A 72,089-nucleotide genomic window follows, 5' to 3' on the forward strand; every position below is an offset into this window, starting at 1 on the left:
TGCGCGTGTCACTGTTAATTGGATGATTCATATTTTTATTGCCATTTGTTTCTTTGGTGATGGTTATGCTTCAAGCGTTAGTAATTAGGTTTGTCTAGTATGTAAAGTTGCGGCATGTAAAATTGATACATATGTTAGCCTGTTTAAAACACCTTTATTTCTAAACGAGTCTTCTTTAAAAGACCAATTTAATCTTTCCAGATTATCAAGGTCAATCAAATCGTGATAGTAGAAAACAATGTTACCGCGGTCTCATGCGACCACTTAGGCTGGGTTGCGCCATCTNAAATAAATCTTACTTTGATTTTAACAAACGTCAAAAATCTGTCAAACTCCATACAAAAAGCACCGTTATCGTTATAGTTACCGCAAAAGTAAGATGGTGCAACCCAACCTTAGGATTCCACGAGTTAAGGAAAAGTAGGTACTAGGTACTCCATACCCCAATGTAGAGCGTATTTTTTGCAAGGTGTATTTTATCCAGTATAGATGCTCCTTATTTATTACCATATAATTATTTACTCTTTAAAGCCCGACCAGGAACATAAAAACCCTCGCCATGTTGCGGAAAACTAATGGTACTAATTTCTTTTAATGGCAACAGTAACTGAAAACTTCATTGACATGTCACCTTGCATGTCAGTCTATTGCTGTCAAAGTGTAAACAAACTTTATTTTAAATGTGCGCAATTGTTTTGTGAATTAAATTGCTAAAATCTTTTTATAGTCGTGAAAGAAAAGTGGTTCACAATGTGTTAAAGTATTTGTCGAAGAGAAATACTAAGGGTTCGGATAATATTTTCATTGAATAATGTTTCCGACAAAGGTTGTCAAATTGACTGACATGTTTTATCGTATAGTACAGTCCACTATGAAAACTAGCTATGGGTTGTTTCAACTACCTATTTTAAAGTTTTTTGTCACTTTCTAAGTGATGAATTTTATGGAATTGGGAAAGAAGTACCGATGCGATGTTTATTGCCAATTTGCTGTACAATCCAATTTATTTAGAACCTGGTGACAATAATACTGCCATGATATTTTCATAACTATTCAAAGTTTATGTATGACCTATTTTATTTTATGTTATCTACACGAACCAAAAAAAGGATTCCTTCTGAAGATAAAGGCTTTATCACATTTTCATAACTTAAACAAAAATTAAAACCACAAATTGTACTAATAACGAATTTATAATTTAATCAATAATTTACAAATGCTTCTTCAAGTTGCCCTTAGAATTAACTATGTATTTAATATTCGTTCCTACGCGTACAAAATATTCCGAACGTTTTGTTTACTTTGAGAAAAATCGAGTTTTTGATGACGTCACAAAATATACAGAGACAGGGAAAGTTTGGAAATTAACTTACCTCAATTTAAGTACCTACCTAATTTTATACAATAGCATTTTGCATTTAAAAAATCTAGTAGTACATAAAAGATCGTCCATACTTTTATCTAACATACGCACATAATAATTTATTAAAGTAATTATTTACAAGTTGATTTATACATCAAGAATAAAGAAGTTATTGCCAATCAATACAAGTTTCTTAAAGGCTAACTTTTCTGCATACACTGACTGTAGCATATTATTATCTGCAAATATTGTGAAAAGTTTAAATAAAAAAATGTTCATGTAAGTAGGAAAAAACTATTTGTACTCTAAAACTTTTCTCAAATATTTTTTAAGAGGGTCAATACTCGCATTCGTTCTTTAATTTTGTTGAAAAAAACTTTCATGAATTTTTGGCGGGAACACTGACAGTGACACTTGCCTGTCAGTGACGGCAAAGAAATAAAAAAGAACCAACGTAAAATGAAATTTTGAACCCACGTCTTTTAATGAACAGTTACCAATTAATTTATTCATCGCAAACAAGAACATTGTTGCCAGAGGCCATTTCCAAGAAGTTTACATTCGAAGGGCCGTTGAAAAGCACAAATAGATAAAAAACTGCCTGTTTAAAGCCCATTTAAGGCAACTACTAGCAAATAGGTTGATATTATTGGATACTTTACATTAAGAAACTGACTTCGAAAATGAATTAAAACTCGTAAAACTAAATGGAAGTAGCAATTACAAGTCATTGAATTGAAACTGACTAATTAAATGGTAAATGAACGGCTTGTTGTAGATCTAATGTGGTGGTAAAAAGTTACAAGGGTTTAGAGTTGCCAATTGAATTAAGTTGAGTGCTGACTTTGATCCAAGGCTCGGAACCGGTTTGAAAAATACCGTTATTGTTATGTTCTAAGTATAACGTTATTTACATACATTTCGTTCTGTGCTAAAACTAAATTCATTTGATCTTTGTATTTAAAGGCGCTTAAATTATATTTTAGTTATTACAGTTGAGTCACCTCTCCTAATTTCTGACATAGACATAATAGTTATTAGAGAAAAACTAAAAACAGAACAGAGGAATTAATCCTTTTAGGTTTGACAACCCTTTTCAAATCGGTTGCAGTAGATTTTTAGTAAACTAATATTAGATAATTCTTATTTTTTCATTATTATGTAGAAAATAAATAACATGTTTTGATGAGATGACTTCATAGGCTTCGAAGGGTACGTTAAGCCTTTTGACAAAGTTAACCGCTCATGGGTTTTATAACCCATAAATAAATAGAATAGAAAAGAAACCGGCTATAAAAAGCTAAGTGTGACAGATCACGTAACAAGTATTTTTGAGATCTGAACTCAAGTCTTGAAAAATAGGAACAAAAACACATAGCATAGGAATAACTTAAACAATTGTAGCTTGAATAAAAAAAATAGTAATTTAAATAAATAAATCTATAGGATGATTCTATACCAACTTATACGCAACAACATTATTTTACTTAAAATCTAGTTAAGTAGCAGTTAAGTTGAAAATTGCACTTATTGTTTGATATAATTTTGTAAAATACATGACTACATAACTGAAGTATACGGAGCTTATCATGATACTTTTATACACTGTCCTTAATTTTTTAAACATCCTTAAAAAGAACGAACACTTTATTTTTAATGTCTTCACTATCACATGTTCAACCAGTTTTGACAGTTCGAAATTCGAAATTTCAAATTTTCTCCCGCACTAAGATGGCTGGTCGTCGTTTTCGCGCGTTCCCGCGTTCTCTAGTCGTCAATGTGGTTGGAGGGAGTTTAGTATGTTCATGTTTATGGCGTGCTGGTGGGTCGGGGGGCCTCCTAGGAAGCTGAGCTGGGGCCTGGTGGCCGCGGCCATGGCTGCGAAGAGGGGGGGCGCCCCTCCCCCGCCGAAGAGCGCAAAGGACGGAGGGAGGAGGGGTCGGGCTGACAGCCGAAGTTTCTCGATTTCAGCCTCTTGTAACCGTTTCGCTTTCGCTCGTCTGTTCTGGAACCAGATTTTGACCTGGAATAGAGAAATTTAAAGTTAGCATAGTAAAGCCAAAGATATAAGCGATATTAAATCTGCTCATTTTGTATGGGCCTCTCGGGGCCTGGCTTGGCGAACTAGCTCCACAGAAGATTCTTACTTCATTGGGGTTTACCTACATGTTGTATGAGGCATATTAGTATCAAATGTGTTCTTGGCACCAGATAATAATTATGTCGTCCCGAAGTGGTGGTAGAGCAGCTTTTACATAGTAATGTAGACCATTTTCAAGGCATTTATGCAGTTCACTATGAAGCCCTTATTCATAATTTATCAACTAATGCGTTTCGAGAATATTATTATTAACATGAAAAACTTTTAAGTGCTAGATTACTTAGTAAGAGGACTTATTTAGTAGTGAATTTAGGGCCAATATTTCATTAGTAGCGAGGCTTAACGCCTATGGCCTACACCATTTTGATGATTGTTTGTTGTATTTTTCTTTACCTAAAGAAACATTTGACAGAGAGACAAAGGTGACTTCTTCCGCCACTTCTTCTCAGCAGCGGCCCATATGTTGTCCCGAAGTGGTGGTAAGGCAAGTTATATTTGGGACATGTAATAAACACCAAGTACTGATTAAAAGCTTTGAATTTGACTAAAAATAAGAGTAAATATACCTGCGTCTCAGTAAGCCTAAGCGACGAGGAGAACTCGGCTCTCTCAGCGATGCTCAGGTACTGTTTGTCCCTGAACTTCTTCTCCAAAGCCAGGAGCTGCTGCGTGGTGAACGGCGTGCGGGGCTTCCTGTTGGGCTTGTGCTTGCGGAGCTGGCACCGGACCACGGGGGGGCCGCTGGGAGGGCCCGCTGGGGGGAAAGTGGGGTTAGAAATGTTGAAAAGAGGTATTATCTTACTAATATTATAAATGCGAAAGTTTGGATGTCTGGATGTTTGTTACTCTTTCACGCAAAAACTACTGAACAGATTTCGATGAAACTTTACAGTATTATTGTTTATAACCCAGATTAACATATAGGCTATACTTTATGACGATCTGTGACAAACAAAATTTCACGCGGGTGAAGCCGCGGGCAAAAGCTAGTTACACGTAAATTAACAATTTAACATAGGTCATTTCTCTAAAAAAAGAACGTAAGTATTTTTTTCTGAAACAACAACAGAAGTACGAGTAGATATTAAGGCTGAGTTGTACCATTATTATTCTGTTGAATGGCTTCAACGACCATTTTTTATCCATAACGAGGAAGCTCTTGGCCTGTCTTACTTTAACTTTAACAAATGTTCAAATCTGTCAAACTCTACATATACATAAAACACCGGTTAATGTTAAAGTTAATTGGTGCAACTCATCCTAAAATGTTGTAAATGCAACGTAAATAAGAGTTTTCTACTCGTATTGTGATCTGACTGAAATAATGTAGTCATCATGACTGTGGCAATTTGTTACATGGTCATCCTACATTCTTTCTGATATCGTGATTTGTAAAAAAATTAAAATGATGTAAAAATAAAGCAAAGATGTGTCCTACTTATGGCAGACAGGAAGCGTTAGTACTTGTAAGTACGCGGAAAGACATTACGAAATAACAAACATTTTACAAAATTAATATTTGACCACAAAATTAAACATTAAACTCATTTAAAACGTCACAAAACAGCATAGTTTTGCATTTTATTTTACTACAGGTACACTCGTAACACCTGATTCGCGCCACAAGACCGCTCGGAACCGTTTCTCGGAAGAGACGTGTCCGCCATTTTCCACTCGGTTGCGGAAATTGGCGCGAAAATTGACGTTGGGCGGCCAGTATTAATTTGCGTACTGTCAGTCAGGGTGACGTATAGTTGGCAAGTTAAAATATGTTTTTGTTTGTGGCCAGTGTTTTATATTAATGAGAATCGTGAATTAAAAAAAGATTGTGTTTTTTTTCTGATTCTCAAGCGTTGCATAAATCATAAGTCTATTGAGTTTGGAGATATTGCATTTTTAACATTAGAAGCAATATCAAAATTTTAGATGTCACAGTACCTAACAAAGAAACATTACTAAGGCTGATTTGCACCACCTAAATTTGACCGTAACTATAACGATAACCGGTGTTTTTTGTATGAAGTTTGACAGATTTTTGACGTTTGGCAAAGTTAAAGTCATATGGTGCAACCCAGCCTAAGATTTTGTTCTTTTAAATTCACGCATCATCTCTCACCTCTGAAATCATTTATTTTTTAAGAACTTGATTTTTTGTACGACTATAATGCAAACACAAGTAAAGGGCTTACTCATTTAGAGTTCAGTATCTCCCTTTGCTACGGTTCCGTAGTTGGTAATAGCGTTTCTATTCCCGTTGCGTGAAATCCGTAGTAAAACGAGATGAAATGGGTCGTTCCCTTAAGATATTTTAGGCTAGTTACAACTATGTAACGCTTCATTATTTTAACTTAGTTGAAGTTAATTAGTTTTACTTTTAATAGTTCTATTTATGACTCAGCCCTGGTCAAAAGTGTCACGTCAAATATTTAGCCCTAAAATAAGGAAACCTGATAATACAGACATGTATTAAGTTAAATACATTTCACTTTTAACCACTAGACCAATAAGACGTTTTCATTAAACAGACTCAAACAATAGTCTTCATTTGTTTTTCAGTCATTTCAGTCAAATATAAATCATCATCATCATTTCAGCCATAGGACGTCCACTGCTGAACATAGCCCCAATGATTTCCATATTGACTGGTTGGTAGCGGTCTGTTTTTAAGTCAATTGACATCAACTTATATCAACCTATACGTATTTGATATCTGAACTAATAGACTTTTTTAATAAGTTTATTAGTTCATTATGAACCACCGCGCCGGCCATTATAGGCTATTTAGCGGGCGGAAGTGGCACAATGGCGCCCCCTGTCGATCGCGGCGTCATTATACAGCCGATCGCGTACCATTCAAACGGTAGGTAAATTGATTCAGCATATAACAAGGAACAGTAGGGACTAAAGCAGTTTGCCGACCAAGAGCTTTTGGAAATCACGGTTTCAACATTGACACTTGTATAGATTTGACATACTCCTGATAATATATCAGACCAATAAAGGCTCGAACGTGGTCGCCCCAAATCAAATTGGCGGGGCACTGTAGTAGACGAGGCGAAGAAGATCGGCAAGACTTGGAGCGTGATCAAATGCGAAGCTCAAGACCGAACGCGATGGAGGACTGTTGTGGACGCCCTCTGCCCCATCTAGGGGACATAGGACATTAAATCAATAAAGACTCGATGGCACCAAAAAGTTTCACAGGAGGATAGTGCATTATTTGCGTATTACAGAACTAAGCTCAAAAACTAAGAGCTAAGCTAAGTCAGTTCAGCTTAGCTCGCATAGCTGACGCAGTTTCTTATAATGTTTGTATACCTTGCAGATTGCAAAACTATGGAAAACTGCATCAACTATGCGAGTTAAGCAAAACTAACTCAGCTATTCTCTTAGAATGCAACCCGCATGAAGCTCGATTTCCACCAAAGCGGAGAGGAGAGGAGATTTGTGTTCGAATCATCAATCGGATTTCAAAAACCACAGCAAAGACTTGAGCGTGGTACTTATAATGGAAATAAATAAATTAACTGTTGCATCAAACGTAGCGCATGTAGCGCATATTATATGGATTTACATTAACTTAGTTTACTAGTTAAGTGAATAATTGTGAAGAGGAGCGGTTCTTCCCAACACAGGCAATGTCTTGCCTAAAGGGAAGTTCCTACCATAATCTGTATATTATTAGACTAAGTATACGAAAATAAAATTATTATTATTATAGACTTCATCATGATTCAAATACGCCATCTCCTCTCATCTCCGCTTTGGAGGAAAATGGGCCCGAATCTTGGTGTCCCAATGCGGGATCGTGAGTCAATTGAGCTAACTACTTCAATACACCTGAAAGTCAACTGACCGATTAACAGTTCATTATAAATAAAATAAAAGTCTCTCAGACGTAGATTCTGTCATGTGTTGGTTTCAATTTCGAAATTCAGTCAATTAAGCATCAATCTATGTTTGAAATTGAAATTGCTTCTGATGTCACAATCACAATCCTAGTATCAAACTATAATGCCCTCGCCCCTACTAGTAGACCGATACATTGTCAAAGCTGACGTGACATCGGCGTAATATTGTCATTCCAAAACGTTTGTTGTCACTATAGCTACAGAAAGCAGAAGAGCCTACTACGTACATTTTCCTTGCGCCGATATTAAACGGCTAACGACCGATCGAATTAATATTAATCGAGACATAAAGTTGCACATAATTGTGGCCATTGAAACTGCTGATTTGTTTGCATATTCCGTTTAATTTAACTGTTCAATGACAATGGATAATCAAATGATTGCTTGACCGCAGAGTCAATAGGAAGTAATGTATTATGAAGATTGTTAAAGCATGATGTTGTAATAATGGAGTCAGAGTAATTCATAAGAATAAACACTCTTTACTATTATTATTATCCGTCAAAATTACCTATGTTTTTTAAAATAATTACAGTAAGAAGCGATGTGACGTCACTCTTTTGATGTCTATTGGTGGTTTCGTAGCAGGTATTCAATGAAAAAATATGAAGATCAAAATTTGAATGATCAAAATCGATGAATGTTGAATGGGCTTGAGGCCAGATGACAAAGTCGAATAAAAAACAAAAATCGGAGAAGAAAAATAGTAAATAGGTAAAACCTACTTAACTTAGGTTTAGGAACGGTGAAGAAGATGTCAGACTGGCCGACTCGTGATCCGAGGTTCGATTGTGGTGAACCCATTCGTAACGCAAGCATAATGTTATTATTTAGCTTACCCGGGCTTATTTTATTATTAACGGGCTTATTAGACTTGTTAATATTCTTTTTAAAATGAAAAAAAGGTCTTGTACCTCTCGAACAATAAATCCGTATTTATTACATAGGCATAATATTAAATAATATGGTCCCCTGATTCCAAACGGGTCATATAAACATCGAGCGCAGTTCTAGAGCTGATTTGCTTAGTATCCATTGTTCCAGGCAATAAAAGCAATCGGCATACTAATATTTCAATTTCCTGTCGACATGAATATTGTATTGATAAAGACTGACCCCCATTAACATACAAAAAGTTAGAATGTGCAGGATGTTGACGCGCATTTCTCTAATTATTTGACCCTTTCCAATCAGGACAATACTATTAAATGAATTAAAGCTGAATAATAAATGTCATGTCGATATACTTGAATAAATAAAAGCTATTCAGGTAGAGTTACACGATTCTGAAACGTCTAGTGGCAAAAAATCGGAACTAAAACCTAGTATTGATAACCAAACCAAACCATCCAGTTAAATGTGATAGTTAAATGGGAAACTTCAGTGTTGTCCAATCGGAATTATTATCCCAGTAGGTATTGATATCAACATCCTCCTATCAATGTCATATCTGGAACAGCTTAATATTGGACAACTATACTTACGCCCGTATTCACAAACGATACTTGCTTAAGTGAAGCAGCAAATCCAACGCACAGTGTTGAATAGAGCTCTGTGACTGGTTTGTGTGACATCCTGTGCGTCCACGCGCACTGTGACACCTCATAGTAATGTTTGTGAATAAGGGCGTTAATTATTTTGAAATAAATTACTTTGGTAGAGTTCTAACTTCTTGCCAGTTGATCACATAATAAAATATCAGGTGTTACATTCTAAAAAAAAATAATCTGATTCTCCACCAAAGTTCAGTAGAATTTTCCAAATATTCTGTCATTTTATTGTCACTTCATTTAATTTTCATACATTACACGCACTTTAACGGTTCTTAGAAAGCATTCTAGTTAACTTAAGCCTCCTCACTGTTTTAGGGTTCTTTCCCAAGGAGACATCCCGTTTTTTGCAGGAACTGTTTTTTGCAGTATTCCGTGTAACTCGTAGTAGTAAGTATGTATGTATACGTTATTTTAATATTAATAATGCACACGAACAGTGTCCCGCAAAAACCCATCCGTTTGAATTTGGAATTCTAATTTCATACACATTGCATGCGGTCACACGACAGCCCGGTAATGCAGGATCCCGCAAAACTGGATTGGCGTGGGAAAGGGCCTATAATGTTGCGTTTATGATTACCCTATTTCCCACACATCAGGGAACAACGAAAAAGGTGTATGTAATTATCCCCCAGCAGATATCCGTTGTCACTATCACCCAGCCTTATCAGCGTCGCTATTTGCATTACAAATTGCATTAACATAAACGTTAAATTCAATTAATTCGTTAGCAGCAAGATCTGCGCATTCCTTATCCGATCCATAGACAATCAAAAAAGGAAAACCGCGCCACACCAATGTCTGCCTTTAAGCGCTTCAGTGATAAAATACAACAATTTCAATGGCCACCTGCCGACGTATCAATGCGCTCCCGAACGCTAATGAAGATATAATATCCATCTCGTATTTATTTTCCCGCGCGGCGGCCATTTTGTGATGACAGACCATAGAGCATTTTGCGTAATGGCGCCCAATTAAGCGCGGCAGGATTACTTAATAGGATTTAGTTGTCAATGTCAGGTTAATTGGGACGTTGTAATCTGTGTTATTGATGTAAATTACGGATGTTTCGGCTTGTTCTTCGTAGTTGCGGTATATATGCGGNGTATGCGGCTAGTGGCGCTGTAATGGCTTTAAGACATGCTTGTCACTACAATAGGAACATTTGCTTAGCGTTCAGAAAGGATTATTAAAGTTGCCTACCTAGAATTCACGTTTACATGGTAAAGTATTTAGTGGTGTCTACTTTTTGACAACTTGGTAGGTATTAGATTAAGAAAAATTTTGAAGTGTCCTGAAAATAAGATTTTTTTTCATTCAAGGTGCTTTTTGTATGGAATTTGACACATTTTTGACGTTTGTTAAAGCTAAAGTAAGATGGTGCAACCTAGCCTTAGTGTTTGAGTTCACTGTCTTCTTTGTCAAGTCGTTGTAATTAAATTAATTGAGACCTAGTCAGTGTAGTCAGACCTAGGACATTATAATTTATGCAGTCTTTATCCAGCATTCGGTTGTATAATTTCTCACCTTCACTCCCATCCTTACATAATAAAAGTACGTAGAACAAACCAATTTAGGTGGACTATCGCAATAGATCNTACCACTGCTTCAGGACAATAAATGGGCCAGTGCTGAGAAGAAGCAGCGCAAGAAACTCAGTCACTATTGTCAGCCTCTTTTTCAAAGGTTTACATGCTTTAAAATGTACAAAGTTATAAATTATTTATGCGAGCTAGGCAGTAACGTATCCCAAACATTTTTATCATCTATCATCCTTCATTATATCATTACTTGATCTCATTTTGTAACTCGTATCACTTATATATTTGAAAATGGCACAAATCAAGTCGACCTCGACGTGTATTGCCAACATCATCAAAAAAGAAGAAGTAAGTCCTACACCACTCAATCCAATTCGCGGTTAAAAGTGTGAAATCATCAATGTGTACTTAATAATTACGCGTTGGGGTTCAGAAGTCAGATATCACTTACTTAGCTCATCTAGGATCGGCAAGTACCTAAATTAAGAGAGTGAATTCCAACACGATTCAAACTAAAGCTCACCCCATTCAGCCCTGACTTTTGGCTGAACTTTCACATTTATCTATCCTTCATTGTTGATTCATGCGCAAATAACGTTGGACATGAATGGTGGTGTCGCCCTATTTACCTACGAAAAAATTTTACGCGGGTCAATTATCAAAATGGCGTCGCGCAACCCTACAAATTGCACGTGAACCGACCAACCTATGCCGCGTAAGACGGTCGCCCTCAGGTCAGCNCTGGTTACCCTACAATATTTTTAAAATTAAAGTATCTTTAACCTGTCATCAGAGATTCTGTTTCATCATATTTTTTTAACTTTAACCATTCAGTTACAATATGTTTGCACTTGACATAAGATAACGGGTAAATATTAAGTTCCCAATTAAAAAAATAGTGTTTTTGTTCCCAGTTTGGCTTTTGACATTGCTTCACAGTGCAGGTTAATGAAGGCTATCGTTTTTATACTTAACAGTTGGCACCCCTGGCGATTGACAGGACCTTAATCTACAGTGGCGCCATCTTGATGAGTGCAAATGCGATCTAGTCCTCCTACCACTTTAGCGCTCACAAGTTGGCGCCACTGTCTTCGCGACTAGCAAGTGACAGGACCTTACTCTACAGTGGCGCCAACTGGTGAGCGCTAAAACGATAGCCCTCATTGAAACACGTTGTGACATCAGTTGTTACAACTCGCACGATACACGAAGAAGGCTTTGAAAAGCAAGTCTTCGGCCCACAATCTATGGCGCATCACATATACCAATCTCACTGTATTCATTTCTACAGTGACCCAGACGCTCGACTGCTCCACAGTTTTTATATCGATTCTTAGAAAATCGATTAGCTAGCGACGAGCGAAATAAATTTCATCTTAAGACTTGCGCAGAATGTTAATTGCCAGGGAAGTGGTGGATGGTTGCAGTGAAATATGCGATAACAGCCTATTAATTATGTAAAAGAAAAGTCTACTTTCTGTTTTGTTTCAGTTCTAAAATTGAAGACGATTCTTTACTTAGGTTTAGCGCGTTTAGCACTTCAAGCTTTACATCGTGACGTCTTATTTACTAGTAATAGGAGCCAGTTTACAACAAAAATGTATTCTGCTTGATGTGCTATCGTCTGTACATAAAATAAAGTTTGAAAGAAGAAAAAAATATTCGCAAAGTGCGAGTTTCTCAGTCTCTCATTAAGTCGTCATTTCAACGAGTCTGTTTTCATTATTGTATTTAGACAGAGCGGTCTGATCCTAACACAAGTTGATAAAACTTAAAAGGATTAGATCCAAAACTTTGTTATGTGACTTGTTTGTATGAATAAAATATTTTGTATTTTGCAATGATATTATATAAAAACAAAAGCAGATATGTTATATTTTAAGCGCTCGCGCTGTGAATACTCAAATACGTCCCAATTGGGACGTCTTGTGTTTAGTCTTCGTGTGGCCTGCGTCGTGCACAATCGCGTGCGTACCACACCGTAAGTTCCTGTGTTCTTACCAAAATAAATAAAAAATCCCATCGTGTGTGTTTCGAAAGTGTACCAAGTGACTCTAAAGTAAACAAAATACAAGGGATCTCTTACCACATGTGATTATGCAAAATTATTTAGTATTTATATTTTCAATTATTTATGCAAACAATCAAGACGTCATGCGTCATGTTCAAGTTAAGAAAGAGAAAGCGATCTTGTTTTGACGTTAGAGCGATAAGGATGCGTGCGCTGCGGACATAGATTAGTTAGTGCAAAATCGTTAAAACTATAGCTATCTCTTTCATTTGCGTGCTATTTCGTATCTTTTGTTTCACTTATCAGTTACATTTGTCAATGTGTGCAATTTGGAATAGCTCGGCACGGATTAAAATCGTAATTTCTATGAACGTAACATATCTATAGTTCTATAATATCATTGGTATTTTGTATTTGTAAGTACCTAATTAGTACTTAGTTTAAAGTTGGCATTTTTTAAATTAGAAACCTCTAGATTTTTTACATAAAAATAAACTGTGTTCTTTTTATGCCCTTGCCTTTCAATTCCCTTGAAATTGACTGTAACTGGATGTCACCCCTATGAATTATGAATAGTAAACTGCAAAACCGGATTATACAAGAAAAAGCTTGAAATAATAAGCGTTAAAGTGCGGCCATTTTGTTTTTATTTCAATATGGCACCAATTACGGGGCGTTTTAATTAAATATTGATGTTATTTTTCTTAATCAGCATTAAATAACTACATTCTGATGACAAGGGAACAATGAATGATCAACGAACGTTTAATTGTTAATTGAATGTTAAGGAATTTAGTGCTGTGTCGAGTCGATGTAATTGGTATCGAGGCAGATCCAGTACGGTTAATAAATGTGAAGTATTTTATTTAATCAATAATTCATATTGTAATATCACTGTGTCATGTGTGCTGCCTATATTTGGTGCTGCGCCCGTGACTTCTTTGCTGATCTTATTTAATCACTTATTTATACAGTTATGTAAAATCTTGTTATTTATATCATCGTTTGTCAGTAGTTATGTTCTATTAACAGTTTTTTATTTTTTTAACAAATTATGAAAAAGTCCGCTTATAATATTGATATCAGCTGTGTAATGTCTTACATTTGCCGTTTAACGTCTCGCGATCTAGGTACTTACCTTGTTTCTTAGGCAAAACTTTATATGGCCCATCTAAAAATCCAATCAAAAGCAAGAGAAAATCCGTCTCTAACCTAACCTAAATAAATACTTTTATTGCACACATAATATTTTGGTCTTCAAAAATTTTAATTTTATTAATCAATCGCTCGATGGATGCACATCACTAAATTAGACAAACGAAGCGTCCATCGCTAATTACCGAGGAATATAACCATAAAATACACAACCGTAAAAGCCTACCAAATGAAATTGTTCATTCGGAAAATATTAATTGTAATTTATTGCAGTGTTATTGTTTCATAATCACTGGTTGCGGTCGCCATTTTACGATTGTTCTGGGATAATGAAGACGTAAAAAGTGTTCTCCGAAACGGCTGAGATGGGATGGGTGACCGCGGATTGAGGATTTTATTGCACTATTAGAAAGCGTGTTCAATTTTAATCCTTTGTTAGTATTGTAAACAGTTCTTGACTGTATTTTTTTATTTAAATTTTTATTTCAGGGGAGCACGACGTAGAGATAAAATTACACTATGAATGTATGTTTGTTTAAAGTTGATAATGTAAAAGTTATACAATGAGTCCTACACCACTCTATCCAATTGGCGGTTTTAGGGTGAAATCATCAATGTGTACTTATAAGTTACGCGTGTTGGGGTAGTACCTACCTACCTAAATGAAGAAAGTGAATTCCAATACGATTCAAACTAAAGCTCACCCCATTCAGCCCTGACTTTTGGCTGAACTTTCACATCCTTCATTGTTGATTCATGCGCAAATAACGTTGGACATGAATGGTGGTGTCGCCCTATTTACCTACGAAAAAAATTTACGCGGGTCAATTAACAAAATGGCGTCGCGCAACCCTACAATTTGCGCGCGAACCGACCTATGCCGCGTAAGACGGTCGCCCTCCAGGTCAGCGTCCAAAGGCCTACAATTTCACAATTTGTCCGCGCGCGCTTTTTGCAAGCCCCAGTAATTGGCGCGCTCACCTGCACTCACAGTCGCCAACATGCCGGCCCAAATATGGCCGCTGTCCGTCGACCATTTCGCTTTTTAGGACTATCTGACAAATGTGTAATTATTTATTTAATACCGGCCGCGAGACGACCGATTTGGGCACAATTCGCATACCGTTTTTAATGTTTTTCGGTTGGCAGCGCCGACGGTGGCGCAAAGGTGGTATAATAAATACTTTAATAAGATAATAACAACGTTTTCGGACAAAGGTGCGGTGTATACGAGGTTATTAAGATTCATAGTTATTTTATTCGTTTCTAAATTAAAATTGACAGCTCACCTCCTTACAGTTCCGAAAAGGGAGATAACGAACTAAGTTTTTACAAGACGAAGAATATTTCTTGCAAAGAACTTCGACACCATTCGTTGGCCAAATATTGGGTATTCAAGTCCTGTAAAGTTTCCACTTACGTGAACACGACTCTACCATATTGGTATATAATGAGGGTGCAAGTTTTTCACCTTATCACTCAACAATAATGAATTTATTCAGGAAAATACAATTGATATCCAAAGTTACTAACATCATTAATTGCCATTCATTCATACTGATAAAGAACGTATCGGTTTTTCTATAAAAAAAAAACTTTCAAAAAGAAATAATGTATCCGGAATTCCGGAAGAAACCGGGGCTTTGTCTAGGAAAGACTGATTCGCAAAATGGCTACATTTGGTTTGTAGTGGAATCATAAATACTTACATGCTAATGGATAATGAATTTGTACGTTCCTAAAAAGGATCTCACTTAGTTTCAGACATATCGAACACAGGCACAACTTTGCATGATTTGAATAAACAAAACAAAACAAAAAATGTATAAGTAATTCCGCTGAATTGCATAGCTTGATTTCGTGCGGAAAATGGCCAGTCATTTTCCCATGCAAGCCAGGCCAGTTCACACGGATTGCTTGCATATTTAACTGAATACTTAGACTAATAACCGTTGATCTAGATTCCGTAGTTCTGGATCGGTTACCGAGGTATCCGTAATTGACATGGATAGTCAATATTTTTTATAAAATGTCGAGGAAAAAATGTTGAGCGAAAAGTTGAAATGGCGAAACGAAGCCTAATCAAGTTAGTTAAAGGGTTAGATAGATCATAATCTGACGGCTGTAGTTACATAAAACTCCTTTTTTGGTTGGTTGAGTTCTTTCTCAGGTTCGAATTGACAGTAGGTATGGGTTTCTTCCGCCACTTCTTCTCAGCATCGGCCCATGATATGTTGTCCTAAAGTGGTGTTAGAGCAAGCTATATTTGGGACGAGTTTAAGTGCCTACATATTCATAAAGATTTTGTATTGTTTTTAATTTTGAGTATTCGATGGGAGACAATGTGATAAAATGACTTTGTTCCCATTGCATTGAAGAATTAACGTGTCAGAAAAGAGCACAGGTTGAGGCAATTTTTTTTTCAATTAAATTTTCATTGGATCTACGAGTATTTAGCTTTCGACAATTACACAATAGGAAGTGAAACTAACCTTGATTGAATTTAAATAGCACAGTTCTTTAAACTACTAATTAGTTATTAAATATTCAAGTGATTTGCTTTACAAATAGCCTTTTGAGTGGTAACAAATTTTGTCGAATAGACTCAGTAAAAATATATCGTTTACATTTCAACATTGAAGTTAAGTATAAGATAAGTTGGCACAGTAGTTTTTTGACTATGCATGCTGAAACCGCATTTGCCATAAGTCTTTTTAGATAGATAATTATTTTCTCCATCATACAGAAAATGCATCATTGTATAAGTATACCAGTACTTAGCCGAGGGGGCAGCTAGTAGGTTATGTAGGATTTGGCTAGGTTTAGGCTTTTTGGCAGTAGCTAATATTATGATGAGAGTTAGAAGCTTTGTTTTCCAGAAGATGTTTTTGAAGAGGCTGACAATAGTAAATGAGTTTCTTGCGCTGCTTCTTCTCAGCACTGTCCAAAACAGGGAAAACAGGGGCAGGATTAGGACGTGTAAGAGTACTCTTTGGGAGCCTATTTGGATTATTTTTACAGGTTTATTATTTTCGGGATTATTTTTAGAGTCTCTATTATACTATGACTAGATAAATTCTGACAACCGGACTCTCTGATCATTTCTACATTATAATAAGTGAACGGATCCAACACTTTACTCGGATAATGTACGACTTATCGAGCGCATTATTAAGTCGTTTGATTGCGAATATGCCAGTGATTTGCGAACGATTTAGAACAACTATTCGAGTGATAAATCTTATGGGATATCTGTTTAATTACCCACTTCGGATGCTGGGTAAATTGGAAGCCCTATTAGTGGCAAAAGTTGCTTTTAAGGGTGTATATTAGTTGCAGAAGTTGCTTTTAGGTCTATAGAAATGGTTGTGATAACCAGTGCCAAGATAGGTTAAAATTATGATTAAGTTATTGTTAATGTGCGTGGAAAAAGCATGAGAAAGTTTAATAATCGTTTTCTAAACTGACCCGTCCTAGAATTGAATTTGGGACCTAAGGGTAGGTATGAATGATATGGAATCATGACTTTATTTTGACCATCATTTATTTTGTTCACTACAGGGCATTTAGCTCCAGCTTTTGAATGAATGAATTAAAATAAACTCAAAACCTTTCTGTAACAAATAAAATGCCAATAGGTCTCCTGAAAGTGTATTCTAGTCAGCTACAATCCAGCTAATATCTTAACAATAGTTTGGGACTTTGGGCCATATTTGTGTCATAATTGAACCACTTAAAAATATTGTAATTAATACAGCTTTCAAATAAGTGGCATGGCACCTTTACGGTACATAACTTGTCACATTAATAATTAATTCAAGTGATTCCCAGTTCTTCATTATCATTTTCCCTTCATTTGTAGCTTCCAGCAGCTTTATGAATCACAAATATGTAGTTTTTGCACAAAAAGTGTCATCATGAATGAACCAACGACAATAGAGGCGTCTCGACGGCCGCCATGTTAATTGAAATAGTTGCGGTTGGCGGGAAACTTTTTTCAAGATGGCGACGGTGTCAAGGCATTGCTGAGGGCTGGTTTTATGTAGCGCAGGAGTTGATATGAGTGTGTTAAGGGTGAGTTTGATAGATCATGGGTATTTTAAATGTAAGTGCTTACTTTCAGAAAAATTTCGTCATAGGTAATGAGTAAAATACTTATTAGTTTTTCATGAAAGAGCTCTTCTTCAGAAACTTTCACGTGTAATGGCTAGGTATCATTTTAAAAAGTAGTGTATTCAAAGGTTTATGCTTTTTCGTGTGTAGAAAACGTTTGTAATCATGAATTACTCAGGAAATTACGGGTGAACAAACGAAAAGTTAGCAACTGTTTCTCAAAAGAGTTAACTGTAAAACAACATAGGATTAACTGCCAGTTGCATTAACTGAATGAAATATGAAGCAAACTCCAAGAAAATTCCCCTTAAGGCCGCTAGCTAAGCAATACCAGCTTACTAATTTAATTTTCTATACATTTTTTCCGCGATATCCTATAAAATGGCCAATCAGGACGCTTGTAACTCGTTAAAGCGACATTCGCAATGATTTACTGACGGACGCCGCGCTGACAGATGGTCGGACGATCGGCGCCACAGTGTGGGGAGAACAGCTATCTCATTACCAATAGCATGAAAAACTTCAAGCTAAGAAAGGAAAAAATGCATAGAACATTGACAATGTCAGGCCAGGAAAGTTTATAAGTTTTGGTTCTTGATACAAAATCAAATATTTTTATTAAAAAAAATACGCTCGGTGACAATGCCCCAGAGAAAATAAATTGAATTACATCAAACATGACTAAGTACCTACCCATACTAAGTTTCCTGGAATGGACGACGAATGAATCAATTGATTAAATGGCTCTCAGAGATAAATAGGAAAATACAAATGTAACCTAGGTAGATACAAGCTGATATTAACTTCTGTGTAACACTCTTTAGTTTTGCACAAAAGGTAAGTAACTAACAACTTTGGAGTAAAAAAAAACTAAAAATTGCTGAATTCAAATCAAACCACATACTGAAAAGAAAGTTTTTCGACTCTTAAGATATTTGGAGATCTATTTCCTATGGCTCAAGTTTGTCTCTATAAACTTAGCGTTACCAGTCAAATGAGCTGGTGGTTCTCATTGCCCTAGCAGAGTTCCGTAACAACTTTGTTTCCGAGAAAACCCATTGTCCTCGCCCAGTGATCCGTTATTCTTTAGTTAATTGATAAGTAATCGATCGAGAAACCTCCACTTTTTTTTGAAGTCGGTTAAAAACAAAAACGCGCCGCTAAGTGGTTTATATCAATAACTGTCTAGCTTTTTAGTACACATAATACCAGATCAGGCTTACCATGTTGACCTAATGATGAACTTTATTGACTGCGGAATAAGGGCTACTTTTGTAGGGTCAATGGGAAACTTGACGTGCGTGACTACCAATTATAGAATTCAAGTAACCTATCTAAGTATGAAAGTAATATCGTAGTTAAAATATTCTTGAAGAATGAAAATGACGAGTTGAGAATTTGTGGAGTTTTAATGTTATTGCCATAATTTAAATAAGTTTTTGCTTTGACATCTGCGGAAATACTAGGTAAGAAAGATAGAAATATTAACTAGGTATTTTTAACCTTTTTTACTAGGTAAGGTATTCTATACACTAAAATACAGGCTGATAAATAATAATGATACATTTTTAGGGATAACTACTGCTTTTCGACTATGAAACATATGAATTTGGGTTGGTTGAACAAACAAAAGGAAAAACATCACAGACAGAAGCTCTTGGTTAGCTTTCGACTAAGTTCGATTGAATTTTTTTTTAATTTTCGGTGTTGGTCCGATACAAATCGTTGCAGTTGGGCACCAGAATCATAACCTATTCGGATTTATTTATCATTATTTATTTCATACTTACTAATTTAGTGTATAAATAAACTCTATCAATCTACTAGTTATACCATAATGATCCCGTTGCCATAAAACGTGCAGCTGTGATGAATTGGTTAATTAAATTTAAGCATTCATTAATTAAGTGCAAAATGGATTACGCTTAAAATAAAATTATTTTAATATCAAATAGGTATTGCGCACTTATCGCTGGTAAATACGTACAGTCATCCCACCAAACTATTACTTTGTTGTTACCAAATGAACCTTATTAGAAATACATAAGAGTGCAGGGTTTAGATTTATGTGGGTATGTGTACTTTCGCGATAATAATGACGTTGACGTGGGCTGATTAAAACATTATGTGTGACATGACGCGGGCGAAATATTAAATTAGTGTTGCCAATAAAATAAATTAAAGGGTCGACACATGGCCAGTTTAATTAAAAGAAAAGAATGATAAGGTTTTACACATTATTGTTTTTTTTTACTGTGAGTTTTCCCGCGGGAAAACTCTAGCTTTACTTGCGTGTGTACGTGTGTACATGCACATAACGATAGTGTGATGCCTATTAAAACTTGTGAAAAACTAATAGAGGGCGTACTGGTGGGACATTAAATGTATGACGGATTGTGCAGCGCCCCTAGCGGAAACTTTCAAGACCTAAAATTTACATACATTTTTTTAACGCGGTCACTAGTGAGGACTTTTGATGTAAACTCACACTAAGCCCTCTGTTGCAAGTCAAAGTCAAAGTCAAAATCAAAATTTCTTTATTTGTTTGGACTAATAAATAGTTCTTACAAGTCACCACACATCATCACACATGTGAAGCTCACTCGCCTTCGTGAATCGCAACAGCTATACCTATTTAGTCTGTCATAGAAGATTTTCCTTTGATCAGAAACTTTTCCTATTTAACTAACTACATATAATTTTTCCCCTGGGATAAACTTGGCCCACATAGTTTGGGTTTTTATTGGCGGTCAAGCTGTAGATCCTGGCTACATAGGAGTTGCAGAGGTGGGAACGAGAGGTGGGTACCCGTACGTACCTACTACGTAGAGAGGAGGTGATTGCTTGCAAAAGAGAATTGTTTAGGTTTAGGTAAGGTGTGTAAATTTTATTAAATCTGTCTGCAGCATCGTAGCTTCGTCTGCACAGATTTTGATACAAAAGTAAGTACCTTTAAAAACAAAATCTTCCGTCGCGTATACCTGTCTTTTTCAACTGCAAAACTAGTGAACGGATTTTCATGCGGTTTGCTCCTATAATTCACGAGAAAGGTTTAAAATTTTGATGCATAATTTGTTAAGGTGAAAATCCTAGGATAGTTAGCGATAAAGTCTTATTTTGTCAGATATTCACTCGGGCGAAGCCGCTGCTAAAAGCTAGTAGGACTTACGTATTAATGCAAATTCAATATCTAATTAATAAAGAAAGTACAAACAATGATGAAACAAAGGGTAATCATGTACAGACTAGAGTACATCAATCTCTTTTGTAGCATCTTAATCTAGTTGTAATAGGAGTGATTTTTCAACAACAATTATTGGCTTTACAGAAGCCATCTTAATAGTAGTGCCAATAAAATCGATGGCCGACCGAATCGATTGAGCGTGCCGTTCGTACAGTCAACACCACATAAAACTAAACACTAAGGTCTTTAACATAGTGAAAATAGGTCCTATATTCCAACAAACATGTACAGTTTTTTTGTGTAGTTGACTGTACATTTGTGCCAATTATTTGATTGAAGGCAACCAATGAAACAGTGGAGTGCTATCGGATCGGATCCGTCACGGACACGTCACGGAACAATATCGTTTGTGCTGTGGACTTGTATTTTTATTATAGTTAGTAATAGTTTATTCATAGAAGTCTTATGCTTAGCCTCTTGAGTTAGAGGCCCAAAGTTTGATTCCTAGATGTACAAATTAAATGGGAAAATCATAAATCCTGTAAATCCTACTAATATTATAAATGCGGAAGTTTGGATGTCTGGATGTCTGTTACTCTTTCACGCAAAAACTACTGAACGAATTTTGTTGAAACTATACAGTATTATTGTTTGAAACCCAGATTAACATATAGACTATAATTTATGCCGATCTGTGACACTAAATTTCACGCGGGTGAAGCCGCGGGCAAAAGCTAGTAAATAAATAAAGTCCTTTATTGCTTCTACAACTTACTTAGCTAGCTACAGTAATGTTGTTGATTGATTGACATAGTATAAGGAAGAAATTGGAAGTGGCTCAGCTAATGCTGCCTGAGAATACTCAGGCTGCGCTGATTTTCAGCGACTCCCATTTCTTTATAAATCCTGTAGTGGAAAGCTTATTTCTGATATAGTTCTTGCAACTCACGAAGGCGAGTGAACTTTACTTGTGTGTGTACGTGTCTCTTCGTGAAACCGAAAGGAAGAAGATTGACGCATTGGAGATGTGGTGCTGGAGACGGATGCTGGGAATATCGTGGACCGAGTTTCGTACCAATGACTCCATATTAAATGAACTCGGCATCAGACAGCGCCTATCAACCACGGTTCGGTCACGCATTTTAACCTTCTTCGGCCATGTATCTCGGCGCAGTAATGACTCCATAGAGCGTCTCGTAGTACAGGGAAAAGTTGAGGGCACCAGAGACCACGTGGTAGATCACCAATGAGATGGACGGACCAGATCAAGGCCGCAACTAAGTGCTCGATTAGCGAAAGTACCCGGAAAGCTGCAGTCCGCGGGGAATGGCGCCGTATTACGAGGAACATCACTCTGAATAGTGATTCAAAATGATGACCACGACCACTCTGACAAGAGTGTACCGACTGAGAAGAAGAACGTGTACATGCACATAACGATAGTGTAATGTCTATCAAAACTTTTGAAAAACGAACAGTAGCGAGCCACCACACATGTAAAGCTCACTCGCCTTCGTGTAGTTGCAACAACTACGAGTATAATAGGGTAAGGTCATTGTAATTGATTGCATTAGAATTTTGTGGTAATGATTTTTGAAATAGAATAGGGATGCAAGTAAAATCATTATTGAGTATTGAGTATTTCATTGGGCAAAGTTATAATAATATGTATTTTGTTTTATTAATAAATAACTTAGCAAACTGTAACAATGTACAGTTGCCTCTCATTACTAAAAAAAGATCTCAGAGGATTTAAAACTCTACACCTTAGAAATAAGGTGCAAAATCAATTGAACAACATAAACATATTGAAGTAGTTGATTATGTCGACGACTGTACTATTAAATGTACCATCACGTAGCCAATCGATCCGCTATATATTTCGTTTACTACGCGAACAACAAATACAACAATGCCAAGATTTATTGAAAATTTAATCTAAATTGAAAACAATCTTTTCCTTTACATAAAACATGATTTTATGTGACATCAAATAATCAAATTATACACAGACCGACTACAAATTGCAATATTTTATCGAAAATCCATCGTCGACTCTAACTAACCATATTTTATTTTCATTTTGAAATAACTTACAATATTACTTTTAATATTAAATAAAATGTTATTAGATGTTATTGTTTTGCATGTTACGCGATAACGTTGGAAGTAATATGTATAAGTAAGTACTACGAAGTGAAACTAAATGGAAAATTTAGATAGAAAATTCTAGGGAAAATCGTGTTTCTAGTCGATGCTTAAGTTTGTTTAATGTCCGTTTTCACCATCAATCCCTAATTTTTAAGTGACCCATATGAAAACAAAATTCCTGTTAAGTGTTACTATTGGGGCCACTTAAGAATTAGGGATTGATGGTGAAAACGGGCATAAGTGTTTGTTATTGGGGTTTATATTTGACATCATAATGACAATACAATACTCAATTGTTTATTGCATAACCACATTAGCATTCACATTAGGTCTTACAATTTAGGAAGTTATACAATGTGGACCCAATTAGGGCACAGCAACTTTAGGAAGGGAGACATCATCATCATCCTTATCTACATCAGCATACTTGAAACAGTCCACTGCTGGGCATAGGTTTCTCCCAGTACAAGCCATTTCACCCTGTCTTTCACATGTAGCATCAAACTTCTAACAGCTAAACTAACTTTTCTTTCGACTTTTAGTTTATTTTGAATTCGAATCTTAGTAAATTCAAAACAGCAGTCAACCTACCCAAGTCTGTCTTTCGTCTATTTAACCATATGACGTTCATTGCTGGACAAAGGCCTCCCCAAGGTTTCCTTAACGCCGGTCCTGCGTTGCCAGCATCCAGGCGCTTCCCGCGACCTTCATCAGACCGTCGGTTCTCCTGACCAAAGTTACCTAACAATTGAAAGAAACTATGGCTGGGTTGCACCATTTTACTTTAACTTTGACAAACGTCAAAAATCTGTCAAACTCCATACAAAAAGTAGCGGTTATCGTTACAGGTACCGTTAAAGTTAGGTGGTGCAACTCAGCCTAATACGCTAATGTCCAGTACCTACCTAAACTGTCATAATGCTGAAATGATGATGAATAAATTTGGCATTTGTGGTAAGTTACCATACCATTGACTGTAACATTAGGTAGTTTACTGTGAGGAAGGAAAGATTTGTAAAAAATTTATGTACCTAATTTAAATTCATGAATGAATCACGATATCCTTGATCAACATTGACGTTATATGGGATCGTTGCGAAGGGAAGTGGGAGTTCAAATCGATATCGTATGTTGTGAAAGATATAAATTTTTGATATTAATGCAGTAATCTAATCTAATTTTCAATAGTGAATCAATTTTGTAGAGGATTTACCAATTTTCTCATATGAAAATTTAAAAATTTCACGACACGACACATACTCCCACCTATTATTTGTTTAATGAAGTTTGAAACAATTTGGCTTTGACTAAATTAACTCTACCTCGAGAGCTACCCTCGGAGATGACATCACCCCACCATGTACCTCGTCAGCGCAACCACGACCACTCTGACAAGAATGCCCCACTAAGAAGAAGAAATTAACTCTAGTTTTAGTATAAGTCATGAATGGCAAAAATATTTCAGATATTTTTTAAATCCCCTTAAAATAGTCTAATAACTATTGTGATAAATTAGGTAATGCATGAAGGAGTTTGAGTGATTACTTACATAATTTTCCTCTCCACACCTCTTGCGAGTGTTAGAAAAAAAGATGGCTGCCTAACAAGACATTTTCAGCAGAGCATAACTGAGACAAATATATCGACATGTGTTCAAACCAAAGATCATTAGGTATAATCGATATATTATGACCATCATCGATCAGTTAGGTGACGACACGTCGTACATCAAAATATTAATTAACAGTTCTTAGTAATGTCTAAAAAAATAGACGCTTCAGCAAAAACAGCGCTAACTAAGGTTAATTAATGCGCTAATTGGGTTAATGGTTAAGTTAACCACTGACCATACAGCTGTAAATTCGCTAAACAGGCAAAAACATGTCGATAATTTAATAAGATAGAAAGCTCAAGCTTTTATAGATGCTTTTTGCGATCGTTAGCAAAAATGAGTGTAATAAAGGAACCGAAAATCTTTTTCTATTAGAAAATTGTACAAATAATTTTATCGGCAAATTAAAAAATAATTAGTTAGATCAGAGTCCGTGGTGTGCATCGATATGACGGATAAGAGGCAAGGAAGAAGAAGCAGGGTATTTGACACCACGAATCAATTGACGTACTTTTTAAAACTGTCAAAACTATACTCTCCCATAGATTTTGTATGGCTATTATATCAACCCAAATAAACTAGTTTTTTCAATTAAAATGTAACCAAAAATATTAATTTATAATTAAAAAGTTTTTAAAACCAGAATGAAGTGTCTTTTTAAAAAAGTTGTGCTTTAGAATTATTGGGGAATGGTGTCAAATACCCAATACAATTATAGTGATCGTCTTGTGTCAACTCGGCAACTATCACCACAGATTACTATATTATTATCTATCATGCTCTATGTTCGTTAAGAACTGTCAACAGCAAAAGAAAAAAACAAGTCTACGAGTAGTTCTGAGGGCTTAGTGTGAGTTTACATTAAACGTTTGTCACTAGCGAGTGCGTTAAAAAATATATGAAGATTTTTAGTTCTGTACATTTAGGCTGAGTTGCACCACCAACTTTGACCGTAACTATAACGATAACCGGTGTATTTTGTATGGACTTTGACAGATTTTTGACGTTTGTCAAAGTTAAAGTAAGATCAAGATGGTGCAACCCAGCCTTGTGTCACTTTTTTACGCAGCCGACATCGAATGCATTTGACGTAAACTCACACTATGCCCCCGAGTAATGTCAAATAAACAATGAGGATGGGAAATGTGATTTGGTCTAGAATTTTCCATGTTTTTTTACATTAAGACGTTTTGTTGTTGTTATATTAAATTTTAATTTATGTCCTTTAAGTGACCAAGAAATAAATGACAATTAAATAAATTAATTAATACGAGACTCATTAAAAGTGGTCTAAGAATTTGGTTTTTTAGTACTATACAAAGGGTAAAAATCGGTTAAAAATAACTCACATGACTTTACACTTATTTCAATGTAATTAAGTATCCATTAGATCTTTAACCTTATTAAAATCAAGGTATTTCCTACAAATAGACGGTTATCACGAATTTGTTCACGAAAAAAAAACTATTTTACATACAAAGACCACATTAACCTATGACAGGTTAAAATGTAGCATAGACAATTAGGTGTTTTTTTTATTGTCGTGACTCGGTACAAATGAGTATTAGTAATTAGTTTGCATTGGTTTGGGATTGCCACAAAGATGCAGACTAAAAAAGGAAAATAATGTTGCTTAAAAAGTTTTGTTACAGAAAAATTACGACTTTTTCTAAGATTTTTATTGCAGTACAATGGGAGCCCCATTTTATTTTAGTTTTCGGGAGAGTTTTTCCGCATTTTTCCCAAATCCTCGATTTTTTTTACATTATGATATTTCGATTATACATTATGTATAATTAAGATGAATGCTGAATAAGTTGTTTAAATCTCAATATAAAAATATGCAATTAATCTAAGTAACCATAATAATTTTCCCCGTTTGGAAAAACATTAGATATTTTTTTAATAAATGAAAGGGATTCATGGCATTTAAATATTGCTTATTTTACTTGTAATTAGCGGCTCTGCAAGAGTGCTGAAAAAAGCCGGAAATAACTAAATAACTTGTTAATGAAACTTATTTTCAGTTTCATAAAATACTCAACCCAATGTAATTTAATTAATTTTGAACTTTCCCGTTGCATAGCTGAATTGATTTAAACAGGTTTTAACGCGGTACGTGGATAGGTAACAGTGAAATTTTTTGACAGTTGAAAACTTTTCAGTTTCAGAAAGTTTTTAAAAGTATTTGCCACAGCGATGCGACTTTACAATGTTACACTTTTTTTTAAACTTCTATTTTAATTGTTTTGAATAGGTACTTATCATTCTGTTTGTTTCATATTAATTATATTATTTATGAGTGAATCATTAAGGTAATTGAACACTCCAAATAATAAGGGGAAAATGCGAATAATAATTATTAATTAATATTATTAATTTGTGGAATGTGCAATCTAAATCACCGGCTAACCAATGGTAATTATATTAAGAAAACATGTAGTTATATTAAGAAAACAATAAATAATAATAATTGATTGAATCAGAGTTGATAGTCATGTTTACATTATTTTATTATTACATCGTTTATGATGATTTTTAAAGAAACTGTAAATATACTCTACTAGTGAGCTTTACTTGTGTGTGTACGTGTACATGTACATAACGATAGTGTAATGTCTATCAAAACTTAAAAAAAAAGAATAGTAGTGAGCCACCACACATGTAAAGCTCACTCGCCTTCGTGAATTGCAACAACTATAATATAGGAAATTACTTTTATACCTTAATTATTTATAGTTGAATGTTTGAAGGAAATAGTGATTTCTCACTCTCGTGTCAGTGACAAAAAGATAGATTTTCTATTTTGTGCCTCAGTGGATTAGTGTGGGATATTGGTCAGAATATCTTGGGTTTGATTCCCAGATGGGTGGTCCTTTTAGAGTCATTTCCATTCTTATTTCGTTGAAATAACATTTATCTGCTTAAACTGAATTAATTTTGCGTGACTTAAGGTCCCATGTCCCCTAGATGGGGCAAAGGGCGTCCAAATTAATTTTGCGTGCCATTTAAATACCATTTTCTCGCTATAAAAGCATTTTGAAGGCAGACATTGTTAAAGCACGTTAACCCTCGATTAGTCACGAGTCATAGCAGATACCTACATTATTATTACGCCATTGATGGTCAGTTTTGTTCATTGCTCTGCTCATCCATGACGTGGAAAAATACTGACGTCATCGTATCAATTAATGTAACATACCGCTCTACATAACACTTACTAGATAATATATAGAGCTGAAGAGTTTGTTGTTTGCTTTGTAAGTACTGGTCCGATTTGAAAAAATATTTTTGTGTTGGATAGCCCAGAGCAGTAAAGAAAAATGTTGTAAAAAAGGAAAATATTATTCAAACTGTTTTCACGTACGAATTCGCGGGCACAGCTAGTTTTCTTGATAAAACACAACTTTTATTCTTTGAGGCGAGTTAAAAATGAAAAAAAATAATTTACGTCTATTACAGATTATCTCATAAGTTTGTGCTTTCATTGCTTCATCCATCCATGACGTGGAAAAATACTGAGCATACAACTCTACATTTTCTTGATAAAACAACCAGGCTTTCTTACAGTTAAACGAAGAAAAAGGATTTACTTTAAATAGATTTAACAAACTGAGAGTTGTGCCCGCAAGGTCAAAAACCAGATTACTGATCAGATAAGTAAATTACAACTCTTAATTGATCATTTAAAGAATGCAATTCTTGCAAGAATATTATTTGCGGAAAATTACGCTGCTATCTTTTAAATTCCTGTATTTGAAGTCTTTGCTCTATTTTTTTTATCAATAGCCTCATCTTCTGCTTTTGACCACAAAACTTAGGTACTTAGGTCTTTAACGGATTTTATTTGATCAAATTGATTCTTTGCTTTGATAAAATCTTTGAAGAAGGGCTCATAGAAACTTACATTGTTGTTGTCATAAAAATATTAAATGGAATCTTTTTGCCCATGAAAAACTTCGATCACTGGCCCATTTATTGTCCCGAGCAGTGGTAGGGTTAATACTAGGACGTGTAAGACTAGACGCAGACTATCGATTTTTAGTCGGCCGATAGTTGTGCCCGATTTTAAATTGTATGAAGAATCGGCCAAATGAAATCGGTGTGATGTGCGCACTTCCATACATGCCCATACTGATCAACTGCCCGACTAAACTATCGCCCGACGATTAATCGATGGTCTGCGCCTAAGCAAAAAGTGCTTTTTAAAAGCTTACTTGCAACAAAAAAATGAGTTTCTTGACTTTTTTTTAAACCCTTTGAAGAAGGGCTCCGAGAAATCAAAACTTACTGTTCGGAGATCCACCCCTGAACATAGGGTTCGGCGCCATCCAGGGAAACGCGCCGAAGGGCCACGCGGGCGGCGGCGCGTGCCCTTGATACAACCTCGGCAGCAATGGCTGGGGCACCACCACTCCGCTCCTACCCTCGGCTTCCTCCGGCTCTCTCTCATCCCTCTCATCAACATTGGACTCCACATCCTCAATGTCAACGTCACTGTCATCCGAATCCGGCGCCGCGTCCGTACTTTCTGCGTCGTTACTCGCAACATCAGCTGTATCTCTAACTGGGGTGTCAGTCTTGGATCCCAATAGCGAGTCCACGCTGAAAGATATCCGGCCCTTCCCGCCGCCCTCGGCGGTCTCGGCCCGCTCGCATTCGAGCGACGTCTTCATTTCATCTGCTCTGCATTTCAAATTTTCAAATCCGCGTTCTATTTCACCAGTCCCTGTTCTATTCGAACGTCATTTGATTTTTTATTGTTTTTTTTTTGGTTGTAGGTTACGTTTTCTTTTTAATTTCCACAGATTTTCCTTCACATGGCCATTTTTGTAATTTTTTTTTTAATTATAATCAGCCAGTGTTCGGTTCCGGTTCAAAAATTACACCATGCAAACTTTTTAATGTCCGAATCGCACTGCTGTTTATTTTTCGCTAACAGATTTCGAAACTATAAAGTTGTCGGCGCACCCATTAGCGTTATTTGTGTTAATTTGCGCGCTACTAATCAAATTACACTCGCGGTGTGTTCCAAGTCAATACACTACAGTCACAGATTAGCACAATTTGTACGGTTCCAAATTCAAAATGGGTTCGCGAGTCGCGATTGCGTTCGGAAACGTTGTCCCGCGTGAGTTTCGCGTGAAAATCGCGTTCGCATTGGGGCGACGGAGGCTCGTCCCGCCTCTCCTCTCCGACAGAGACGCAGCTACCGACCGAGGAATTTTAATAAGCGGCGCGGAGAGAGCGGGACGGCGATACAATCCGACATGTGTGTAAACGCGATATTGAGTAGGCGGGGTCCGTCGCGCTCAAATTAATAGTCTCTATGGAATACGCCTTATAGAGTCCTCTACGCGAAAGGGAATTTTATTCTTATGTCAGTAAAGATAAGGTTGAATATTGTTGAGTTAGGAGAGAGAAAAAATGACGTATCGTAGCTAAGATAGTCAGATTGCAGTGGCTATTGTGTTGAATGAAAAAGGAGTAAATAGACGGGTGCTGTAGGCGGGCGTAGAAGGGACTTTACGATTTAATTATTCGCGAATGCGAAGGCATTTTGTAGCGAGCTAATGTCTCATTGTCTCATTAATATATCTCGGGCGTGCCGGCCATGTTTGATTTGTTGACGCGTAGGTGAGAACGGTTGAACTTGTGTTTTGACAGTTCGGAGTGGTATGCGTTTGGCGGTTGCGCTCGAATGAATTGATTTTGAATTTGGAATTCGTGATGGCTGATAGAATTCTGCGGGTAGGGAATGGGTTATTGATTGGTTGACTACCTTCGATTTAGGGTTTAGTTTGGGAATAGGGTATTTTTCGTAGTATTTATTTCAATGTATATGAATTTACAAAGCTCTACATCACGACATCAGACATCATGAATGAAGGAAAATGATTGATTTTGAAAGCTATCCATTTTTGAAATAATAATATTTTTAGCTGGTACCTTAAATGTAATTTGTAATCATTTATAATAGAAAGAGAAACTTCCTAAGAATAAGAAGTTATAATGGTAGTTGTAAATGTAGAGCCGTCGTATATTTCAATACATGACAATTTATTAAGGTATCAATGGTCTGGATATTTTTATCTACAATCATTGAGTGTGAAAGACGGTAAGAATAACAATTGGATTGTTTATACAGTTTATCGGTACTCTCCGTTCAATTTATAACATTTATTTTACTTACAGTTGATGTTTCCATTATCTTATTAATAATTTTCTATGCCATTGTAGATAATGTCCACGCATTATTTTTAAAATAATGTAGGTAGATAGATAAAAATCTTCACAAATAGAACTTAAACTTGACTTTATCTCCTATCGGACCATCTTCATCCAAAGTGTCTTTAAACATCAAAGCATTATCAAAACTCGTAAAAAATAGATCTGCTTGTTAGAGCTGACGTAAAGTCAACGGGATCAAATCGAATCATTAGCGTCATGTCACTTAGCGCGAGTTAATCGCATTAACTTCGTATCTGACATCTCTTTGTGCATCGGTACTTCCCTATCATCCCCATCTCACACTCCAAAACCAACTTTAATTGTATCGAAATACGGTACAGAATGACTTGTAAAAGGCGCCGCACCGCCAAAATTGATGTCAATTCGCAAATATTAACAAAGGACGATCCTTACCCCAAATTTCGTGCTAGCAATTCCAACTCTTATCTCGATGTGATAAGGTGGATGTATTTTAGGGGGTGTATGCACGTCCCCCAGCCAATTAATGTAATTTAATCGCACAGTGGGATTACGGCGGCTTAATTGAAAGAGTGTAATGACGATGTTGTGTGCCGGGGCTTATAGAGCTGAGATTCGGCAAACATTGGGCTGGTGGGAAAGTGGGAAACGCCGGATTTGAGCGGGGTTTATGGGTTTTTGGACAGTTATAGTTGCGATAGCGATGTTTATAATGGCAGAGGTTTCTGGCACTGTTGAGAGAATGCATCTTAGTTATCCCAATGTTACCTATACCTACTATTTGAATTCATATTAGGTGTTCCAGGTTGTTTACTTAGGACTAAACAACAATAAGTAAAGCTGAATGAAACAATGAAATAAATCGTAGACCAAATACAATCGTGTTCTCTTTTATTTCTTTTAATTACCTTTTTATTATATTTTGAAATTAATGTAGAGTCTGTCAACTGATGTTTTATCAGTTGCTAAGTAAGTAATTTGATTCAGTCCTTGAATTATTTCAAATTACCATTAAATTTTTAAACCTATATCGATTTTTCCTTCAAACTTTGCCCAATAAAATCTCTCAAAAACAAAAATGAGAGTCCCTAAAATCTCACATCACGCATTTTTTAATTAAGTCTATCTTTTGACATCTGCATAAAATATATCCGAGTCGAAGATCCCCGCAATCCTTGGGGCAATAAAGACCATACTACCCCAGCAGAGGGCGCGTAAGGAGCGGGCTTAACTGAATTTATACCGAAATAATACGCGAAAGGGCAATCTTTTTAAATAACGACTTTCATATTCTCGAGTGGCGCGGACAATTTAGCCGGGTTGAAGATTTTTTGGTTCCGCGTTTGAAATTTTAGAAAAGGAATACTCTTTGAAGCCTACAGAGCACTTTTAATTTCTTTTGTGGCCAGCCTAGACCATGGTCTTTTAATTTCTTTTTAAGAATGGAAAGCTTTTTTTATTTTCTATGTGGCCAATCATGTTCATTATTTTCTTACAAAATGAAGGCTTTAAACAGCTTATACCGAAATAATAGGCGAAATATTAAGACTTTCATATTCTCGAGTGGCGCGGTTAAAAATATTAAATATAAGCTGAAGGACTATTTCCTAAAGCTAATGTAACAATATTAAAATATTTTTATGCTGTATTATGTAATTGTATGTGAAATTGTGAATGTACCCACTGCAAACTCGTTAGTTTTACATCAAACCCTAGTGGTTTTTAAAGCTATCTAAATGTAATTGTCTCAATGTAACTGTCTTTAAGTTGTTAAATAAATTAAAAAAAAAAAAATTGATGAAGATTTTTTGGTTCCGCGTTTGAAAATAGAAAAGGAATAAAATACTTGAAGGCTATAGAGGACTTTTTAATTCTTATTTTGTGTGTGGCCAGTTCATATTTTTTTTCATTTTCTTTAACGAAATGGACAGTTATTCTGTGTTGCCAATTCTGTTCATATTTTTCAAACATTTTAAGTGTCGTGGGATACCTACCACTCGCTATAACGGTTTACCCTTATAAAATAGCTTGCTATTAAGGAAAAGTGCTGTGCTGTGCTTTCATTAATGGAAATAATTAAGTCTCAGGAAATACATTTTACAAAACTAGTACATTTCATAATCACTCAAATACATACTGTATTTAGTGATTAATATTTACGTAATGTTAGTTGGGATAAAATGTACCTATAATTCGAGTTTAGTTTATTGAGTATTATTTATTATCATAGAGTAAGTAAGCACTTGAACGTATCAGTAAAATGTATCTTATTAGAACTTTATAAGTTACGAAATCGTATCATAACGATTGTTCGAAATTCACATTCGATTCAAAAGAAAACTCAGACAGAACCGTTAGACCCCACGAAAAATATGCCCTTGCCCGATTTTATTTTTTTATTAAAAAGCGACGATAGTGAGCGGGGGTGGACGCGGCATTACTCCCGCGAAATGAGTTTTCAGTTGGCGGGACTTTTTCTTTTTGTTACTGACATAGGATGTTGTAGAGTTGCCAGTGTCATTACGTTAAACGGAAAACCGGGAACGGTGGCAGTGTTTGATGTGTTTTGGTGATTGTTATAAAGTTTTTCTTTGCTTTTTGAGTCTCTATGTTAATTATTGGCAAAACGTTTGTAAGATTTTATGTCGTTTTAAGCAGGAAACCCATCGGTATATTATCTCTTCTATCATCATTTCAGCCACAAGACGTCCATTTGACTGCTGAACATAGGCCTCCGACAATGATTTCACACAATGGCTGGTTGGTGGCGGCCTACATCCAGCGCCTTCTTGCTATCTTTATGAGGTATCTCTCTACAAATATTTAACTTTGATGTTTCCTGCATTATGAAAAGATAGTATGTATGATCAGTATTGCATTCATTTACTGAAAACTTCACATAAAATAGTTAGAATACGCGTTAACTACGCTTAATAAGTACATACAGAATATTAAAATAATGAAAAATTACAAGTCATCGCCCTGTATTTAGGCTTAGCAAAGGAATATTAAAGACGAAAGCTAATTCCTAAAAATAGCGGCTCTCGATGTCGTAAGAAGAAAATTGTCTAAATCAGTTAATCTGATTATTTGGAACAGTTGATTGAATTTGGAATTAATATTATGTTGAATCCCTCACAAACTTCCAACCGATTAATTTAATCTTAGGCTGAGTTGCACCACCTAACTTTAACGGTATTTTGACTGATTTTTCTTTTTTGTCAATGTTAAAGTAAGATGGTGCAACCCAGCCTTATCAACCTCTGTGTGATCTTTATAGATTTTGGATTGATAATTATTTTGTGAAAATGTGTCAGACATGGAAAAACTTTTTCCTTTTCTTTCAAATTTTAATTTTCAAATGGTTGTAACTTAAAATTCTACTGTACAAAATTTGCGTTAAGCGCCATACTTATAAGTGCTTGGTGTAAAGTTTAAAATTAAAAATATACCCACTGGTATTTGTCTCTACATCGGAAGGAGCTTAATGCCTCTTCTCCAGTCGCCCATTTCTCGGAATGATGGCTTTATAATGACATTATTGGTTTAAATAAACGCCGACACGATTCGTAATATGGCGTCGAGACGCGCGCTAAATTACAATAACGCGCGCCGTTTCGCGCCAAAATTGGTGACGCGCGCGAAATAACCCCCTAACGGCTCTCAGGGGTGCCTGAGGTCGAAATCATAGCATATTAAGCTAGTTACCTACTAGTCAATGAAATGTAAGAAAGAAAACTAAATTTAAGGGTCCTAACGAATAGGTATTAGTAAATTAAATGAAATAGCGGACTGTATAAAAATACTTAGGTGCTGTACTTCTCGCCAGCCTAATTACAAGAAATCATAAGAGTTATTCGTGCGTCGACGGTGGTGTCCCAAGCCGAGCGCTGCCGATGATGACCCTCGTTTCCTCCCGCGCGTTGTTGGCTTCCCAACACTATTTTTGCACTAAACCTTTACAATTTGACTCAAAATCAAATTAAAAGTTGACAAGTTTGTTGAAATATAAACTAAATTCAATAGGCAGCATGGATGTTGAGAGCTCGGTGAAAGGATTTGGATCACCAAATGATTTCCATATTGCCCGGTTTGTAGCAGCCTCCATCCAGCGCCTTCATGGCGTCCTTTACCCCAGAACCTTGCTGCCTCATCTGCCATCAGTTCTACGTACCTACTATGTGCCCGCCCATAGCCACTTCAGCTTGATTATCCGTTTTTTCAATAGCAATATTTTGGAGCAATAGAAACATTTTCACATTGAAAGTTCTTTGCCAGCCCTGCGAGGGGGGTACTCTGAAATTATGCCATTCCGCGGGGAGGCAGACGACTTTAATTTCGCAGGGAGCGTTTTATTTTTCCAATTTATCATCTCCGCAGCTTCATTTTAATTTTTTCTTTAAATTAGCGAATAAAACGGCGGTAATGATTCATTACGTTTTTATTTCTGTTCATTAGCCGATAAAGCGGTTTGGAGTGATTATTTTAAGTGTTTCGTAATGATCATTTTTGTGTTTTATGGTAATAAGTGATGATTAAACTTTCTAATATTGTTTTAACTAGTTACGTAATTACAAATTTTGATTTTTATACTAGTTAGAGACCGTATTCTAGGTTTGATTTTTGATCTTTCTTGAATTTCATGGTTGCTGCGATTTGTGCAATAAAGTTTTAAAATAATAGGAATACAATTTTTTACTCATTGATATCATAAGTAGATACTATGAATACGCTAGCCTAGAGCTACAAGTACTTGTATTATGATAGTAAGCAATCGAAAGCTATAATGTAAAGTGAGAAACAAGCAAAACTTGAAACTGTAAAAAACGCTGTTATTTCCCTTTGTCCACTTAATTACAACAGAAAAATGAACAGTCGTGAACATAAAAAAAACGTTTGTTAAAGGCCAGTCGTGTCCGGGCCGAAAATAAACATCCTAAAACAAGCAAACATCAGGCTCCCACTTAAGCACATCACATAAACAGAACCAGTGTAACTTGAGCCTTCGACTTTNAAGTATCTTTATCTTCGAAAGCAACCAGATCTGAGGCTGGTGGCCATAGTAAATGTTGTTCGTCTTGGTAAGACCTTTCAAATGACACTACAAACATTACTATTGGAGCCGGGTACCATTCTTCAAAAAGTATGTATATCTTCGTACACAACCAGATCTGAGGCTGGTGGTCATAGTAAAAGTTGTTCATCTTGGTAAGACCTTTCAAACGATACTAGACTCATATCTATTGGAGCCGGGTACCATTTTGCCCATTGTCCTTTCAATTTTCAAATGGTTGTAACTTAAAATTCTACTGTACAACATTTGCATTAAGCGCCATACTTATAAGTGCTTGATGTAAAGTTTAGAATTAAAAATAAAACCCACTGGTATTTGTCTCTACATCGGAAGGAGCTTAATGCCTCCTCTCCAGTCGCCCATTTCTCGGAATGATGGCTTTATAATGACATTATTGGTTTAAATAAACGCCGACACGATTCGTAATATGGCGTCGAGACGCGCGCTAAATTACAATAACGCGCGCCGTTTCGCGCCAAAATTGGTGACGCGCGCGAAATAACCCCCTAACGGCTCTCAGGGGTGCCTGAGGTCGAAATCATAGCATAATAAGCTAGTTACTAGTCACCAGCGTTGCCAGTTTTTTTTTTCGCCAAGTCAGGACTTTGGTACTTTTTGAGTGAAAATAGCGGGATTCTTCCGTCAGAAGCGGGACATATTAAAAAAGCGTTGTTTTCAAATATTTATCTTTTTATTTGACTTAAAATTACGTTAACGTGACAATAGATAGCAAAAGTAGCCATATAAAATGTATTTTAACAAACAAATTATATTTTAAATCAGTACGGCTAGCACGAAAAACTTTCGAGTTCAAATCGTTTGCGTAGGTACTCGAATCGCCATCCCGCCATCAAGATTTAGTACGAAAACTACAACAGCGCCCTTGTGAACTTGTCGTAAAGTGAACTTAGTGTAAGAAATGGTTGCACGAAACTTATTTTGAGAATCAAAATTGTCACGTTATCGTTTAATTCGAAGGTTGAGTATCAAATTTTATCGAATACGCAAACGATTCGAAGACGAAAGTTGTTCATGCTAGAGGTACAGATTTACTCTATCGTTAAATTCGTCTTTAGAATAAAAAAATAAAAAAAAAAAACAAAAATCGAAACTAAAAAAAGTTTTATTCTTTAGAGTAATATCAGTACTTATTATTATTCTGTGGTAATATGGCGTTTCAAACAATAGTCTGGTGAAGTGAGTGTCTCTATCCGAAAAGCGGGACAGAGCCTGTCCCGCGCGGGACATTTAAATTTGATTTAAAAATCGGGACGTCTGGCAACGCTGCTAGTCACTGATATATTGGTACTAGTCACTGAAATGATTTTTGCACTAGTTAAACCTACAATTTTGTACTGAAAATCAAATTAAAAGTTGACAAGTTTGTTGAAATATAAACTAAATTAAATAGGCAGCATGAATGTTGAGCGCTCGGTGAAAGGATTGGGATCGCTTTCTGCATCATTTACTTACATGGTACCTACTGCTGAACATAGGCCTCACCAAATGATTTCCATAAGTATTGCCCGGTTTGTAGCGGCCTGCATCTTCGCCTTCCTGCTACCTTTTCAGTACACGTTGTTGCCTCATCTGCCATCAGTTCTATGTACTTACTATGTGCCCGCCCATAGCCACTGCAGCTTGATTATCCGTTGGGCATATTAACATTTCAAAATTCAAAATATTTTTTCAATATTTTGGAGCAATAGAAACTTTTTTCACATTGCAATTTCTTTGCCAGCCCTGCGAGGGGGGTACTCTGAAATTATGCCATTCCGCGGGGAGGCAGACGACTTTAATTTCGCAGGGAGCGTTTTATTTTTCCAATTTATCATCTCCGCAGCTTCATTTTAATTTTTTCCTTAAATTAGCGAATAAAACGGCGGTAATGATTCATTACGTTTTTATTTCTGTTCATTAGCCGATAAAGCGGTTTCGAGTGATTATTTTAAGTGTTTCGTAATGATCATTTTTGTGTTTTATGGTAATAAGTAATGATTAAACTTTCTAATATTGTTTTCACTAGTTACGTAATTGATAATTTTGATTTTTGTAACTACATAGAGACCGTATTCTAGGTATGATTTTTTAACTTTCTTGAATTTTATGGTTGTGCTTGCGCTTTGTACACAAAAAATAAAGTTCAAAAAATAATAGTGATACATTTTTAACCTACCATCTACTCATTAATATCATAAGTACTATAAATACGCTAGCTTATAGAATAGAAAGCAATCAAAATGTTAAGTGAGAAACAAGCAAAACTTAAAGCTGTAAAAACGCTGTTATTCTCCTTTGTCCACTTAATTACAACAGAAAAATGAACATTCGTGAACATAAAAAAACGTTTGTTAAAGGCCAGTCGTGTCCGGGCCGAAAATAAACATCCTAAAACAAGCAAACATCAGGCTCCCACTTAAGCACATCACATAAACAGAACCAGCGTAATTTGAGCCCTCGACTTTTTTCGTTAACCAACAATAACTTAAAAAACTTGTAGCAGCACAGACCTGTTTACGCTGGCCGTATTAAACGGTGAGCAAATATTTTCCGAACAAAGAACATGTAACAATTTTGAATAGAGAACAGTGATGTTCGAAATTCAAATAACGAGGGCGCCACCTAGCCGGAGATTATGGAGCTTTAAGCGCCATTCGTTTACTTTGTTTGCGTTTCAAAAATGGAATAGTGTGATGTTTTCGCATTAGCGCCTTTTAGTGTGAGCTCTGGAACACTTCGTGTGTGGTCCGAGTGTGGATATTTCCGTTATTAGTTTGGTAATTAGCTGAATGGGAACTGCGCAATTGGTTATTAGTTTTTATGGTCTTTATGTTTGTTAAGCTGTAATGTTAAAATAAATGAGTTCTAGGTACTAATCAGTGTGTATTTATAGCAAATTTTAACAAGCACAGCTAATTTTGAAATTGTTGCTTAAAATTTCCAATAGTAACTTTTTGTACTTTTCGCGGCACTCTCTATCATCTTTTAGCATCATTAATTTGGTTTTTATAACGACTTTTATAACTCAATNATCTCAATATCCTTATAGGAATATTTTATAGCTGTTTTTGTTGCTCTTAAACATCTACACAAAAGGCTACAAGATAATCTTAGACAGTTTTAAAAACACATTGGATAGAGTCAATTCTCAACGCGTGCTCAATACACGTGCAAAAACTCCCTTTGTGAACGGACACCTTTAGAAAACCTTACAAAAACCATGCCAAAAAACGGTAATAAACAACAATCAAAATTATAACCGTCTTGTCCTGTATACGTATCACAACTCTTAAAACTAGAGAATAAAGTCGAAATTTGCAAGTTACCAGCTATAAAAATTCGGTGTTGCCACGTCCAAAAATGACGTCTTTCTTCTCAAGACATCAAGATAATATTAGTGGCTTTTAAATACTGGTATGATATCAATGGAGTCCCATTCAAAATGAATGAAGGGGTCCTGAATAGGTGACGTTTTTCCATTCGATGGTTTTATGTTGATAAATACGCGACTAATCAAATTATTTATGGCATTAAATCCTTATAACTAGTGGCAGATGCTGGCTGGAAAGAATAAAAATTTAACTCTTTGCAAACTCTTTGTTGGTTTTCGTTGACAGGCTTTACTTTTTTAAGAGCGGTTTCGTTTGAAATTAGAATCAATTATATCCGTGAACAAGCAAGGGTTATCATACAATGATCTTGTCTTAAAAACTTATACAAAGCTTGAGTAAAATAGACAACAGGATTATCTTCTTACTGACATTACTTTCAAATTAGAACTCGTGAAATGACGTTACCAATCAAACATTTTTAATATTAAAAAGAAGTAAAATATTGCTATATTCATGAAATGGTTGTAAAACTGTTACAGAAACTTATGTAAGCACTTTAAGTACCTACTTAATAAAGTAAAAACTATAAGTAATCTGAAATCAAGAGTTCATTTTGACAATGTTTAGGTACAGTATTTTTAAACAAAGGTAGAATTTTCAGGGCTGAAACTAATAATTCCAACAAAATAACCATAATATTATTGCAAATATCAGTTATTATTAAAACCACATACAATAATTACGTAAACTTAAAACGTCATGTAAAAAGGTTCTCTCACAAATAAACACCCAAGTACATAATCATTACAGTATCGACCGAGCGCTACGTCGGGTAACGCACCCGTTTTCGCCTCATTTAGCGGAGTTAAGGGCCCTATTATGTACTTTATGTATTTCTAAATTACCCATCACTTAATAGGCACCCACAGGGAGGCTTTCCCTCTGTCCAATTCACCCAGACCCTTCGATCTAAATTAACTGGACGAATTTTCAAGCAATGGACAAATTTTGAAAGGGCAGCGTAAACTGGACGGTTTTCCGGGTGGGGTGTTTAAAGTGTTCACGTGATTATGGCTGTTCAAATTTAATGCCCGTTGTTCAACAAGTTTATAAATTGGTCCAGTTATGGGATTAGGCCATTCCGATGGGTCAATGGTGGCCGTTAATGGCCACCGTGGCTAATGTAGTGGCCTTATTGGGTTTATCTAACGCATTGTTAGCTGTCGTTAAATAGATAGATTTGAATGGGGTAGATAGAGTTGTATCTCATACCCGTATTATTACGATACTCAGTCAATTACCTACTCAGGGATAGATTAAATTTTCTGATTGGTTCTGTTGTTAAAGCCATGGAAGAAACATCCAAAACAGATAATTCTGTGATAGTTTGAATGAATCGAGTTTTTTTGAACCACGTAACGTACGGGTCTAAGTTTTCGCAAAACCCTTTCTAGTTAAACAGTGTTTTCCGTGACTACTGGTCTAGAAACTACTTAAGACCATTTTACACATTAAGTACCTACCCACTGTAAATACTAGTAACCAGTGAGTCTTCAGATAAAAAATATCCATTGACATAATTCCCATCTATTTACAGATTTACTGGATCATTTACAATGTCTATTTAAGTATTTTTTCTTGCGGTCGCATTTCAATGACGTTTCAAAATCTAAAGCGACAAATACAGGGTGTGTGCGTCCATCATCCCATAGAGACCCATACAGGGTGTATCACGTATAGGTCTCTTCGACCCCAGATGTCCAAACAATTGGCAGCGTGTCTTTTGTGCAGCAGCCATTGTAGTTAATGTTTATTGAGAGCGCTTAATATACTAATAGTGTAGGTTGACTGTAGTTTTTGGGGTGAACAGGAAAAAATTTAAACACTCTTTAGCTTAATTTTGTCCTGAAGGCCTAAGATGCGCGCCGTGATAACTTTTATCGACGTCAAAATGTATGGGCAAAATCGATAAAATAGCGTGATAACCGCTTATCGCGGCGCGCATCCTAGGCCTACTGGTAGGTACTATAGTACTTCTATAGTAGGTTTATGTAGAGTTTATACAATCTTTTATTTACTAAAGAGATGAAGAAAATAATGCTACTTAATTAGGTTCTCGACATTCCACCAGCGCACTAAGCGTTTCGCTAACTCTTTTTCAATGCGACCTGTTAGGACACAGGCTAAGAACTGGAATTCGTCGCCTGTTGCTGTCTCTAACCCGAACACTAAATCTTTATGCGAGAGTGAATAATGTGCACTTACATGGCAGGTAAGTATGTATCATCTTATACTGTATTTTACATAACACAGGTCAGATACCTGCTTTGTTCTACATGAAAAAAGATATGATAAATCTTGGATGTTTGAAAAGTATAAGAACTTATCCACTGTACTTATACTGTATCTCACTTAACACAGTGCGATTGCGGTCAAATACCTTGTAAAAAAAGTATTCCTCACTTATAAAAAAGTTTTGTCACCCTACCAACTAAAATGACATCTCATAGAGTGCGTTCGAATCGCGCGTCATTCCCTTTTAATGACCGGCTGATAGCCGTTTAAAAACGAATTTGCTCACTTCTGGTACATTAAACAATCATTCATGGCGCGCTCCATCGCGATACGGTCTCTGAACGGTGACATGCGAATGTGGAAGTTTGAATTTGGAATTAGAATGCACGAATGGATTTTATTTTTTATTTTTAAATGAGAACTTGGTCGAAATTTGAAATAAGAATGAGTTTATTTTTTTATTGATGTCTCATTTCAATTATTTTTTATTGAGTTGTCTGTTGTTTAGGTTAAAAAGTACATTATTTTAGAAATAGCAAGGTTGAGTACGTTAAATTTTGTGGCTAATTTAAACCTTTTATTACTGAACAAAAGCTTACATATTATTTTCTACAGATTTTTTATAATATCTTACTAATACAGTCATAATTCATACATCGATTATGAAAAAAATATTTAAGGTCTTATTTAGGACTTTCATTTAATTAACATAACAGGCTACCTGTATAGGTAGGTACGCCAATATAGTACCTACTTGTATAACCCGGTCGAAGCCGGGGTCGGCCACTAGTATGCTAGTAAAAAATCATTATGCATTCCATATTTATCGATAATTGGTCGATATTCATTAAAAAATTTAACTAACAACATTAACGACCTACATTTGGTTGCATTAGTTTTTTAATGCACTTATTACAGATTTTACAGCCTTGATTAAATAGCATTAATTAGCCGCAGGAAGCCGTTAAAACATACTATACAGGGTGATAACGAAATAATTGATCAGGAAAAAGTAAATATTAATTAATCAACGTTATTTAACGATTGTAATGAGCAGTTTTGTCCTGTTTGTACGTTGATATTTTTTGTTCAATTTATTTGGTATATAATTGTAGTGGATTTAATTACTCGCTAATGAGCTAGGATAAATGTAAGTACGAAAACAGGAAAAGCCAAGAAAAACAATTAGTGTTAATGTTTAATGGTTAAGATTAGTGAGCTCCACCAAAATGTTAAGTAATAATAGAATCATAAAACATTGATAATTCATTTTGATAATCAGGTCAATTCAACTTGAATAAAGCGTTTTTACATGGCCCCTATGGGAATCGAACCTAGTACCAGAAGTTTCAGACCTGAAATGTCACTCCTAACTCAATTAAAATGCAAACATTCATATAAGTCATTTCAACAATTATTGTTTTTATTTATTTTTTTCAGTTTTCGAGAACCTAGGTTCTAGAGTGGAGGCCACGTATCGGAAAACGTAGCGTATCTACTACGACTAACACGGTGGACTGACGACCTCACAAAGGCTAAAGAGTCAAAAGTAGAAGGAAGGCGTTGGATTCAGGCGTCACCAACCGGTCAATATGGAAAACATTGGGTTTGATTTGCTGTATTTAAAACTTTTAAATTTTAATGGACGTTTGATCAATCGTCATTAAAACACTAAGGGTGGGTTGCACCACCTAATTTTGACGGTAACTATGACGATAACCGGTGATTTTTGTATGAAGTTTGACAGATTTTTGAGGTTTGTCACAGTCAAAGTAAGATGGTGCAACCCAGCCTTATTTTAGTTAGGTAATCATGTTATTTGTGAACCTACATTCGTTAGTCGCAGAAAAACCCATTTATCAGTGGTTTGTATTATTTTATCCATGTGATTTCCTTTTATTCGTGTAACGTGTAGGAAATATTGATATTCTCGCTGTAAATTAATTGTTACGGGAAATTCGTAATTATGTTGTTTTGTGTCAACCTGAATTTTAAATTAAAATGTAGCTGAAACGAAAATTAAGTTAGTTACAGAGTAAACCGACAGTGGTGACTGAGTTTGTTGCGGCGCTTCTTCTCAGCACTTGCCAAATGTTTGTCTCGAAGCGCTGGTAGGGCAAAAAAAGAATGAGACATGTATAGGCTCCTTAAGAGCATTTGACGATTTGTAAGTACTAATTTAATTAGTGTAAACAAAGAAAGAAAATTTTGATTTTACATTTTTTTATGTCAAGTCCTCTAGCATAATCCCTTTCAAGGAATAGGTCGAGTATCCCAATCACCCTGTATTATTAAATAGGACTATTAAAATATAATTTCCAGAAAAGTACCTGGACGCGGGCAGCGCAGGACCGTATTTGTGGAAATCCTTGGGGGAGGCCTATGTGCAGCCGTGGATGTCATTTAGCTGAAACGAACGAAATATAAAAATAATAGTAATCACGATAGATTATATTATCCTATCATACTAGGTCTAGCTTGGAGTACTCCACTAGCTCCAATTGCAGGTGCATATCAATAGCACTCATTAAAAAAAAACTTTATTGACCTAAAAATTCTCCTATTTTCTTTTCCTTTTCTTTTAGATATTTCAGATAATTTTATATTAATGTCCGGGGAGAGACAGTTTCCCAGTAATACTCTGATTTTGCAAGAAGAATTTTACGCAAAAATTACTGAACGCACTTTGATGGAACAATATGAGGTAAATTAAAAAAGTCAGGTGACACATAGTTGGTCAGGTATTCACACATTGAGGCTAATCTTATAATTATAATTTAATCTAAGCTACTTCTCACTGTCTGGGTGACAAAGTAGCTGGCAAACAAAAGGTATAAAATGTATTGTGAGATCAGTACATCGATACAAAATAAATCTGACCCTAAACTGCGAACGCAATGAAACATACGCTCCAAAACAAACTCGTTTGGGATATTTGGACCCCAAAAAGCGTCTAAACGCATTAAGGCTATTACAAACCACTTTATCGCCCTTATACGTTAGTAGGGTTGCCACTTTCAATTTAGTATTTTTTTTATTTAAATTATAAACTACACAAACAATATAACCATTAATTTATATGAATGAGGCAACATTTTCCTACAGTAAAATGAGTCTGTGAAGTTTCAGCTATCAGCATGTATATAAAAACTGTTAATCAAGAAAAAAGAAGCAGAATTGAATCGATATGAACTGTGAATTTTATAGCTGTGTTAAGACTATAATTAGCTTTTTCTCATCTCATCTGAGAAACTACGACACTTTTTCAGTTCTTTAATTGTTATTCAACCAGGAAAACGTAAGCATTCTTATTCTTAATTTACATACCTTTTTACTCTTTCTTAACTTACATAAAATGTGTTTAAAAAAATTCCTTAAAATCAATACAACGAAGAGTCAACCCTACCATGACCCATGAGGGTCGCAAAGGCCCGCACACTGATTCACACTGATTCATACAATCCAAACAGCGTACATCACTGAATGATTCGACAATTACGAGAGTTTATCGAATCAAGTGGGGTCGCTCGAAGCGATTTTAAATGGTTAAGTGTTATTTACTTGTAAGTGGCTCTAGGGATTGTTACATTCAATCAAGTAGATCGGCATTGTAGTTTTAAAGGGGTCTTATAGACCGGGTGTTTGTATTAGGTTAAAATTAGAAACATATGAAGAGTGGAAATGGTTTGAATACTATTTTCCAATAAGAGTGTAGAGACTTAAGGCTGGGTTGCACCATCTAACTTTAGCTTTAACAAACGTTAAAAATGTGTCAAACTTCATACAAAATCACCGGTTACCGTTATAGTTACGGTTAAAGTTAGGTGCAACTCAGCCTAAGATTTAATAATTGAATATTATTAAAATAAAAAAATAATTTTATAGGAAACGTACTAGAGATGAGACGTATTTACTAGAACAGATCCACACACTAGGTATTTTACAGTACTAGGCGGCACCTATTCCAATTTTTTGAATACTTGATCCACCTAGTATTTATTTATTACACGATTTCCGACCCTACCATCAAAGTAATAGAGGTTATTATTGCGTAATCCGTAGTCGTGTATTACGCGCTCCTAGTATTTCTCGCTAAGCTTATGTGCAAACGTAGAGATTCACTCCGTCTCTGTCTGACTAAACAAATTTGAGCGCGACGAAGCAAACGCACACAAACGTAGTCAAACCATATTCATGTAAATAAGAAAAAAAATGTAAATATTTTTATGAAATTGATATCTTTTAAATACGCCAACTTTTAAGTTGACAGTCCTAAGCCTNTATTACGAGATTCCGAGATTCCGATATTCATGCCCTACTCCTAACTCAATTAAAATGCAAACATTCATGTAAGTTATTTAAGCAATTGTTTTTTTTCAGTTTTTGGGAACCTAGGTTCTAGAGTCTAACCTAAGTCACTACAAAGTATATGGTCGTGTATACCTACCTAGTTTGGATGAGCTTAGTAAAAAAAGTCATTTCCAAACTATACTCGATTAGTTTCACACCCTTGCATTCTGGCTATGTATAGAATGGAAAGACGCGTTCTAGAGTAGAGGCAACGTATCGGAAAACGTAGCGTACCTGCTACAACTTACAAGGTGAACTGACGACCTCACAAAGGCTAAAGAGTCAAAGGTAGAAGGAAGGCGTTGGATGCAGGCGTCACCAACCGGTAAATATGTAAAACATTGGGTTTGATTTGCTCTATTTAAAACTTTTAAATTTTAAAGGACGTTTGATCAAGTCATTAAAATACTAATTTTGGTTAGAATCATGTTATTTGTGAACCTACATTCGTTAGTCGCAGAAAAACCCATTTATCAGTGGTTTGTATTATTTTATCCATGTGATTTCCTTTTATTCGTGTAACGTGTAGGAAATATTGATATTCTCGCTGTAAATTAATTGTTACGGGAAGTTCGTAATTATGTTGTTTTGTGTCAACCTGAATTTTAAATTAAAATGTAGCTGAAACGAAAATTAAGTTTGTTACAGAGTAAACCGACAGTGGTGACTGAGTTTGTTGCGGCGCTTCTTCTCAGCACTTGCCAAATGTTTGTCTCGAAGCGCTGGTAGGGCAAAAAAAGAATGAGACATGTATAGGCTCCTTAAGAGCATTTGACGATTTGTAAGTACTAATTTAATTAGTCTAAACAAATAAAGATAATTTTGATTTTACATTTTTTTATGTCAAGTCCTATAGTATAATTCTTTTCAAGGAATAGGTCGAGTATCCCAATCACCCTGTATTATCAAATAGGACTATTATAATATAGTTCCCTGAAAAGTACCTGGATGCGGGCAGCGCAGGACCGGTCTTTGTGAAAATCCTTGGGGGAGGCCTTTGTGTAGCCGTGGATGTCATTTAGCTGAAACGAACGAAATATTTAATTAAATAGTAATTACGATAGATTATAATATTATCCTATCATACTAGGTCTAATATCTTTATTGACCTAAAAATTCTCCTATTTTCTTTTCCTTTTCTTTTAGATAATAATAATAGTAATATTAAATAAATAAATAGTCTTTATTTTCTCATCACAAACATTACAATGACACAAGTTATTAAACACATTGCATTTTAGATATTTCAGATAACTTTGAAATATGTCCGGGAGAGACAGTTTGCCAGTCGCATACTAACATTGTAAGATGAATTTTACGCAAAAATTACTAAACGGAGTTTGATGGTACAATATGAGGTAAATTAAAAAAGTCTGGTGACACATAGTTGGTCAGGTATTCACACATTGAGGCTATTCTTATAATTTAATCTAAGCTACTTGTCACTGTCTGGGTGACAAAGTAGCTGGCAAACAAAAGGTATAAAATGTATTGTGAGATCAGTAAATCGATACAAAATAAATCTGACCCTAAACTGCGAATGCAATGAAACATACGCTCCAAAACAAACTCGTTTGGGATATTTGGACCCCAAAAAGCGTCTAAACGCATTAAGGCTATTACAAACCACTTTATCGCCCTTATACGTTAGTAGGGTTGCCACTATCAATTTAGTATTTTTTTTATTTAAATTATAAACTACACAAACAATATAACCATTAATTTATATGAATGAGGCAACATTTTCCTACAGTAAAATGAGTCTGTGAAGTTTCAGCTATCAGCATGTATATAAAAACTGTTAATTAAGAAAAAAGAAGCAGAATTGAATCGATATGAACTGTGAATTTTATAGCTGTGTTAAGACTATAATTAGCTTTTTCTCATCTCATCTGAGAAACTACGACCGCACTGTTTTTTTACGCGCCAAAACTGTGAGTGGCTGTAAGTTTAGTAAAAATTTGTATCAGAATATTATTCTCAATTGTTTTATTACCAAAATAAACACATCAAGTTAATTTTAAATCTGTAATTGACACTTTTTCAGTTCTTTAATTGTTATTCAACCAGGAAAACGTAAGCATTCTTATTCTTAATTTACATACCTTTTTACTCTTTCTTAACTTACATAAAATATATTTTAAAAATTCCTTAAAATCAATACAACGAAGAGTCAACCCTACCATGACCCATGAGGGTCGCAAAGGCCCGCACACTGATTCATACTGATTCATACAATCCAAACAGCGTACATCACTGAATGATTCGACAATTACGAGAGTTTATCGAATCAAGTGGGGTCGCTCGAAGCGATTTTAAATGGTTAAGTGTTATTTACTTGTAAGTGGCTCTAGGGATTGTTACATTCAATCAAGTAGATCGGCATTGTAGTTTAAAGGGGTCTTATAGACCGGGTGTGGTTGTATTGGGTTAAAATTAGAAACATATGAAGAGTGGAAATGGTTTGAGTACTATTTTCCAATAAGAGTGTAGAGACTTAAGGCTGGGTTCATCTAACTTTAGCTTTAACAAACGTTAAAAATGTGTCAAACTTCATACAAAATCACCGGTTACCGTTATAGTTACGGTTAAAGTTAGGTGCAACTCAGTCTAAGATCTAATGCCCGTTTTCACCATCAATCCTTAATTTTTAAGTGACCCTTATGAAAACAAAATTCCTTGTAAGTGTTACCATAGGGGTCACTTAAAAATTAGGGATTGATGGTGAAAACGGGCACAAGACATTCAAATAATTGAATATTATTAAAATATGATTATTTATATTCTAATTCAAAGCATAAGTAGCGGTAATAGACTGCCTAGACGCTGAAAAATATGCAAAACATATTAAAATAATCATTACTAATAACTTTTTTCAGCTTCCAACCCCATTTTGCATTAATAATCTACAAAACGCAGTTAATTATTCTCGCAAACTTTAACGATTAACTTTCGCAGTTATTCAACTATATCGCAGTGTGTTAGATGACATATATTTTAATATCCACCCCACGGATTCGACCCCCGGCGGGGCCAATGCGTTTAGTCGGTATTAAATATGATATTTTTCCATATCATTGTGTGATGCAGTTGGGGTATGGGGGATGGTGTTATCCAATAGTGTTTAAGTGCTGTAATAATATTTGGTTTGATATTTGAAAGGAATACTTAGATCCATGTTTTTTCAGAAGCCTTGTCTTAGCCTCCATGTTTTATAATCAAAGCGTTATAAGAGTTGTACATAATACAGCGAGACATGAGCAGAAATAAATGTTTTGTAGTGACATTATGATAATTTCGGCTACAGGACGTCCACTGCTGAACGCAAAAAGGCGCTGGAGAAGTATAGGCCTCTCCCAATGATTTCCAAATTGGCTGTTTGGTAGCAGCCTATACTTCTCCAGCGCCTTTTTGCTACTTCTATGAAGTCATCCGTCCACCTTGTCCTATGCTGCGCTTGGCTGTAAGTGGCCTCCACTCCAGAACCTAGCTGCCCCCTACCCTGCCTATACTAGGATATTTACGAGTAAATTTTATATCATTTACCAATGAATTAGTCACATTACATTATGTGCCATCTTTTTCTTTTTGATCGAAAAATGTTTTGTTCAATATAAGCATTTGCTAAACCTCATTGAAAAAGTGGCTGACAAAGGTGACTGAGTTTCTTCCGCCTCTTTTCAGCACATCCCATATGTTGTCCCGAAGTGGTGATACGGCCAGCTATATTTGGAACATGTAAGCGCCCTGGAAAGGGCCTTAGTACTGAATAAATGATTTGATTTGCTTGTTACCCTACTGCTTAATGCCATCCAAAATAACCAGATAAACCATGGGCTTACACCGTCGGTTTAACGGAGTTAACCGGCTCAATAACCGCTCTCCCTTCCCCATAGGCCGCCATTATTATATTTGTCGCGACTCCCATCACGTCCCATGGGGGAGTTTTTCTCAATTTCCGTTCAGCAATCTACACGGGATTTGTAATAATTAAACAATCTACAATGGAGATGATTAGTGGGAGAGATTAGGTTTTAATTAGATTTGAAGGATTTTAGGACACATAAAGATAACAGAACTTGGAAATGGTAAGATTTTTTAATGGACTGATGCCCGTTTTCACCATCAATCCCTAATTTTTAAGTGATCCCTTTGAAAACAAAATTCCTGTTAAGTGTTACCAAAGGGGTCACTTAAAAATTAGGGATTGATGGTGAAAACTGACATTAGTCTCTTCAATTTTTTTTAATGTTCCTGAAATCTTCAATTTATTTATGTTTTTCTAGTAAATGTCTACAGTCAATTACGGTAATATTATGTATTTTATTGTTTTACTGTAGTATTCTGTAAGAAAAAATACTTTAACAAAATTCTTACAATTCCAACCCTTCACTGACGTAGGTGCGCATTGAAATCTATATTTTCGTCTATTTATTTATAATTTACAAACTTACTAATAGACCACTCGGAATCTATTATCGGACAATCCCCGGATCATTTATTACCGATTATGAATGACTCCTTAAAATTGTAAAGGATCTGATGCGGAGCCGGTTGCCAGAAACGGGGACATGTGCTCGGCAGCCATCTTTTCATCACTATCATTTATCATTAATTCCAATTCCATCATTAATCACCAAAATGAGACTTAAAGAGAGAGAAAATGAACCGATGTAATGTTACACGAGTAAATACGATACAATTAAAGATTAATTGTATTTCAAATTTCACAGTCTGTGAATGGACTGGCCGGTTTTGTTGCGCCAATCGATTTTAGATTGTATGTCCACACTGTAAAATGAATATTCATGTGAAATTTCGTCAAAAATTTCTGGCGTCGGCAGGTCTAAGTGATCAGTGTGAAATCGCTCGTCCTTTGTTAATGGTTTTCGGGTTAACTTTCTATCGTTATTGAATAAAGCGGTATTGTAGCGTTCATTCAGCATCGTAAGGGTTGAGTCTTTACAGATAGTGCAAATCATCCTGTTGCAATGCAGATCCATTGACAATTTCACACGTTTTAAGATCATTGAGTGCGTTACATTTAAATTCAGTTTAAATGCTACTCAATGACTGCTTGATTCTCTTTAGGGTAGAGTACTTCGAAAAAAAAGTACCCTTATAGGATCACACGTCTGTGTGTTTGACGCTCTTTTTTCTTAGGAATTTGTATCAAATATTGAATACATTTAAAACCCCTTGGAGCTGCAGACTTTTGTCGACGCATAGAAAATATTATACCTACACAGTATGTGTAACAGAGTCTTAAGGTGAGTCCAGTAGGCCTACGCAAAAAAAAAAAAGGATAAGCGCCGCGATACGCGGTTACCACTCTGTTTTATCGATTTTGCCCATACATTTTGACGTCGATAAAGTATATCATGGTGCGCATGTACCTATACATATAAAGTATCTATATCATATACCGCTGATAAATAACATAACACGTAGTTATATGATATGTTATAGCCGTATCTACTACTAATAAGACAGTTTGTAACATGTTAGGTACATAGGAAAAGTTATACATTAGGGTGGTCCTTATTCCTACGAAAAAAAATTTTTTTCTTATATTTTGCGGGGCACCACGTTATTTGAATATATACCATATGAAAGTCTTTCATTATTATTTTTTTTAATTTTTAAAAGACATTTAGGGGTCGCTACCAAGGTTTGAATTTTAAGTAAAAACAAAATCTGTATTTGTTAGATTCATTTATTTTTAAAGCCAAAGCCAAATAAAAATATTACAAAATTATTGTTGTTGCTATGAACTAAGATGATGATAACTAAGATTGATTCAAATATGTACAATGTACATATTTGAATCAATTATTTTTAAGATATAAGAGTTTACTTGTTAGTATCTCGACGCGTCTGTACCATGGTCGGTTTAGAAGAGGGGTTGAGGCGAGAAGGGGACAAGAAGCGATTGTCTATTCTATCTATGCGATGTTCATTTGCACGTAAAATGTGATATAAACACTTAAATAAAACATTTATGAAACCATGATTTAAGATCTTCAAAGCTTTTGTAAATATTTTGACAGCTGGTAGCGACCTCTAAATCTTAACCAAAAAAAAAACAAAAATAGCTAATTTCATATTTAGAGGTCGAATGAGAAAGTTCCCCGGGGATAATTCAAAAGTCGAAAAATAAGGACCACCCTATTATACATATAACATGTTACATAAGTTGAACGCACCTTTATGGTAACATCAAATTGGGGATTACCGCTATTATTATTAACACTGCATTTANAAAAAAAATTGTATTTTAAAGTCATATTACGTGGATTAGTCCGCACTAGTCGCGTCAAGTATGCTAAATTACTACGTACTAGGTGGAATAGGTATTTGGATCGAGTATTAATAAATACTAGGAATAGGCGCACCTAGTATCAAATTTACCTAGTATAACCCATCTCTGTACTAAGTTGTAATTCAAAGTATAAGTTGTGGTCAAGGGCTCCAAGACGCTAAAAATATGCAAAACATAATAATATTAAAATAATCAATACTAATAAATTGTTCAGCTTCCAACCCCATTCTGCCATTAACAATCTACAAAACGCAGTTAATTATTCTCGCAAACTTTAACGATTAACTTTCGCAGTTATTCAACTATATCGCAGTTAGATGACATATTTTAATATCCACCCCACGGGTTCGACCCCCGGCGAGGCCAATGCGTTTAGTCGGTATTAAATATGATATTTTTCCATATCATTGTGTGATGCAGTTGGGGTATGGGGATGGTGTTATCCAATAGTGAACAAGTGTTTTAATTGAATAGTAATTTTAATAGATATTGGTATTTTATTAGATTTTAAAAACTCATTACTTGCCCATGCGTAGATACAGCAACTTAAATTAGTTCGTGACACCTAAAGTGTCATAAAACTTGACAACACAACCTTACTCCAAATGTAACAAAGACGTGTGACAAACTTATTGGTTACTTTGGGTGTTACGAACTATTTGACGCTGACTGTACCATGTTTTTTTGTTTTTTGAAGGGACGCGCGCTGGTAGCGTGAAGAGCTTTTCCAGCTTCACCGGGCAGAGTGGCGAGTACAGAAGGTTCTCTAACCGTTTGGCGATCGGTGCGCGTGCGGACGAGGCCGAGTGTGAGCTTCGCGAGTCTTGGCTCGATCATAAATTAATGTTCTGTACCGACATTATTATCATTTCAGTTACAGGACGTCCACTGCTGCTGACACAGGTGATAGAGTTTCTTCCGCCACTCTCAGCACATCCCATATGTTGTCCCGAAGTGGTGGTAGGGTCAGCTATGCATATTTGGGATGTATATTAGTAGTAAGCGCCTTGGATAGGCCCTAAGTACTCAATAAATGATTTGATTTGCTTGTTACACTACTGCTTAATGCCATTCAAAATAACCAGATAAACCATGGGCTTACACCGTCGGTTTAACGGAGTTAACCGGCTCAATAACCGCTCTCCCTTCCCCATAGGCCGCCATTATTATATTTGTCGCGAGTCCCATCACGTCCCATGGGGGAGTTTTTCTCAATTTCCGTTCAGCAATCTACACGGGATTTGTAATAATTAAACAAACTACAATGGAGATGATTAGTGGGAGAGATTAGGTTTTAATTAGATTTGAAGGATTTTATGACACTAAAGATAACAACTTGGAAATGATAAGATTTTTTAATGGACTGATGCTCGTTTTCACCATCAATCTCAAATTTTTAAGTGATCCCTTTGAAAACAAAATTCCTGTTAAGTGTTACCATAGGGGTCACTTAGAAAGTAGTGATTGGTGGTGAAAACGGGCATAAATGTTACATTGTGTTACGGTTAGCGCTATGCTCGGTGTTTCTTTGCAATATGGAAAATATTGGGGAGGCCTATGTTCAGCAGTGGACGGCCTGTGGCTGAAATGATGATGATGATGAAATATTTTTTTTTAACACTTACGTAATTTTCGAATAAAATACTGTGTCAGATGTTTTAATCGCAGAACTCGGCTAACCTAGCTTAGGCCCAGTTTTTTGATTCGTAGTTAAAATAACCACTAGTCAAATTTGACAGATGTCAAATGACAAGTGGTTAATTATCGGAAAAAAAATTTTTTTCTAACAATGATTAGCTTGACTTTTAGTACATTTTATAACTATTAGTTAACATTTTGTTAATATTTAACCATTAATAGTATTTAACAATGAGTCAATTTAACTATGAATCAAAAAAATGGGCCTTATGCCCGTTTTCACCATCAATCCCTAATTTTTGAGTGACCCCTATGAAAACAAAATTCCTGTTATGTGTTACCATAGGGGTCACTTAAAAATTAGGGATTGATGGTGAAAATTGACATTAGTCTCTCCAAATGAAAACTTTTCCCAGTAAATGTCTACAGTCAATGAGGGCTATCGTTTTTATACTTAACAGTTGGCACCCCTGGCGATTGACAGGACCTTACTCTACAGTGGCGCTAACTGGTGAGCGCTAAAACGATAGCCCTCATTACGGTGATATTATGTATTTTATTATTTATATTGTAGTATTCTGTAAGTTACTGAAGAAAAAATACTTTAACAAAATTCTTACAATAGGGATGTTTCATGGGTCAAAAAGCAAGAGTTTTAATTAGTCCGTCAGTTAACTTATCAAAAAATACTCTACACGTATTTTTCACTTTTTCAAACTAATGAAAATTTAAAGAGATAAAGCGCGCCAATGTTCATAAGAAGAGGCCCGTGACGTCAATGCGTGCATAAAAGTGCCGCACGTTGTGACGTCGTGCGGAACTTCAACGCACCATAACTATGTAATTGTTTGTTAGATTGACAAATAAAAATATATGTGTCCAATATTTTTAGATATTAAACATTACGGACTAAAAAAATTTTTTTAGGAAACTAGCCTATTCCAACCCTTCACTGACGTAGGTGCGTATTGAAATCTATATTTTCTTCTATTTATTTATAATTTACAAACTTACTAATAGACCACTCGGAATCTATTATCGGACAATCTCCGGATCATTTATTACCGGTTATGAATGACTCCTTAAAATTGTAAAGGATCTGATGCGGAGCCGGTTGCCAGAAACGGGGACATGTGCTCGGCAGCCATCTTTTCATCACTATCATTTATCATTAATTCCAATTCCATCATTAATCACCAAAATGAGACTTAAAGAGAGAGAAAATGAACCGATGTAATGTTACACGAGTAAATACGATACAATTAAAGATTAATTGTATTTCAAATTTCACAGTCTGTGATTGGACTGGCCGGTTTTGTTGCGCCAATCGATTTTAGATTGTATGTCCACACTGTAAAGTGAATATTCATGTGAAATTTCGTCAAAAATTTCTGGCGTCGGCAGGTCTAAGTGATCAGTGTGAAATCGCTCGTCCTTTGTTAATGGTTTTCGGGTTAACTTTCTATCGTTATTGAATAAAGCGGTATTGTAGAGTTCATTCAGCATCGTAAGGGTTGAGTCTTTACAGATAGTGCAAATCATCCTGTTGCAATGCAGATCCATTGACAATTTCACACGTTTTAAGATCATTGAGTGCGTTACATTTAAATTCAGTTTAAATGCTACTCAATGACTGTTTGACTCTCTTTAAGGTAGAGTACCTCGAAAAAAAGTACCTACCTAGTACCTATCCTTATAGGATCACTCGTCTGTATCATTGACGCTTTTTTTTTCTTAGAATTTGTATCAAATATCGAGCATATTTAAAGTCCCTTGGAGCTGTAGACTTTTGTCAACGCAAAGAAAATAATAAAAATATTATTTACCTACACAGTATATGACTTATTATTATTCTGTGGTATATGTAACTAATTTGGACGCACTTTTATGGTAACATAAAATTGGGGATTACCACAATTATTATAAACACTTTGCATTTAGAATCAAGGAAACTAAGAATAAATTAAATATGCCTTAATATAAATAAATGTTTAATCTAAGTACAATATTTACTGCCAGAAAAACCCCTATTGGCTTCAAAATAAGGTAAATTGTGCGACGAAAATTATTTGATAAAGCTAATCAAATAAATTTATTAATAAATGTACTAATTCTACGGCAAAGTGGAGATTTTGTTAATCATCATCAACATGGTTTCAGCAGGCTATGTTCAGCAGTGGATTTTGTATGTGTATCATCATTAATAATCACTTTATAAGAGCTGCATATCTATACTATAGCCATACTAATATTATAAATGCGAAAGTAACACTGTCTGTCTGTCTTGCTTTCACGCCTAAACCACTGAACGATGAAATTTTGATGAAAGGCATAGAGATAGTTTGAGTCCCGGGAAAGGACATAGGATAGTTTTTCCCGGTAGTAAGTGAGTTGCTTACGGTCGACAGTAGTACAAAGTATTGACTGATTTGTATACCTGTATCCTTCCGAATTTTTTTTATTGTTTAGAGGCTTTTTCCTTTTTTAAGTAAAAAAATATTCTCACTATATCTGGAATTCAGCTTTCCCTCTATTAATTGAAAACGAGCTACAAAATTATTCTCTACCATAAAATTTTAGTAGCACATTGATACAAAATAAATATTTCTTAATGGCCGTAAAGGCTATATGAAGAGGTTGTAGCCTTTTTAATTCATAAAAGTCAGATTCGTTTGGAAAAGTAAACATAATTTGTAAGATCAAAGTGATATATGAATATCAAAGGGACATTATAAAATATGTTGTTAATCCCAACGGAAGCCATCTTAGGTTTGTAGAATTTATAAACCGATCCACTTTTTAGCCTAGGCGCATAGCACCGACTTATAGTCGGCCGATAGTGGGGCCCGGTTTTAATTTGCATGATGAACCGACCGATACCAAATCGGTGTAATGTGCGCATTTTCGTACTGGTCCATATTGACTAACAGCCCGATCTATCAGCCGAAAAAAAGTCTGCAGTCTGCGGCTAGACTTAAATTACCCTAGGAAATAAGATTGAAAAAGTTTAAAATGAACAATATTTTAGGAGTTCAAACGCTCATTGCAAACGTTGTGATAAGGATAGAGAAATGAGATTTTTGGTTTTACAAAATAATAAGATAGAGAATAATACAAAGTAATAAAATAAACCACCTGTTATGGGGCATTGTTTGGAGAAAATCAAATAACCAAAAAAACACTAATTAAAATGCAGATTTTTCTCAAAATTTTACATTGTTTTTATAATTTGTTGCCATTTTCTGGGTATTTTATGTATTTTTTTAGTATCACCTGTTATTTAGCGTTATTACTGTTTTTATTTTCTCAGAATTTACCTCTTAGTTTAAGTTATTACGTTTTTTTTACAATAAGTAATTGAAAGAAAAAAAATCTATAAAAAATATAAAAAAACTCAGATATTTTTTGACCTTTTTTTGTCGATAGAAATAGGTCTAGTTTCACCTATTTTCATATGTGCACATTATCAAGACTCACCCTGTATAGATTCTAAGAGCGCTCAGCGTTTTACAGAAGTGGCTTGAGTCGTAATATTTTAATACTTTTTCCTTGTAAGTCTCAAATGTGTGTTTCTTTTTGCTAGGCCTAAATAGGCGAAGGCAAGACCGGATTATGAATACGGTCCGAAGACGCCTTAAATGTCTGGCTGATGTGGATTGCAGCTAGGCCGAGGGCTGCTAAAGCTCAACGGTAGCATAATAGCTCTTGTCCTATAAACTGTGAATTATTGTCATTGAGGACAGTATGCATTGGGTTTTGAGATAAATCACTTATTTAATATTTTAAACTATTATGTTGCATTTTTATTATAAAATTATTATTTTACCGTTAAAAAAGATATTGTTGCAATAAATCCCGTTAAGTGATAAAACATTTATTTCTTTTCAAATCGTACATTATTTAGAAATTGTACCAGTTAGTGTTTATTTGTTTGGTATGACTTTTGCCATACTAAGTTGACTGGAAGAAAACTTTGATAAGCTCCAAACTATTACTAGACTAGTTTTAGGTTTTTGGGACTTCTTTGTTTTAATAGGGGTAGATTACCAATGAAATATAAATATTTAAAAACAATTTGTCTTAAGCGTCTATTAAATCATTTTTTGTAACATTTTGACTTCTGGTGTACTGGACTCTTTTTAAGATGAAGTGCTCTACATTCTACCACATATTACTAAAAGTCACTATTCTACTGCGACAACAGTATTCTATGACGACAGTATTATTGTATTTACTCGTATGTTGATAACGGTATTTACTCTACATTTTACCAGATATTACTAATAAGTTACTATATACTCTACGCGCCATACTTCTAGGTATGCATGCACTTGTACTATTTTATATGAGGAGTTATAAGTCGAGCCGCAATTCTTTTTTTCAACCACGCAAATCAAATTCTATAACTGAGCCACGGGAATTTTATATCATCCACAATGGTACACGATTTATCTGCGGGCACCGCGTATACTAGAGTAACAGATGTTAAAGCACAGAGTTGAAAAAACTAACAATACACGTAAGTGGAGTCGGTCACCAAATAATAAACTTTAACGACACCCCATTAAGGATTTATTCGTGCTTACCGAATTATTTCGTAATTTATTACAAATAACTGTTATGTAACATTACTGGATTTTTTATAGCCTTATCACAGTGTATTAAGGGTCATATTATTTTATGTTGATAATAAAATAAGCGACATTTGTAACTGCATTTGATTTTAATGATCCTCCATTCAGATAAGTAACACTATTGAAGAATTAAAGAGTACTTATTATTAAATTGATCAATTTTAATAGGATTTTAAGAGGATGAAAAAAATCCCTCAGTGGTGGCTTATTAATTATTATACAGGGTTATTTGCATAGATTAATAAAGCTTAGATAGAGCCGGTACCTATATTTAGTACGATTCTTGAGCTTGGCATTTAATTTTGGCAGACTGGCACCGACTCCGAGTATATCAATCATGGTCACGTATTTGTCCTAATAAATAAATAACGTAATTATTTTTATACTTTTTAGTGGACTTTTTTGGAAGCGGCTGTTTTTGAAGTCGGTTTTTTTATGTGCTCCATATTTTTTATTAAGTAGACACCTACTTCTTCTAACTTCACACAAAGTATTTGGCGCTGACTGTACCCTCGCATTACCAAAGTGTGTCCTTGATAATATAATCCAACGTGTCCTTATTATTATTGTCTATGCACAAAAACCATTAAAATATTTTGGTTCATTACACCCAGAGCGTGGGCTCAAATATCACTCGGATGCCGATAATCGACGGGCCAATAAATTAAAAATATGACAGCTCTTGTAAAAACTACCAAACGCACAAAAACTTTATGAATGAATCCTTATTTTTTACAGCATTTGCAACATTTACATTTTGATTAAAGCATTTGCAACTTTACAGTCAAAATTTTAGAGTATAAAATCGTTTAAACGAAACAGAAATGTACAATGGTCCTTATAGAAGTTCTGAAATCTCAAACCATTTTGCGACTTTCTACTCTATGACTGAGGAAATTAAAGTGATATTTAGATTATGAATTGGGTTTACCGTACCTAATTAAGAAAATATCTGGATGCTAATTATCCATTTGTTTATTTGACACCACAAAGTATTCTTCAAATATGCGGCAGTAATGGTTCTGAAAATCGAATGTTCAGGCCACAAATTCAACTGAGCACAAAAAAGTTAACCCGGGCCATACAAAAAATAGGATATCTGGCTAGTGACAAAATGTAAGTTCGTAATAAAGAAAAAAAACACTTATTTTGTTTCTAGTCCTTCCTCAGGCAATTTTGTAAATCAGTTTATTTTGAACTCTTTTCCATTTTTTTTAACTTATTTATTTAAGTTTTTTACATTCTGTCTGAGAAATTTTATTTTGTTTGTAGACCTTTCCCGTGCAATTTTTTAAATCAGTTCATTTGGAAGTTTTGTCCCTATTTTTTTTTGTTACGTTTTTTTACTTTCTATCAGAGAAAGAAAAAGTTAATTTAACGTTTTTACTATTACCTACCACACCCGATCCCACTATATCCTCAATTATTAAGGCTCAATAACAATTGAATTATTATTCTCGTATAACGTTATCGTAACTTTAAATAAAACAATAACGCTATCGGAGCAACAGTGAAAAGTTTCGTATTTCCCATTATTACGTCAACTTTACTAGATTTAATTACGAATGTATGAAATTTTATAGAAACTAATTAATGCTTGTACATTTTCCGCAGTATTGTGTTGCAATTTTAATGAGATTATGCAGTAACATTTTAAAATTAGGCAATTTTCGTACCATTTTAGTTATTGTTCTGAGTCAGGTTAACAGGAAAACTGATCACAATAATCTCATGAGGGCTTAGTGTGAGTTTGTAGTATTATCGTAAGATTTNTAAGATTTCCTAATCTAATACCTACATTGCAGAGCAATCGTCGTCGTTTCAGTCAAATGACGAACACTTCATAAAAAACACTAAAATACATTTTATTTTTGCAAGAACTTTCATAGAAGAGAGCACAGATTAGAGAGTATAGAAGGGTGATACTTCATTACGTGGTCTCTTAACTTTCATTGGTTCTGCAACAGATTATAAGGCTGGCATTCTGCAACTTAGGTTGGTATAAAATGTAAAATCATTCACATAAATTGATTTATTAGTGTAGACAAACCTTAGTGATTTGTATCAAATGCTGTGTATCAAACTGTGTATTATTTGTCAACGACAAAACATGAATTTAAAAAAAGCTGCCAGCTCTATTTGCGGATTATAAATCCATAAACCCTCTAAACAAAGCAAAAAAAAACAAATTGTCAAAAACAGGATGCCCTGCTCGGCTGATTAGCGCGCGGCGCGATTAGTTCCCAGAGTGGGCGTTGCGGCGCTGCCGTGACCTGTGACTGGCGCCAACTTTTTGCCGCGCGACTGTGATCTTTGACATGCGGTGGTTGCTTGATCTGTGGCAGTTGGAAGTGGAGTAGTATGTCAACTTTACTATTATTACAATTTGTAATAGATCAAATTCAATTTGCAGTAATTTTATTGTTATTCATCCTTAAGCTTAGAATAAAGACAACTAGATGGATAGTGTTCAATATAACCGCTTCGTCTAAAATTAGGCAAAAATTCATGTCGTCCAATATCATTTTACATTACGTTTTTACTAGGTACTTAGAAAGTAAAGGAAAACCCGGAAAACCTAAAGCAGTTAGTCTAGTATGGAATGACTCACTCGGTTTCTAGGCGATCAAATTCTATGTATGTCCGTAGTATGTAATTTTACACACATTGAACATTTAACTATACAAAATACTTTTTTCAGAGTTTTTGACGAGGACCGAAATGAGAAAAAGGCAGCAGTAAAAGAAGAGTGCGAAACGTTTTGGCATATCTACATACTGTATCTATTTACACTTTATTGGAAAAAATACAATAAAAATTAGTTTAATATACGAAGTAAGTTGGTATACTGCATACTGCACTGCGGTAATACTTACAGGCACCCGCCCGTCAATCTTTGTTTGTATCAATTTCTTAAGAAATAGTTTTATTTTTCCTAATTAATATTATGTTTAGTAATAAAATTTCGGATATCCTCTCTTGTTGATTATTTCTACTAAAATTACACATAAAATGAGGTCATTTGTTACAAATAAAGCAAAGGTTATCAACAAGTTTTTACTTATGTGACTAACAAACAATGTTGTATCGCCATTAATATACCGAATCGCTGAGGATTGGGTTGCCTTTTAAATGAAAATTGTTAACTTATGAAGTGTTGGGCAAATACCAAATTTGTAGAGAGAGAAAGGATCCTTATGAATAATGATATAGCCCGACCGATTATCAAGCTGAAGTGGCAATGCGCAGGGCACATAGCACGCAGAACTGATGGCCGATAGGGCAGCTAGGTTCTGGAGTGGAGGTTACGTACCTACCGGCAAGCGCAGCGTAGCGCACCCAGATGGTCAGATGACCTCGTAAAGGTTGCATGAAGGCGCTGCAGCTGGATGCAAGCCGCTGCAGTGCCATGCCAACCGGGATATCTAGAAATCATTGGGGGAGGCCTATGTCAGCAGTGGACGTCCTGTCCTGTGGCTGAAATAATGCTGATGATGAAGGATAATAATATAAAGTGTTTTGAGTCATGAACCATTAGAGTAAAATAGCACAATCCTACTATATTATTATAAATCCGAAAGTTTGGATGTCTAGATGTTTGTTACTCTTTCACGCAAAAACTACTAAACGGATTTTGATGAAACTTTACAGTATTATTGTTTATAACCCAGAATAACATTTACAAGCTATAATTTATGAAGATCTGTGACAAACTAAATTTCACGCGAGTGAAGCCGCGGGCAAAAGCTAGTAGTTTAATAGTTAGCTTTACCTCTGTCGTAGTAAGTAGTAAGCATAGCCTCAAATACTTTATAGTGCTTTCATAAAGCTTACAAATCTTTTATAGGTTTTTACAAGCACGGATCCCCAAGAAAAACACCTCTTTTTACAGTCGGCGAGTCTTTGCGGCGAAATTAAATATCGTAGTCGTAAATAACTTGAGCGCGTTAAATAAGGACGATATTCGGCGACCAGCGTACGCCACTCAGTTGGCGGGCTGTTGCTTATTCGGACATTCTCAAATCAATTCGAATAGTTTATTCAGTACATAGGCCTTTTTCTTGCCTTTCCACCACTTCGGGACAACATTATGAGCTGGTGCTGAGAAGAAGTGGCGGAAGAAACTCAGCCTCTTGGGGAAAGAAAGTTTTTTTACACACTTCTGTTGAGAAAAGAAAAAGGCGAGAGTGAATAGGTACTTACAGGGCAGATATGTACCATTCTAGACTGCATCTCCAGTGCCGTAACTAGGGCGGTGCCAGCGGTGCCCAGGCACAGGGCGCAGACCCTGGAGGGGCGCAGAAATGACCAGACCAGTATCTAGTTTTGTTTCATGCACGCTCTGCTCCGCCCCCCCGTAGAAGGTTACTTTTTATTCAAAAAGGTTACATTTTTTTATATTTCTCGCACCGGGCGCATAAAAGGCTAGTTACGGCACTGCATCTCACTTAACACTAGGTGCGATTGCGGTCAAATATCTATACAGGGTGGAAACGATAAGTGATCTCACTCGATTATTTCTAAACTATACGAGATATCCAAAAATTGGTTACTGATCCTGAAAGTGCTTCACGAGCTCTATCCAATGGTACCAATAATATGTTACAAAATAAACTGGATCTATTTGAAAATTCAATGTTTCCAGCTTCCATACATTTAGTAAAACCACATTATATTAAAAACTGTACAAGATATTAAAAACCGGTTACTGATCCTGAAAGTGCTCCTCGAGTTCTATCCAACGGTACCAATAATAAGTTATAAAATAAACTGGATCTATCCGAAAATTCAATGTTAGCTTCCATACATTAAGTACTGCCACAGTCATGGCACTCATGTCTTGATAATATTTTAGCAAGTAAAGCCTAAAACCAATGTTTTCAATGAATGATTTTAAATTAGAATGCAATTTACGAGATAATTTTAAGTGTTTATTATTTAAAATAAAAAAATAGCACTTCTAATATTGTGTGGCTTGCATTGTGGCATACATTTAGTATGGAGGCTAAAAATATTGAATTTTGGATAGATCCAGTTAATTCTGTAACCTATTACTGATATCGTTTGAAAGAGCTCGTAAAGCACTTTCAGGATCAGTAATCCGTTTTTCGATATCTTGTATAGTTTAGAAATAATCGAATGAGATTACTTATCGTTTCCACCCTGTATATTAAAAAAAGTATTTTATCCATAACGAGGAAGCTCTTGACCTGCATCTTACCTGATGAAAGTGATGATCAGACCGAAGATGGAAGCGAGCTTCAATCTGAATCCTATCCTGTTTATTTATTTAACAACAGATCTGCTGAAAGTAATTTAGCTCTGTGCCAGACCAAATGGAATCGAGCCAAATACGTAATTCCCCATCTGTCGGATATTTTAGATTTCAAAGTATGGAAATATATTACAGGGGATATCCCAAAAGTGACATTAATACGTATCTATAGAGTGCAAATCACATTGTATGTTCAAATTGTCAGCATTTAAGCATTGACGAAGGCTCGTGCGCGAATTAGGATTTATTTTATCGTTAATTTTTCATATTTATTGGAAACGTTGAAAGGATCATTCATGTAAGTATATTAAACTTAAATATAGGATATCCATTTATTATTTTGATAGAGCAGTGATTAAACTGCGTATAGGTAAATTAATTTTTAAAATAAATTCGCCAGAAAAATTGTCTGATAGAGTGTTTTGCAAGAAAGCTCTGATTAAAGCTACTTTTAAGATGCTAAAGCCATTCTTTTTGAAATCGAGGTAATAAACAATAAGAATCAATGTCAACCAGTAACCTACTAGTGTAGGTAGGTACAAGAAGAATGAGAAGTTCCTTACAAAATTTAGGAAATTCCTAACAAAATCCTTATTTTAGGCATCTTGTACCTCAACCACACATTCCGTAATAAATAAAGAATGTCGCTTCTTTTTTTTAATTATGAAAAAAGGCCCGGGGTCAACAATAACTTTCGCCAGGCTGTTTAGGCGCGGCGCCTTTGCCACCCGAGCTACCTGCGGCGTCACGCTTCGTTACGCCATTACCGGCGGCTTCCAAATTTGAATTATTGCCGCCTTGCAATGCGATCTTTTTGGAATATAATCTATGGATTGCGGTTTGGCCGCGAATGTTTTTTTGAATTAAAATCTTTATTTTTTTCGAATGAGGATTTTTTTCTAGAATCGTAACAAAGCCATCAAAAAAAATATTTCGAGTATTGTAAAGTTACAGGCTCATGATGATCCCGAGTCAATGAATTTAATACCGTCTTTTTCTTCTTCTTTCCCATTTTATATGAGGTCACCCCTCCTTGTTTTAAGACATTTAACCCAAGACTGTCTGGTTGTCCCACGAGAACTACTTACTAGAGATGAAACGGATATCCGGCAACTATCCGGTAGGCCGGATATCCGGGGTAAATTTACTATCCGGCTGCTATGGAATGTATCTAGGTGACCTGGTGATACAACCGGATTATACAGGGTGGTTATACATAATTATGGAACGATAAGTGATCTCACTCGATTATTTCTAAACTATACAAGATATCGAAAAACTAGTTACTGATTCTGAAAGTGCTTCACGAGCTCTTTCAAATGTTACCAATAATAGGGTACAGATTATGGAAGCTGGTAACATTGAATTTTTGGATTTTGTAACTTATTATTTTTTCCACCCTGTATAATCCGGCTGTATCTCCAGGTCAGCTAGATACATTCCATAGCAGCTGTGATAGACATTTAGGTACATACATTTACCAATTTTGGTGATAAATAGGCATTTTGTATTAGTTTTTGTATAACGCCTAAACAAAAACAAAGGGTAATATTTTGGTGTTATACATAGATTTCGAATATAAAAAATATATAATTTAACTAATTAAGACATGACAAAAAAATTGAGGTATGTCTCGTTTCTGTCGGGTCTGGGTCACAGATGACCGTTCTTCTTTTTATGGAACTTTAACTATTGCAATTTGAAGGAAATTTAATGAAATTTATTTTTAAATTTACCTTTATTAAACTACGTCGCCCAGGAAATTTCCTTGACGCTTACAACATTCGATCAACATACCTCAAAATCTTGAAATGCGTTTGTTAGAATTACCTCGAAACCTATTTTCAATTTTTTGCCGAATGCTCAGCTTCAGTTGCTGCATGTTTGTTGGATTATAAAAGTATACTCTATTCTTAATGTAACACCACAAAAAAGAATTTTCTGGAGTGAGATAAGGGCTTCCTGGTGGCCAGGAGATGTCACCCCTGCCTGAAATTATTTTTTTGTGGGAACATGTCTCTTACCATCTAAATGCTCTCATTTGAAGTGTGACACGTAGCCCCATCTTGATGAAACCAAGTGCTCCGGTCATAGCCTTGCGAATCTTGCAGCTTTAAAAATCAAAAAGCTTTTCAGCCTACCAGTCCTATAGCATTCTCAAAAATTAATCATGCTTTCAATGCAACAAACCAATTAAGCAGGGATGAAATCTCACTGCCTCTAAGAAGCGCTAATCTCATTCCAGCAGACTTCTTTTTGCGGGGTTACCTTATACAGTGTGTTAGGTAAATGGGTATATGAGCCGACACTAGCCCATGATAACAAGGGCATATAAATGGTATGGTGAAGTCAGAAATTTGGTATCATCATTTTAATTTTTTTAATTTTCATACAAAATAAATTTTATAAAATCCGATTTATATGAAAATTAAAATAATTAAAATGAAGATATCAATTTTCTGACTTCACCATACCATTTATATGCCCATGTTAACATGGGTTAGTGTCGGCTCATATACCCATTTACCTAACACCCTGTATATTCAATCACACACTCACGATAGCAACCGAAATCGCTCGAATTGATCTGCCCCCTTGACAAGTGGCAAAATCTGACATTCTATTCGGACAGATTCGATTTTCGAAAAATGTGACTAGTCTAGTCTACTAATAGACCCACTGATCGCGTTCGAAGCACCTGTGCGGCGCTAAACTCGTCACGACATGAAACGAGACAATGGACCAACTATCCGGCCGCCGGATATCCGGCTATCCGGCCTAGCAGCTGGCCGGATATCCGGTATCCGGTATCCGGCCAAACAACTATCCGTTTCATCTCTACTACTTACTCCTTGTTTAACATTATTTTTATATTCTTTTTATTATTTATTTATTTAAACCTACTCGTATTTTTCTTTATTGAAAAGACTAGTAATATTATGACTAACATCATTATTTTTTCCGTTAAAATTCTTAAGTTATGGCTAATGACTTTAATGTAAAAATAATTTTCAAGGTAAACACTATCTCGTAACCGCTATGCCTATTGAGTTTGGAATTTCAATTGTTTTCAATTTGTACACAAACAAAACTGGGTAAGTCCAAAAATGTTACGCTTAACGCATATTCTAATAATAACGGATTTATTTGTATTTTGTTTATGCGTATAATCCCATGTTGAACTTGATTAGTTATCTAAGGAAAATCCCAAAATAAGTTAATTTTCAGCCCTTAATATTTTTTTTGTTTCCTTGTATGTCTTGATGCTAGAACGAGAAGGAATGATGACACAGAAGAAGAAAAATAGAAAGAAGAACGGTCATCTGTGACCCAGGCCCGACAGAAACGAGACATACCTCAGTTTTTTTGTCATGTCTTAATTAGTTAAATTATATATTTTTTATATTCGAAATCTATGTATAACACCAAATTATTACCCTTTGTTTTTGTTCAGGCGTCATACAAAAACTAATACAAAATGCCTATTTATCACCAAAATTGGTAAATTGATGTACCTAAATAGCTGCTATGGAATGTATCTAGGTGACCTGGAGATACAGCCGGATTATACAGGGTGGAAACGAGAAGTTACAAAATCCAAAAATTCAATGTTACCAGCTTCCATAATCTGTAACCTATTATTGGCACCATTTGAAAAAGCTCGTGAAGCACTTTCAGAATCAGTAACTGGTTTTTCGATATCTTGTATAGTTTAGAAATAATCGAGTGAGATCACTTATGGTTCCATATGTATAACCAACCTGTATAATCCGGCTGTATCTCCAGGTCACCTAGATACATTCCATAGCAGCTGTAATAGACATTTAGGTACATACATTTACCAATTTTGGTGATTAATAGGCATTTTGTATTAGTTTTTGTATAACGCCTGAACAAAAACAAAGGGTAATATTTTGGTGTTATACATAGATTTCGAATATAAAAAATATATAATTTAACTAATTAAGACATGACAAAAAAACTGAGGTATGTCTCGTTTCTGTCGGGTCTGGGTTTTTTTTGTATGGGGCGTGACCGTTCTTCTTTTGTATATTTTTAAGTTTTTCGAATAATAAGGTTTTTTAATACTTAAAGAGAGCGGCAGGTATGGACATTGGACAGGCCATTCTGAAAAAAAAAAGAATCACGTACCTAGCTCTAAATAATTTTAAAAAGAAAACTATTTACCGCCATAATTGAATGAGTTCCAAATTCAAACCTCCAACATTTCAATGGGACATTACAAGCGTTTTCGAGTGCTGTAATACAATCAACTCATCACACTATTCTGGTTACTCGATTATAAATCAATCGATTGTGGTTGAATCGAATCGAATGGAATCGATGCCGGTGTGGTCCCGAATAGTTAGTTAGCTATTGATTGGTTGGGTTGGTTAATAAGTGGATTCGTTTAGTAAAGTGTGAACGTAGATGTAAGTACGAGTAGTATCAATTGTTGACCGTGGTAGGTTTGTAGGTATCACTTACAAAAAGTTTTACTAACTATATTTCTTAATAATGTCTGTTTTGAAATGGAGGGAAGTCAATGGAAAGATAGAATTAATCCTCAATTATGTATAGCTAAATAAGAATAATTATCAATTTATCAAACGTCAAATCAATAAATGTTTCAGATTATTTATTTCATGTAATTTTTTTTGTGCTAGACAAGGCTGGTATTTGACCACTATAGCACCTGGTGTTAAGTGAGATGCAGTCTAGGATGGTACACATCTATGTTTTATATTTTTTACTAGCTTTCCGCCCGCGGCTTCGCCCGCGTGGAATTTTGTCTGTCACAGAAAAACAATATCGCGCGCGTATTTGCTCACACCGTTTAGACCTACCCTGGACTACGACAAACATTATAAAACCAAAATCAGCTCAATCGGGCCAGCTGTTCTCGAGTTTTAATGAATTTTAGTTTTCAATTTCTTAATTCGATTTTCTCAACCTAGATTAAATGTAACCCAGGAAGTTTCATTACAAAATCACAACATTGTCAACTAACTACGAAACCATAAAATTAAATAAGAATTACAGAACCTTTAGGTTACCTATCGTATGTGATATTACCCACTGATGTTGTAGATGTATCTTTTTCAATAAATAAATTAGAATTCAGATGAAGACTTTAAAACCCCAATAGAATAACTAATAGTTAAAAAATTCATTAACCAAGACCACCGTATTGATGGGGCTGGATTAGCATAAAGACGTCTCGGGACAAACAAATGCGCTTATCTGGCCAGATTGCTGAACACGGGCTTAATTGGTCATCAATATACGACCTAATAAGCCGCGGTAGGGATGCGACACACGAGTACCGGTTATGATACCGGTAAAAAGGATAGAGTTAAAGACGCATACAAAATTATTGTATTTCAGCAGAAGCATAGTGTCGTTTTGGATTTGACTGGTTATTTTTAGCAGCTTGATCTAGACCACACCACCACCTTACGAAAAAGAGAAGCACTTAAATTTTTTTTGGTAGTTCAAGCAATAACCGGTTCCACTTAAAAGGTGACATTTTATACGTGATTAAGATACTTAGGTCAGTATTCCCAAAAGTAAAAAACATCATGAGTTCACGAGTCCATTACCCTGGTAGAAAAAGTTTATTAAAAGTAATTTTGGCTAAAATATAGCAATAGAGTATGTTGCTACTGTTTTACATAGGTAGCTGCCTTGTTTGTCAAAATTCTCGATGTATAATTTCTTCATCATAATCTTCATAAAGAATTGGAATAACACTAGGCGGTCTTCTTGCTAGCAAATTGCCCAGGCAACCCGAGAGAGTACAGTTGTTTGAATCAAAGGGACAAAAGCCGCGAAGAAATAGCCACCAACCGAAACTAAAGTTCAAAATAGTTACCGGTAGAACCGGTAGAGTCCAGCCCTAATACCGGTCGCTTAATTAAGATGTAGGCAGAGCGTGGCGCATGTCCGCTAACGAGCGCTAACACGTCGCGGAGACGCGCTTAGTCTGTAGCGCTGTGACCACACTGGGGTACTTACCGGTAAAACCTTATGTACTGACGATGGCACATCAAGAAACTCAGTGGCGTCCTGATGTCGTGCCCTGAGTGCCCAAGCAACTGCACTCAGGAGGATTTGATGAGTGCTGCTGACAACGCCACTCTTGTGGCGGAGTTTTGGGCTGACACTGTGTAGGTTTGTTGTCGACACGAAAAGAAGAAGAAGTGGCGTCTTATCACGCTGTAATGTAGGCTATTTTGCAACAAAAATGTATTGCTGTTACTTAATCAAAATAATATGTGGCACGCTATCGTCACATGAGCGTAGGGTGAAAAAAAAACCTGTTCATTCATCATCATTTCAGTCACAGGACGTCCACTGTTGAACATAGAGTTGCCCCAATGATGATAGCGGCCCATATCTGGCCTCTACCTGCAACATTTATAAATTTGTTCGTATGTTTCAAACAAAAGACATCAGCTGCTAAATAAGGATTTCCACAACCAACGGTCTAGAGTTGCCCTCGCATTTAGGTGCTTTTCAAAATTTTCAAGGACATCGATCAACGGATGTAGACTTGTAGAGTAATTGGAGAGGTTTGTACTCCTGCAGTGAAGACTAAATGACCTGATGACGATAATAATGACGTGTGTTCCTCTCCTCCTCTTCTCGTAAAAAGGACGTAGCTAGCCGTGTCAACTAGGTAATAATATGTACTTACTAAAACACCTACAAGGTGGACCGACGACATCGTAAAGGTAGCAGGGAAGCGCTGGACCCAGGCCGCTACCAATCGATCAACGTGGAAAGCATTGGTGGAGGCCTATGTTCAGCAGTGGACGTCCTATGGCTGAAATGATGACGATGACCAACTAAAAAGGTCACCTAAACGAAGTGAAAGTGTCACCCATATGCACACGGCTTAACCCTAAGGTAATGTTAATGAAGATTGTGTCCAGGATTGCTTAATTAAAGTTATCTTAAATGATTATACCTACTTGCCTTCGCTTTTTGTAGACCAATTACAGCCAAGCTCAGGCATTCGAGGGAAGGTGCAATTTACCGTTAAGAGGTTAGATTACTGTTTTAAATTGGCATTTATTATGTTGAAATTGATTTGCATCTGATGATGATGAGCAGGAGGCTAGTTTCCTATAAAATTACTTTTAGTCGGACAATTACATTACCAAAACATATTGGATATTTTTATTTGTCAATCAAACATGTAATTACGAAGTTATGATGCGTTGAAGTTCAGCGTGACATCACAAAGTGCTACACTTTTAGGCACGCCTTGATGTCACGCACGGGCCTATTCTTTTGAACTTTGGCGCGCTTTATCTCTTTTAATTTTCATTAGTTTGAAAAAGTGAATACGTGTCGAGTATTTTTTTGATAAGTTAACCGACGGACTACCTAATTCAAACTTTTGCTTTTTTACCCAGGAAACATCCCTACTGCGGGCACATAGCTCGTAGAGAAGATGGCTGTTGGGGCAGAAAGGTGACAACGGGCCAAAAGACGTAGTGTGCCTCCCACTAGACTGGTACCGAAGATCTGGTGAAGGTTGTGGGAAGTACCTGGATGCGGGCAGCGCAGGAAATCCTTGGGGGAGGCCTTTGTCCAGCTGTGGAAAGAGAAAAATATTTTAAATTCATATTACGCCTTAGTCACATCCACCTAAAGTTTAAAATACGATGTCAAAAACTCAGTCACCAGCTTAAAGGGTTTTAAAGCCGTCAGACCATTATAACTTGCTAGACGCTGTATTTTGTTAATAAAGCCGACCAATAAAACGACACATACTAAAAGCCATTACTTACGTAAATCTCTATGCAAAATTGCTAACCGAGAGATACAAACGATGCCCTTTCATGCCCTGAAGGACTCCTGATTGCTATCAACAAAAGGACGCCTTTATAAAGGCTTAAAAGGACTAAACAATAATGCGTTTAAGCCGCGACATAACTCAAAATTGGTACAACAACACCAATGACTGATTTGTTAGCAAAATAGGAGGTCGTAATAAACGTAATAGACTTTCTTTCACGTTTGACTTATCGATATTTATGAAGATTACCGTCGACAATCACACCTACTCTCAAGAAATCAATGGCCGCCCATTGCAAAGATTTATTACGCCTATTCGAGAGTAATCTCCTCTAATTCAGCGTAGAAAAACGTTCTTCGACAATCGAGTCTTTGTCATCCGACTCAATATATTTTAAATGACTCCTTGAGCGGCCTCTGCCGAGCCGGCCTTTATTGTGACGCGTTCCTTTTTC

General features: G+C 35.6%; 1 protein-coding gene across 1 annotated transcript; it reads right to left on the minus strand.

The window, feature by feature from the left end:
• Positions 1–1,192: 1,192 nt before the first annotated feature.
• On the minus strand, positions 1,193–29,880 carry LOC114357841 (homeobox protein MSX-3). Its single transcript, XM_028311627.1, has 3 exons — positions 28,987–29,880; positions 4,031–4,218; positions 1,193–3,386 (listed from the first exon to the last, which is right to left on the minus strand). The coding sequence occupies exons 1-3, from the start codon at positions 29,369–29,371 to the stop codon at positions 3,138–3,140; spliced, it is 822 nt and encodes a 273-aa protein (XP_028167428.1). The 5' UTR covers positions 29,372–29,880; the 3' UTR covers positions 1,193–3,137.
• Between the last annotated feature and the right edge of the window lie 42,209 nt (positions 29,881–72,089).

Source organism: Ostrinia furnacalis, unplaced genomic scaffold (assembly GCF_004193835.3).
Source record: "Ostrinia furnacalis isolate ACB-3 unplaced genomic scaffold, ASM419383v2 OfSCF3507, whole genome shotgun sequence".
In the NCBI taxonomy this organism is placed as follows: Eukaryota; Metazoa; Arthropoda; class Insecta; order Lepidoptera; family Crambidae; genus Ostrinia; species Ostrinia furnacalis.

Coding starts and splice junctions, on each gene's coding strand:
- LOC114357841 (XM_028311627.1), bottom strand. CDS start 29,371: ATGAAGACGTCGCTCGAATGCGAGCGGGCCGAGACCGCCGAGGGCGGC. Junction 4,219..28,986: donor CAGGGGTGGATCTCCGAACA/GTAAGTTTTGAT, acceptor CTTTCCCCCCAG/CGGGCCCTCCCAGCGGCCCC. Junction 3,387..4,030: donor TTAGGCTTACTGAGACGCAG/GTATATTTACTC, acceptor TCTCTATTCCAG/GTCAAAATCTGGTTCCAGAA.